Raw genomic sequence first — 72089 nt, 5'->3', positions numbered from 1 at the left:
AGGAGCTGTGTATGACGTAGGCCTCACTCACATGTCTGTGTTTCCGGTTTGTGGCATTGACGTGTGAAGAGGCCATATTAATATTATTACATTGATTTTTGACCTTTGTAAATGGAGATATGAAGATGACTTTTAGAAAGTTACAGATGGTGATGACAGAGATGGAAGAAGCGCTGTATCCATAGGGCCCTGTGCACACATTGAATGTTTGGTGAGGTTTTTTACCTCAGTATTTGTAGCTAAAACCAGAGAAAAAGTAGAAACCCGGCTCCACTTCTGTATTATCACCACCTCCCGACTTTGGCTACAAATACTGAGGTAAAATCCTCCCCAAATACTGAACGTGTGAACGCGGCCTGGAAGGTATCATATCTCTGAGGTAAAAGATAAATCAAAGCTGGGTGTGAACTGTGGCGCTCGGACAGAACTACTCCATGTACAATCTCCTTTATTCAGATAAGGGCATTGGATATCAGGCATGATCTTTTGCTCTTCTTTTGGCATTACTACTTTACTTGCCCCATGAGCTTACACTCACCTGATGCAGTGACTCGGGGCGCAGGCTCCAGAAGTCCCAAACCATATCGGGGTCCTTCAGATGTGTCTGGGGGTTCCTTTTCTGACTGTGTATGAAGGATGGAAACTGCACAGAGCACATTATTACTATCGGTAACACCAGGTGCCCATTATCATTATTACTATCGGTAACACCAGGTGTCCATTATCATTATTACTACAAGTTACACCAGGTATCCATTATCATCATTTCTACAGGTTACACCAGGTGCCCATTATCATTATTACTACAGGTTACACCAGGTATCCATTATCATTATTACTACAGGTTACACCAGGTGCCCATTATCATCATTACTACAGGTTACACCAGCTGCCCATTATCACTACAGGTTACACCAGGTATCCATTATCATCATTTCTACAGGTTACACCAGGTATCCATTATCATCATTTCTACAGGTTACACCAGGTGCCCATTATCATTATTACTACAGGTTACACCAGGTGCCCATTATCATTATTACTACAGGTTACACCAGGTGCCCATTATCATTATTACTACAGGTTACACCAGGTGCCCACTCTCATTATCGCTACAGGTTACACCAGGTATCCATTATCATTATCACTACAGGTTACACCAGCTGCCCATTATCATCATTACTACAGGTTACACCAGGTATCCATTATCATTATCACTACAGGTTACACCAGGTGCCCATTATCATTATCACTACAGGTTACACCAGGTGCCCATTATCATTATCGCTACAGGTTACACCAGGTATCCATTATCATTATCACTACAGGTTACACCAGCTGCCCATTATCATCATTACTACAGGTTACACCAGGTGCCCATTATCATCACTACTACAGGTTACACCAGGTGCCCATTATCATCACTACTACAGGTTACACCAGGTGCCCATTATCATTATTTCTACAGGTTACACCAGGTGCCCATTATCATCATTACTACAGGTTACACGAGCTGCCCATTATCATTATTACTACAGGTTACACCAGGTGCCCATTATCATCATTACTACAGGTTACACGAGCTGCCCATTATCATCATTACTACAGGTTACACCAAGTGCCCATTATCATTATTACTACAGGTTACACCAGCTGCCCATTATCATTATTACTACAGGTTACACCAGGTGTCCATTATCATTATTACTACAGGTTACACCAGGTGCCCATTATCATTATTACTACAGGTTACACCAGGTGTCCATTATCATTATTACTACAGGTTACACCAGCTGCCCATTATCATTATTACTACAGGTTACACCAGGTGCCCATTATCATTATTACTACAGGTTACACCAGGTGTCCATTATCATCATTACTACAGGTTATACCAGGTGTCCATTATCATCATTACTATAGGTTACACCAAGTGCCCATTATCATTATTACTACAGGTTACACCAGCTGCCCATTATCATTATTACTACAGGTTACACCAAGTGCCCATTATCATTATTACTACAGGTTACACCAGGTGCCCATTATCATCATTACTACAGGTTACACCAGGTGCCCATTATCATCATTACTACAGGTTACACCAAGTGCCCATTATCATTATTACTACAGGTTACACCAGCTGCCCATTATCATTATTACTACAGGTTACACCAAGTGCCCATTATCATTATTACTACAGGTTACACCAGGTGCCCATTATCATCATTACTACAGGTTACACCAGGTGCCCATTATCATCATTACTACAGGATACACCAGGTGCCCATTATCATCATTACTACAGGATACACCAGGTGCCCATTATCATCATTACTACAGGTTACACCAGCTGCCCATTATCATTACTACAGGTTACACCGGGTGCCCATTTTCATTATTAGCGCAGGTCTCACCAGGTGCCCATTATCATTATTAGCGCAGGTTTACCAGATACCCAGACTGGCCAACTTACCAAAATGGGATCTCGAATAAAGAATATTGGGGTGTTGTTGCCCACCAGGTCCCAGATGCCTTCATCTGTGTAGAACTTTATTGCAAATCCCCGTGGGTCGCGGACAGTGTCAGCGGATCCAACTTCTCCAGCTTTTGGGTGCAAAGAAAGCAGGACATTGGGTTTAAGTGAAAACCAATTGTTTGGGGGTTGTCCACCTTGGACAGTAACACCTTTGATCTGGACGGTCTCGGTGCTGGAATAAGCAGCAATCAACTACTAATGCTAAAAAAAGTGACTTCTTCAATAGCCCCCCGGTCCTCAGAGAGAGAGGGACTCTGCAGCAGCTCTCCTCTCTGGGTATAAGAGGGGGGAACAATGCAGAGAACCCCATTTATCCCTGCGTCCTGCCCTAAAGTAGAGTCTTCAGGTCATCATAGGATATAAGGGAGAGTCTGAGTTTGGGAATATAACACTGTCATGAACAGCCGGGGGGGGGGGTCACTCAGATATCCCACCGCTGTCACCAATTTGTCACGAACAGCCGGGGGAGTCACTCAGATATCCCGCAGCTGTTCACGGATTTGTCAAGAACATGACTACTCTCTAGCGCCCCCTTAGTGTCAGGTCAATTTCGGAACTGCCGGACAATAAGTAAATGAGGCTGCTGAGCTAATAATGCCAAATATTGGAGGTCTCACAGCAAGGGTAAATGTATATATCACCGATTCCCGCAAATGGAATATTTATATACCTCGGTACCCTTAATGATAGCACCCCAATAATTCTACACAACAATAATTCTGCTGCCACCACCGAAACTTAGTACAGGAAGTTCGGACACCCGTTACAGATAGCATAAGGCCCTTCGGGTTGTGGATTCATAAATATAGAGCATGAGGAAAGAAACTATTAAATTTTATATATTTAATCCAAGATAGAAGGCAGTGGTTATAAAAATATACAAGAATTTACAAAAGGGAACAATACACATACAGTATAGACAGTTACATAAAATAAAAAGGAAAAAAAGTGAAAGATTACTACACCTGGTCACAGATTATGGTTCAGATATAGGGGGGAGAGGCAGCCCCTTGGAACTGGACAATCCTATACACAGAATGCATATCCTCTGGCATTGACTCAGTGTGTACAAAGACACTGGCTTTTATTAACCTCTGTCCGACCCGCAGCCCCCACCTCTGCTGACATCATGTAAGGGAGGGGGTTTTCCCCTCTTCCAAAATTATGGAATGCTCATGGTGCTCATATCTCCATGTGGGAGCATCCCACGCAGATGATGTTACCGTCGTATTTTATTTTAGGATTTTAACAGAAGGTGGAAACCACACAAGGGAGATTTGGCATGTTCTGGGGGGAAGATATTATTTTGTGGCTCTTCCGTATGTCCTACGATTAAGCTTAAATATGTGAAATGTGCGTTACGGAATTTCGACATCAGCGGTATGACCGCCATATCTGGGGGACATATGTATCTCGCAATATTAATACTTCCCCAATGGAGACAATACGGTTGCCCTAGCCTTTTGATCAGCAAAGCTATATTCCTGCAGGAAACTTGCACCTCGCCCCTGTGTATACAGATTGTAGTCGGAGCATCTCTGGCTACGCAGGGGGTCTTTGAAGAGCTTAGGAGGGGTGTTGTAAGATAATTGAAAGGTACCTGTTACATCTCCTGACAAGGAAATCGTTTCCTGGCTGTTAATTTGGTAGGGCTCTGGAGGTAGGGGGGGAATCACCCCTGATCCAGAGACCATGAAAACATATGTGCTTATTATATTTTCATGACAAACACTTTCTGTGATTATTATATAATATTATGTATAAAGTGGCACAAAAGCAGCCAAGACTTATAGAAAAAGCCTGTGAGTCCTGCTAACCCCGCCCCCATGTAGTGATTGACAGCTTTCCCAGTGTGAGTTTGTATCATACACCTCCCAGAAGTATAGTCTGCAAATTTCTCTGGGTGTGCCCAAATATCCCAGCAATGAGGTCTCTTGTGTCCTGAAGTCTTGGGGATGGAGGGATTGAGACTCAGAGGGATAAAAAAAATGGAGGTGGATAGAGCGTAAAAGCTAAAAGGGAGCATGGCCAGCAAAAATTAGGCAGTATGTTTTTTTATATGTACAGCTGTCAATCATTCTGTATGTGGGCGGGGTTATGAGGACTCACATGCTTTTTCTATGTAGTTCAAAGTGAACAACCCCTTTAATTTTCAGCATGGAGTGGCGTTTCTGCCAGATTTCTCCATTGATCTTAATTGTGGAAAAATGGAGAACAAAAATCAGCTCGGGCTTGGTTGTAAATCCATGTATTGGCGTCTTACCTACAGTAGAAAATCTCACAGCAATGTCTGTTTTCTTCCCAATAAACTCAAACACTTTGGCTTTCGTGTACTTGGAGACGTCATGGGTGACCTCAAAATATCCAAATGCTCCTGAAATGAGAAGGCGACACAGAGTAGAAATATTTGCAGCTTATTACAACAAACCCAAATGTCATATGAACTGGATATATAATATGTTCTCGTATCTCATCTCCCTGACATTGTGCAGATGTAGGAGAACTAGAAGTTCCAGCAATCCCAGACTCCCAGCTATCTAAGACAATTTCAGGAAACATTCAGAATGTGGTTGGTACAAAGCTCCAAATCCTCTACTTAGATAATACTGACTTTTCCTGCAGCCACCACTAGAGGGAGATAAGTGCTCATCATTATATACTCATTTCAATAAAAAGAGTAGTGTGCTCCCCCTAGTGGTGACTCAACTTTAGCATTTTTAACTGTTTTCTCATGAGAATGGTGGATCCCACAGAAATAATATCTAAATTGTCACTATCGTATCAACAAGCATTTCATAAATCAATTGTTCATGTGAATATTAGAAACTTTGTAATATATCATGTCAGGGAAATGTGCTTATTTTCACCACTTATGAGCCACTTTATCTCCTCTCCTGCCTCCTGAATGCATCATTCAGTCAAAAAAGCAGCTAAAATATATTTAGATTACAGCTGCCTATTGAAGTTTATTGAGAGGTGAAGAGGGACGAGAAAACATAAGCGCAGTGAGAAGGAGAAGTAATATTTAACTGCTTTCTAGTAAGTGTTTTATCTCACCCCATAGCTGGATTCACAGCTACACAGCTCAGTTCTGCTGTATAATGTCCTCCATTCTGTTTCTTTCTAATACGTGGTTTATCTCCCCGCAAAGCTGGACTCACAGCTACACTTCTCACTTCTGCTGTATAATGTCCTCCATTCTGTTTCTTTTTAATAAGTGGTTTATCTCACCGCAAGCTGGATTCACTGGATTCAAAGCTGTTATCTCCCCGCAGTGCTGGATATACAGCTACTCTGCTCAGTACTGCTGTATAATATCCCCCACACTGTTTCTTTTTAATAAACTGTTTGGCTCCCTGCTAAGCTGGATTCACAGCTACACTGCTCAGTTCTGCTGTATAATGTCCCCCACGCTGTTTCTTTTTAATAAGTGATTTATCTCCCCGCAAAGCTGGATTCACAGCTACACTGCTCATTTTTGCTGTATGATGTCCCACATGCTGTTTCTTTCTAATAAGTGTCTGATATACCTGCAAAGCTGGATTCACAGCTACACTGCTCAGTTCCGCTGTATAATGTCCCCCACGCTGTTTCTTTCTAATACGTGGATTATCTCCCCGCAAAGCTGGATTCAGAGCTACACTGCTCACTTCTGCTGTATAATGTCCTCCATTCTGTTTCTTTGTAATAAGTGGTTTATCTCACCGCAAAGCTGGATTCACTGGATTCAAAGCTGTTATCTCCCCGCAGTGCTGGATATACAGCTACTCTGCTCAGTACTGCTGTATAATGTCCCCCACGCTGTTTCTTTTTAATAAACGGTTTGGCTCCCCGCTAAGCGCTAAGCTGGATTCACAGCTACACTGCTCAGTTCTCCTGTATAATGTCCCCCACGCTGTTTCTTTTTAATAAGTGGTTTATCTCCCCGCAAAGCTGGATTCACAGCTACACTGCTCAATTTTGCTGTATGATGTCCCACATACTGTTTCTTTCTAATAAGTGTCTGATATACCCGCAAACCTGGATTCACAGCTACACTGCTCAGTTCTGCTGTATAATGTCTCCCACGCTGTTTCTTTCTAATAAGTGGTTTATCTCCCCACAAAGCTGGATATACAGCTACACTGCTCAGTTCTGCTGTATAATGTCCCCTACACTGTTTCTTTTTAATAAGTGGTTTATGTCCCCGCTAAGCTGGATTCACAGCTACACTGGTCAGTTCTGCTGTATAATGTCCCCCACGTGGTTTTTTTCTAATAAGTGGTTTATCTCCCCGCAAAGCTGGATTCACATATACACTGCTCAGTTCTGCTGTATAATGTTCCCCATGCTGTGTCTTTCTAATAAGTGTATTATCTCACCGCAGAGCTGGATACCCAGCTACACTGCTCAATTCTACTGTATAATGTCCCCCATGCTGTTTCTTTTTAATAAGTGGTTTATCTCACCGCAGAGCTGGATTCACAGCTACACTGCTCAGTTCTGCTGTATAATGTTCCCCATGCTGTTTCTTTTTAATAAGTGGTTTATCTCCCCGCAGTGCTGAATATACAGCTACACTGCTCAGTTCTGCTGTATAATGTCCCCCACGCGGTTTCTTTCTAATAAGTGGTTTATCTCCCCACAATGCTGGATTCACAGCTACACTGCTCAATTTTGCTGTATGATGTCGCACATGCTGTTTCTTTCTAGTAAGTGTTTTATCTCCCCGCAGAGCTGAATTCATAGCTACACTGCTCAGTACTGCTGTATAATGTCCCCCACGCTGTTTCTTTCTAATAAGTGGTTTATCTCCCCGCAAAGCTGGATTCACATCTACACTGCTCAGTTCTGCTGTATAATGTTCCCCATGCTGTGTCTTTCTAATAAGTGTATTATCTCACCGCAGAGCTGGATACCCAGCTATACTGCTCAATTCTACTGTATAATGTCCCCCATGCTGTTTCTTTTTAATAAGTGGTTTATCTCACCGCAGAGCTGGATTCTCAGCTACCTGCTAATTATTGCTCTATAATCTCTCCCATGCTCTTTCTTTCTAATAAGTGTTTTGTCTCCCCACAAAGCAGGATTCATAGCTACACTGCTCAGTTCTGCTGTATAATGTCCTCCATGCTGCTTCTATACATGTCCTACATAGAGACAGGAGATCAGAAATCCCTCAAGTCTGTGTTGCGTATGGGAGACATCATAGCAGCTACTCTCCACCCACCAGCTCAGAGACAACTCCTTCAATTATGTATCATGCGTTTTGGGGTATTTTTCCATCTTCTGCCTTCTGAAAATGCATATTATTTCTGTTAATTGTTTCCACAATTCTTTTTCTCTTCCACTGTCACAGCATGCAGTCTCAATAGAAATTGCAGCTGCATCCCCCTCCTCTCCTCTCCTTCCTATCATTTATTTTTTTATAACCTGAAATTTTAGTGACTGCAGAGGTTTGTGACATTCATACAGAGATAGCAGAAACTAAAATGTGAGTGCTGAGGGTGAGATTTTCCAATACTAAGATATATTTCATAGCTTAATGTCACACCATAAGAACCAGAGTATGTGTGCTCCATGGCGGGTATACTCACCTGCTCCTTTAGCGTGCACTACTCTTTCAGGGATCCTTTCCCGGTCAAAATGGGCCATCTCATCTATAAATACACTGTCCTGGACCAGCAGTGGCCCCAAAGGGCCCACAGTTAGGATATTAAGCTTGTCCCCTGTTGGAATGCCGGCCCCGGTGGTGAGGACAGAAGAAGCCTAGAGGCAATCACATTGAATAGCGTTAGATGACATTATCATATCTGTGAAGACCGAAATGTTTATGAACATTCAGAAAATGAAACATTTTAAGGCTTCATTCCCTAGCAAATATGAACAAGAATTCCATTCACTGACAGCATTCAGAGATATTAAAAAGTTAAGAAACTTTCCCATTTTTCACATGTAATATAAAGGAAAACAATGACCCTGTGTCAGACTATTATGGTGGATGGAAACAATAGGCCTGCATTAATTTTAGCTTTGTCGCCCCTCTTCTATATTCACATCCTTCCCTAAATTATTCTTGAATTATGTTTACTTTGGTCAAGATTCTATTTCTTCTGTATCAAGCTCAAAAATCCTCACCACTAGAGGGAACAGTGGATTTATACAGCCACCACTAGGGGGAGCACACTGCATATGGACTAATACAGCCACCACTAGGGGGAGCACACTGCATACGGTCTTATACAGCCACCACTAGGGGGAGCAAACTGCATACTGTCTTATACAGCCACCACTAGGGGGAGCACACTGCATATGGACTAATACAGCCACCACTAGGGGGAGCACACTGCATACGGTCTTACACAGCCACCACTAGGGGGAGCACACTGCATACGGTCTTATACAGCCACCACTAGGAGGAGTACACTGCATATGGACTAATACAGCCACCACTAGGGGGAGCACACTGCATATGGTCTTATACAGCCACCACTAGGGGGAGCACACTGCATACGGTCTTATACAGCCACCACTAGGGGGAGCACACTGCATACGGTCTTATACAGCCACCACTAGGGGGAGCACACTGCATATGGTCTTATACAGCCACCACTAGGGGGAGCACACTGCATACTGTCTTATACAGCCACCACTAGGGGGCGCACACTGCATATGGAACTATAGAGTCACCACTAGGGGGAGCACACTCCATATGGTCTTATACAGCCACCACTAGGGGGAGCACACTGCATACAGTCTTATACAGCCACCACTAGGGGGAGCACACTGCATATAGTCTTATACAGCCACCACTAGGGGGAGCACACTGCATATGGACTAATACAGCCACCACTAGGGGGAGCACACTGCATATGGACTAATACAGCCACCACTAGGGGGAGCACACTGCATATGGAACTATATGGTCACTACTAGGGGGAGCACACTGCATATGGAACTATATGGTCACCACTAGGAGGAGTACACTGCATATGGAACTATATGGTCACCACTAGGAGGAGTACACTGCATATGGACTAATACAGCCACCACTAGGGGGAGCACATTGCATACGGTCTTATACAGCCACCACTAGGGGGAGCACATTGCATACGGTCTTATACAGCCACCACTAGGGGGAGCACACTGCATACGGTCTTATACAGCCACCACTAGGGGGAGCACACTGCATATGGTCTTATACAGCCACCACTAGGGGGAGCACACTGCATGTGGAACTATATGGTCACTACTAGAGGGAGCACACTGCATGTGCATTATACAGGAGCCATGAGGGACCGCACACTGCATATGGACTTATACACCGGGACCACCACTAGAGGGAGCACATTGCGTATGGTCTGATACAGCCACCACTAGCAAGCATATACTGAATATGGTCTTATACAGCCACCACTAGCAAGCATATACTGAATATGGTCTTATACAGCCACCACTAAGGAGAGGATACTGCTTACAGGTTTATACGGCTCCCATTGAAGTCAATAATAAATCCAAGCTCTGAAGCTTTGTCCTGTGGTAATTAAAGACAGCCATATTTTTTTTCTTTTAACTCTATGGCTATGCAGGAGATTTACTGGAGATAGCCATTTAAATACTATTGTCAATCTCTGACAGCGGCATGTAAGTGGCATGACGATGGCGGGGCGTCTGTTCCAACATCCAATGCCCCCTTCAACCAGCCATGATGTGAAGGCCCCCCATATTGGTGCTTCTCTGAATAAATTAAAAAGTTCTAAAAGTGTTTAAACCTATTTAAAAAATTAATGAAACCATAAAAGTTTGAATCACCTATTTTTCCCCATCAAAAAATAATAAAAAAAAATGGAATAATATATAATCCCAAAATGATACCAAAGTAAACGACAGCTCGACATGTAAAAAAAAAAAAACAATCAAACAAAACAATCCTTCATACAGCTCCATCTACAGAACATGGCGGCACAAGCAAAAAAATATATATTTTTTTCAATAGCTTTGGCTTTTTTAACCGCTAACATATACAGTGTAATATATATATATATATATAGATATATATATATGTATATATATATATATATATATATATATATATATATATATAAAAATATATATATATGTTAAATGTTTAGTGTTTCTGCTTTTCACCTTACTTGGAATTTATTTTATTTTTTTTTCCTTGATAGATATGATATTTACATTTTAGACCATTTTCCATTGCCATTGCACTAAAAAAGTAGCTGAATTGCTTTGATAAACCTTCACAATTGAAGCTCATGACAAACTCAGCTCTGCTACCCCTACATTTCACAGCAGACTGGATGGCAGTAATAATTTACACAACCTGCGGTGCATTTATCTTCCAGCTTCTGCCTCTGTCTCGGTAGATAAAGCGGTTTATGGTGACTCTGCAGTAACGGAGTTAAAAGGTTTGTACATGATGAGAAAAATAGCGCCCCTCGTCTCCTTCCTTAGGTTTTAGGTCTTATTGCATTTTAGTTCCATTTCCTTCAGTAAAACGGACCTGCAATACCAGACACGACCTGAGGACAGGTGTGGCGCTGTTTTTAGAAGGAAACATCAACCTATATATTCTGGATTAGTAAACCACAAGATCAGGAAACAGCAGTTGTATATTGTTGATGGTGCTGGGAAGGAAGAGCAGGTGTACTAAATTTCTGGACAAAGATGATCATATATCAATGTAATCCCTAATACAATGGTCTGTTATAGTCGCCATAGCTAGAAAGCCACAAGACACTGTATCAATGAAAGCAATTTGTGTAAGAGGAAGGTATTAGTGGAGGGATAAGACGTCGTTATCCTCCTTAGTGGCTCCACAGCCCCGGATTGCTCAATACAGCATAGATATACTGAAATTATGCTGCGGTAGGATGCCAAATTGTCACTGGTGCCCCCTTTGGCAAGAAAACGGCCCTATTATTGTCTATGCAGCTGTTCCATGTCCATGATTTATTTTTGGGACCAGAGTATCTGGGAAAAAATTGAAGATGTCCATTTTTGATTGGAGTCAAACTCAACACTGCAAATCAATGGGTCCGTCAAAGAGAAAATTGAAGAGCAGACAGATGCCACCCGGGTGTCCGGAGGGCTGGCCGTTATTTACTGGCTAATAGATAGCAGCTTGAAGAGAAAAAAAAACATTTTTTCATATATTGACTAGCTGTAATACTTGGCGTTGCCCGGGATAGTGACTATCTCTTTGTCTCTCCCCACTCTCCCTCTTCCCAGTTTCTGTCTGTCTCTTTCCGTCTGTCTGTCTCTTTACTTGTCTGTGTCTCTTTCCCTATCTGCCTCTGTCTTTGTCTGTCAGTCTCTTTCCCTGTCTGTCTCTTTCCCTGTTTGTCTCTTTCCCTGTCTGCCTGTCTCTCTCTCTCTCTCTGTGCCTATCTGTCTCTTACTGTCTTTGTGTCTGTCTCTCTATTTGTCTCTTTGTCTGTCTGTCTCTGTTTCTGTCTCTCTCTCTCTCTCTGTCTGTCTCTCCACCGACCTCATATTACCTCACACATAAGCTTCTTATACTAAGAATGTCCCCCATTGCCTATAGCAACCAATCACAGCTGCTATTAATGACCTGTAGCTCCCAGCTCTGTTCACTTTAATGTAAGAAGGTTTTTTTGGCGAATAACTGTAAAGCGCGGGGCTAAATATTCCTCTCAAAACATAGTCTATGACGTTCCCTGAGTCATATGAGGCGGCTGTGCAAAATTTCGTGATTGTTAATGCGACAGTGCAGATTCATGTAGCGGACATACACACACACACACACATACATTATATTATATTATATATATATATATATATATATATATATATATTTATATTATTTTTATTTTTTTTTTATTTTTATTTTTTTTCTTGTATAAACTGTATTACGTCAAAAAAAAAAAATAATGGACGTTGCACTGATGGTACACATGATGTGCACATGGACCAAAAATCGGATCCAGGCTACATGAAAATGGACGACATTGGTAACAACGCTTGATCCCAATTATCGGCCCTTGTAAATATGGCGGTGATTATCAGATAAATAAGTAAACCGCTCGTTTATTAGGCCAGTGGACCGGGTTTGCTCTCGGCAGCACATTGTCCTCTATGGTGATATGCTGCTGACATTACGATATTTGGGGACAAACCAATCACAGAACCATCCTTCTGTTCACATTTTTGACGGCCCATGTGAAAATGACAATACACAAATGCAAATCGACTTGTATATAGCGGACCGATGCTCATTACCGGGCTGAGATTGGCCTCCTAAATGCACAATGAGGCTGGGTCACACGAGCGGATTACGAATCATCCGGAAAAGTAGGACGATTTTTTTTTTCTCGCTTGTCATCAGTGTGTTGTCCATGTGCTATCCGTTTAATTCTCAGCAACTATTATTCAATTACAGTGCTCTCTGCTACAGAATTGTATCCATAAAAAAAAGAGATGTCACTAGGATGGTCCGTGTTCTGTCCGTGTTCCGTCCGTGTGGCATCCATTTTTTTTCCCCGCACCCATTGACTTGTATTGGTGAGTCTCGCACGATTTAAGCACCACTCGCAGCATTGCTGCAGCTTTGAATCTGGATGAAAAAAACAAACCCTGACCTTCTGACCTGCTCCGATTCAATGACTAACATTGGTCCCAGGGCAGTTAGATATTTTCTCGCATTGCACTCGTCCGATTCATACGCAGGTGTGAACAAGGCCAAAACGTGATAATTTGTGCCAAAATGCCCCAAATCGTTGACCCATTTTTAGATCCAACTTTGACCCACCATAGAACATCTACCCCTATATAATGTGTGATGCCACTTTAGATAAACAAATGGGGTCTACCATCTGCAATTTCATTTGGGTGCTCATCTGGTGAACCACACGATCCAGCGAACCCGGCACATGCTGTGACAAGCAGGATCTGTGCCATCAGACCACCTGAGGTTTGGCAAACTGACAATTAATACATCAACCCCTGGCTAAAAGAACGGGCTCTTTAACTACAGGTCCCGGTATCTCTGCAATCTGTTGACTATACAACCTAAAAGCTGATGCCCGATTGTTAACCTGGTACCAAACTAATACCCCAGCTTGTAAAAGCTTGATATAACGCCGCCGCCGCACCCCCCCGTGTTCCGCTTCACCTTTAGCAAACAAAACCCTTTATTCTTCACTGCTTTATGTAAACCGATGACACACCCAGTATAATCCATGAAATATTACTCCTATGTTGTACCATGTAGTAACCCTTACAATACAGCAGTGGTGTGGACCACAGACGGTCAGGGCATGCTGGGAGTTGTGGTTTTGCTATAGCTGGGCACACTCCTGCCCTGGGTTTGCCCTGCTTTGGCACACACCCAGCTCTAGTCTACTTTTGGCACAAGCGTGGTACTCGCTGGCATTCCGGTGTCTCGTGTGTCAGCAGCGATTCCTACTGTATTCCTGCCCCTTGGCACAGAGCTCGGCCACCTATGTAAATACCGTAACCCACAGATTCCCCTTTTAGGTTCCTGATACCTCTGCGCGCTGCTGAGATGGGTCCATGATGAGCGTCTCTGGGTCGCCGTCTTCTGCTGGCACTCGCCTGTTGGGAGTAAAAATGTATTTCAGAGAATACTACGATCCCTTTATTAACTTCCTACCCGCCCTCTGTATTTCCACTCCCTCCTCTGCATCTTAACGGGGCCGCCAAAGCGTGTCGCAACCTTCCTCCTCTTTACAGAAGAATCCATTACACAAGCACTCAGAGCAGGGAGGATATACGAAACCTCAAAAGTGGTGCAAAAAATACAAAATAGTGTGTGTAAATAAATATATATATATATATATATATATATTATATACATACATATATACACACAATTTTTTTTTGCATCGATCCACACTTATAATAATGCACCCCATGGCAGGGTATTCTGGACAGAATTCTATCTATATGCAACTGCCAGAAAACTCAAATGAACTTTAAAACATTTATATATATATATATATATATATATATATATATATGTTATATTATATATATATAATCTCAGCTCTGCTTCATCTGCTCTCATGCTACAATACATTGGTGGCCATATGACTAGTATGGGTTCCCGAATATCTTGCCCTTACTTTATTCAGTTCTGCTACATCACCGTGTCATTTTCCATTTTAAATCTTCCATACTGCTCACTTAAAAGGGTACCAGAGTTTGAGTTACCACCAGAAGTGTAAGACTGAATTCACACAATGGTATGGCATTCATTGCGCGTGCATCATGTGCAATATGCTAATGACCCTTGGCTCCCGCTGTGCTGCCAGCATGATCCGATCCTGAGATCTGATCACAGCTGTGGAGGAGAGGCAGGAATTACTTTCCCCATCTCCTCCATTGTCAACTGATGCGATAACCGCACTGCACTCAGATATCATCCGAGTGCAGTCTGATGTTTCACTTGCACCCATAGACTTGCATGGGTGTGAGTGACATGTTCGTCGTCCCTCCTTGACAATCAAAGCATGCTGCGACTTTTCTCTTATCCAGAATCTGGGGTGGGTGAAAGCTGGCAGTCTGCTCTCTGTCGTTGAATAACATTGGTCTGAGTGCAGTGCAAGATTTTCTAGAGCTGCACCACAACTGACATGGATTGCTCTTTGCATCATAATTGGGGGAGGGGGGGGGGAGTAGGTTACATTGTAATCCAGAAGGTGGACAAACAAGTCACAGAAATTGAACTAATTGGACTTTTTGGGACCAGTTTGTCACAATCTTGGTACCTTGCAACCTTGCAGAATGCACAGTGACCCCATTCACCTGCAATCTTTGGCCACGCGCCTTGTATTAAAGGCCAAGTCGCTGTGTAGTTGCCAAATAACTGACATAGCTGGAAAACACCAAAATCCTGCTGAATTATATATGATCCATGCCATGCCGCTTTTAGGTCATGTTCAGATATGGCAGGTTGTGACCACAATCAGCTCAGTACCGATCCAGCTGTAAGATCAGTCATGTCTGCCATATACATATAGTGAGAGGACACCGCGTGCTGCACTTGTCGTTGCTGCATCACCCCGGATCTCCAAAACGCTCATTATAATGTAACTACAGAAGCTTCATCTCTTCCCCTTCTGCAGCGATTTCATCCTTTACACAGGAAGCCGGGCTTGTCACACCGGGGTGGGCCGCTTACACAACGGCCACTTCTCCTGGTCAGTCAGGAAATAACACCTGCATTAATGCCAAGTCACGGTGAATAGCTCAGAACATTGTGTAAAATTAAATATTCTTTCCATTTGGAGTCATTTATACTTTGTATTATACACATTAGGCCTCATTTATCAGTAAGGCCGTGTTGCCGATGGTAACCAATCACAGAACAGCTTTCATATTTCCTGAGCACTTTGAGAATTGAAAGCCAAGCTCTGATTGGTTGCTATGGGCAACATGATCAGTCTTAGAAGTGTGTAATAAATTAGGCCTCATGTAATCTATATGAAGGGTCCAATCTATAATGCCACTAATGTGTAATGCGCGAAAAGGGGAAAATATAAATAAATAAAATTAGATGACACGTTAGGGACAGACGACCATTTCCCATTCTGCACCTCCACATAAAGGATCCATTTCATTCCCTTAGCACTAGAAGTCCCAGAGAGGGGTCATTTAACATTTCTACCATTGGAACCCTATGGAGCTCGAAATTCCTGGGACTTCTAGTGTTAAATGGGTTTGTCCAGGATGACAAAAACATGGCCGCTGTTTTACCTTCACAAAACAGCAGCACCCCCACACCATGCTCTGTGTTATTACAGCTCTGCTCCAGGAGCTTCAATGGGGCAGAGTCGCATCACTACATACATCCTATGGTCATAGGTGACAATGTTTGTCAAAGTAAAAGAGCCATGTTTTTTTCCCCAAATCCTGGACAACCCCTTTGAGGTTCGATCTGTTTTTGGTTACGTAGGACAGAAGGGGTGTTTTTTTTCTGCTTCTTTCCTTTTCTAGTTTAGAATTTTTGAGGGTGCTGCGAATGTAAAAAAACCCAGCAATTTTAGACTATTTTTTGTCACAGCGCTTACCTGACACCCAAGAGGTATAGTATAGTATTATAGTAGGTGTAAATACTATACCTACATTTTTTTTTTTAACAAAAAAGGGCATTTTAAGCAATTCTTGTTGCAGAATTCTGAGAATTTTCGCATGTTAAAAATATAAAAAAAAAAAAAATAAATTCACACAAAAAGGGTGGCCTGGCAGCGTTGGGCTATGTGCGCAAAAAAAAAAAACACCCTCTGGCAAAAAAACGCATGCGTTTTTGCTGCGTTTCAATGCATTTTTTCCACTATATTAAACGGTAAAAAACAGGTCAATAACACAAAGAATGGACAAGCTTTGTTTTTCTGCAACCAAATCTGCAAGGAAAAAAATTAAGCAGTGTGCACAGCCTTTCTGAATTCAGACTTTGCTGGGTAAGAAAAAGCATGCAGTTTACAACAACAAACTGCACCCAAAAACACATCAAAAACTGCACTATGCGCACACTGCCTTACACGGCTTCCTAAAGAGGGCTGTCTTAAGCTCCTAAATGGTTAAAAGGGCTTTAAATTAGAACAATGCAATTTTCTTCCTCTTAAAAACCCTCAATAGCATTAAGATTCCTCTTCTTGCTACTGTGTACAGCTCGTTGCCTAGGTTACCGGCCACCTCTGTCTCAGAGTGGTTGGTTACCTAGGTAAGGCTTGTTAGCAGCAGTGGTCAAAAAATATTTCACCGAAAAGGACAAATTCAAGGGAAAAAAAAAACAAAAAAAAAAAAAAAAAACACACCTCACCAGAAAAAAAAAAAGCCACCAGCCAACTCCGGTCAAAATGGCAATAGCACTCGCAGGATGCAGCCGGCCCACCATGATAAAAGGTATAGGTGACAGGTGCAGAATACCGATGAAACAGCCACTCTCAACCTCATGGAGGGGGTGGCTGCTGGTATTGAACACGCACACCAATAGTGTTTTACATAGGGCACTAGTCACACAGATATGTGCAATGCACAGTGTCCGGTTCACAGCCTATTGATCACGCCCTTCTATTAGATCAGGCGGGCTGCCCAGCACTATTATAGTACACTGAACGCACAGGACTGACACCCTGGAAGGCCTGGCTACATCCTGCAAAAATTGTGCAATGATGGAATACGAAATAAATGTGAGGTATTGGTCCATATTTTGGCCAAAATACATAAGCTCGTAACCCAAACGTCAAGGGTCCTCACGCTTACGGTCCTGACCTGCGAGTCTCCGTACTCTCCGTAGAAGACCACAGCTGTTCGTGCCCACAATCAGGGTTCGGGGGGGCTGCAGTCTCTCTACAGAGGACACTTGCGACTCTGCAGCAAACAATTGACTTTCTGCAGCTCAGGAAAGCCGCATTGCAGGTCAGCTTTTGCTGTGGGCAGCACATGCACAGTGGGCATGGGATTTCTACCAGTCACATCCATTATGCTTGTACTGTACATCGCAGCATCTTGGACGCAGCGAATACACACTGCATCCAAAATGCTGCAAACACTAATCGTGGGCACGCACCCTTCGGCTCGGGCTCGGCAGTGATTGCAACCCCCGCACCTATTGTACTTACACCCCTTGTTAGGAGCCATATCCTAATGACATCATAAGATCTATCAAGAGGCTGCATGGTTTGCAAAGTGCAGGTTAGGACAGTAACCATACTGTTGATACAATGTCACTTTGGCCATCCCGTTTCTTAGGCTCTGTGCGCACTAAACCGTTTTACCCGCGGAAATTTCTTGAGAAATGTCTGCAATCTTTGTGCAGACATTTCCCAGCAAATTCTATGAGGAAAAAAAATAGCTGTGCGCACTGTGCGGATTTTTCAAGAAATTTCCTTGAGAAGAATTTGAGAAAATTTCTTGAGAAAATGAACATGTCCATTACTTCCGCAGGTACCCTGCGGATTTCGGCAGTACAGCCTGCAAAATCCGCAGGGAACCGCCCGCGGGAAAATCGCGGCAAATCCGCATGCGGATTTGGTGCGGATTTTTTCCGGAGGTCCGGAAATCTTTCACTCCCAGAAGTTTCTCTGTAAAAAAATGTTTTCAGTAAAAAAACTGCCCCATTCTATGTCCTGTTGTGTATAAATATGTGACTCTTCAGATTTTGTGTTATACCATGCCTGATGAAGAGACCTGAGTAGTCTCAAAAGCTTGCAATTATTACCATCTTTTCAGTTAACCATTAAAAAGGTATCAACCACTGAGGACTTCAGTTCTTTTAAACAATTATTTTTACCAGACAATAGACAGTGATTGAAAAATTAAAAAAAATAAACCCTAATCGATCCACATTTTAACTGCATATGGGTTTTATTGTAAAAAAAAAAAACAAACAATTATAATATAATTTCCATTTGACATTTCCAGTTACAGAAAACTGTCACATCAAACAGGACGGATGCCACATACCGACAGATTCCACCAGCTAAGTGTATGTAGCCCTGGTGAACTACACATCCCATGAGATTTGTGACCCGAGGGTCATTGACTGCAAAGAAGGGAATTTTGTTTACTTACCGTAAATTCCTTTTCTTCTAGCTCCTATTGGGAGACCCAGACACTTGGGTGTATAGCTACTGCCTCCGGAGGCCACACAAAGTATTACACTTTAAAAAGTGTAACCCCTCCCCTCTGCCTATACACCCCCCCGTGCATCACGGGCTCCTCAGTTTTGGTGCAAAAGCAGGAAGGAGGAAACTTATAAATTGGTCTAAGGTAAATTCAATCCGAAGGATGTTCGGAAAACTGAAACCATGAACCAAGAACAATTCAACATGAACAACATGTGTACACAAAAGAACAACAGCCCGAAGGGAACAGGGGCGGGTGCTGGGTCTCCCAATAGGAGCTAGAAGAAAAGGAATTTACGGTAAGTAAACAAAATTCCCTTCTTTGTCGCTCCATTGGGAGACCCAGACAATTGGGACGTCCAAAAGCAGTCCCTGGGTGGGTAAAAGAATACCCCGATAAAAAGAGCCGACAACGGCCCTCCTCTTACAGGAGGGCAACCGCCGCCTGAAGGACTCGCCTACCTAGACTGGCATCTGCCGAAGCGTAGGTATGCACCTGATAGTGTTTCGTGAAAGTGTGCAGACTCGACCAGGTAGCCGCCTGACACACCTGCTGAGCCGTAGCCTGGTGCCGCAATGCCCAGGACGCACCCACGGCTCTGGTAGAATGGGCTTTCAGCCCTGAAGGAATCGGAAGCCCAGAAGAACGGTAGGCTTCAAAAATCGGTTCCTTGATCCACCGAGCCAAGGTTGACTTGGAAGCCTGCGACCCCTTACGCTGGCCAGCGACAAGGACAAAGAGCGCATCAGAACGGCGCAGTGGCGCCGTGCGACACACATAGATCCGGAGTGCTCTCACTAGATCTAACAAATGCAAATCCTTTTCACATTGGTGAATTGGATGAGGGCAAAATGAAGGTAAGGAGATATCCTGATTGAGATGAAAAGGGGACACCACCTTAGGGAGAAAGTCCGGGACCGGACGCAGAACCACCTTATCCTGGTGAAATACCAGGAAGGGGGCTTTGCATGACAGCGCTGCAAGCTCTGACACTCTTCGGAGTGATGTAACTGCCACTAGAAATGCCACCTTCTGCGAAAGACGTGATAGAGAGACATCCCGCAGCGGCTCAAAAGGTGGTTTCTGAAGAGCCCGTAGAACCCTGTTGAGATCCCAGGGTTCCAGCGGCCGCTTGTAATGTGGGACTATGTGGCAAACTCCCTGCAGGAACGTGCGGACCTGCGGAAGCTTGGCTAGACGCTTTTGAAAAAACACGGAAAGCGCCGATACTTGTCCTTTGAGAGAGCCGAGAGACAAACCCTTGTCCATTCCGGATTGAAGGAAGGAAAGAAACGTGGGTAAAGCAAACGGCCAGGGGGTAAACCCCTTATCAGAGCACCAGGCTAAGAAGATCCTCCAAGCCCTGTGATAGATCTTGGCTGACGTTGGTTTCCTGGCCTGTCTCATAGTGGCAATGACGTCTTGAGATAACCCTGCAGACGCTAGGAGCCAGGACTCAATGGCCACACAGTCAGGTTGAGGGCCGCAGAATTCAGATGGAAAAATGGCCCTTGAGACAGCAAGTCTGGTCGGTCTGGGAGCGCCCACGGTTGACCCACCGTGAGGTGCCACAGGTCCGGGTACCACGACCTCCTCGGCCAGTCTGGAGCGACGAGGACGGCGCGGCGGCATTCGGACCTGATCTTGCGCAACACTCTGGGCAGCATTGCCAGAGGAGGGAATACATAAGGCAGTCGAAACTGCGACCAATCCTGAACTAAGGCGTCCGCCGCCAGAGCTCTGTGATCCTGAGACCGTGCCATGAATGCCGGGACTTTGTTGTTGTGCCGAGACGCCATGAGATCGACGTCCGGCGTTCCCCAGCGGCAACAGATCTCTTGAAATACGTCCGGGTGAAGAGACCATTCCCCTGCGTCCATGCCCTGGCGACTGAGAAAGTCTGCTTCCCAGTTTTCTACGCCCGGGATGTGAACCGCGGAGATGGTGGAGGCTGTGGCCTCCGCCCACAGCAGAATCCGCCGAACTTCTTGGAAGGCTTGACGACTGCGAGTGCCGCCCTGGTGGTTGATGTACGCGACCGCCGTGGCGTTGTCCGACTGTATGCGGATCTGCCTGCCCTCCAGCCACCGATGGAACGCCTTTAGGGCTAGATACACTGCCCTTATCTCCAGAACATTGATCTGAAGGGTGGACTCTGTCGGAGTCCAGGTTCCCTGAGCCTTGTGGTGGAGAAAAACCGCTCCCCACCCTGACAGACTCGCGTCCGTCGTGACCACAGCCCAGGATGGGGGCAGGAAAGATTTTCCCTTTGACAGAGAAGTGGGAAGAAGCCACCACTAAAGAGAGGCCTTGGCTGCCAGAGAAAGAGAGACGTTCCTGTCTAAGGACGTCGACCTCTTGTCCCATTTGCGGAGAATGTCCCATTGGAGAGGACGCAGGTGAAACTGCGTAAAGGGAACTGCCTCCATTGCTGCCACAATCTTCCCCAGGAAGTGCATGAGGCGCCTCAAGGAGTGTGACTGGGCCCGAAGGAGAGATTGCACCCCTGTTTGTAGCGAACGCTGTTTGTCCAGCGGTAGCTTGACTATCGCTGAGAGAGTATGAAACTCCATCCCGAGGTAAGTCAGTGATTGGGTCGGAGTAAATTTTGACTTTGGGAAATTGATGATCCACCCGAACCTCTGGAGAGTCTCCAGAGCAACGGTCAGACTGTGTTGACATGCCACCCGGGAGGGTGCCTTGACTAGGAGATCGTCTAAGTACGGGATCACCGAGTGGCCCTGAGAGTGTAGGACTGCCACAACGGATGCCATGACCTTGGTGAAGACCCGTGGGGCTGTCGCCAGGCCGAAAGGCAGTGCCACAAACTGAAGGTGTTCGTCCCCAATGGCGAAACGCAGGAAGCGTTGATGCTCTGGAGCGATCGGCACATGGAGATAGGCATCCCTGATGTCGATTGATGCTAGGAAGTCTCCTTGGGACATCGAAGCGATGACAGAGCGGAGGGATTCCATGCGAAACCGCCTGGTTCTCACATGTCTGTTGAGCAATTTGAGGTCCAAAACGGGACGGAATGAACCGTCCTTTTTTGGCACCATGAACAGGTTGGAGTAAAAACCGCGACCACGTTCCTGAAGGGGAACGGGGATCACAACTCCTTCTGTCTTCAGAGTGTCCACCGCCTGAAAAAGGGCAACGGTTCGCTCGGGGGGGCGGAGATGTTCTGAAAAAAGGAGTCGGAGGACGAGAGCTGAACTCTATCCTGTAACCGTGAGACAGAATGTCCCTCACCCATCGGTCTTGGACATGTGGCCACCAGGCGTCGCAAAAGCGGGAGAGCCTGCCACCGACCGAGGATGCGGTTTGGGGAGGCCGAAAGTCATGAGGAGGCCGCCTTGGAGACGGTGCCTCCGGCGGTCTTTGGAGGACGTGACTTAGACCGCCATGCAGAAGAGTTCCTCTGGCTCTTCTGTGGCCTGTTGGACGAGGAGGATTGGGATCTGGCTGAGGGCCGAAAGGACCGAAACCTCGCTTGAACTTTTCGTTGCTGAGGTCTCTTTGGTTTGGGCTGGGGTAAGGACGAGTCCTTTCCCTTGGATTGCTTAATAATTTCATCCAATTGCTCGCCAAACAATCGGTCGCCAGAAAAAGGCAAACCGGTCAAGAACGTCTTGGAAGCAGAGTCTGCCTTCCATTCGCGTAGCCACATGGCCCTGCGGACTGCCACCGAATTGGCGGATGCTACCGCTGTACGGCTAGCCGAGTCCAGGACAGCATTCATGGCGTAGGATGAAAATACCGACGCCTGAGAAGTCAAAGACGCTACTTGCGGAGCAGAGGTACGGGTGACCGCATTAATCTCAGACAGACAAGCTGAGATAGCCTTGAGTGCCCACACTGCTGCAAAGGCTGGGGCAAAGGACGTGCCTATGGCTTCATAGATGGATTTCATTAGGAGCTCTGCCTGTCCGTGGCATCCTTGAGCGATGAACCGTCAGCCACTGCTACTACGGATCTAGCCGCCAGTCTAGAGACTGGAGGATCCACCTTGAGACATTGAGCCCAACCCTTAACTACGTTAGAGGGGAAGGGGTAACGTGTGTCATTAAGGCGTTTAGGAAAGCGCTTGTCCGGAAAGAAGGGAATTTTGTTACTTACCGTAAATTCCTTTTCTTCTAGCTCCTATTGGGAGACCCAGACGATTGGGTGTATAGCACTGCCTCCGGAGGCCACACAAAGCATTACACTAAAAAGTGTAAGGCCCCTCCCCTTCTGGCTATACACCCCCCGTGGGATCACGGGCTGCTCAGTTTTAGTGCTAAAGCAAGAAGGAGGAAAGCCAATAACTGGTTTAAACAAATTCACTCCGAAGTAACATCGGAGAACTGAAAACCGTTCAACATGAACAACATGTGTACCCGAACAAAACCAACAATCCCGAAGGACAACAGGGCGGGTGCTGGGTCTCCCAATAGGAGCTAGAAGAAAAGGAATTTACGGTAAGTAACAAAATTCCCTTCTTCGGCGCTCCATTGGGAGACCCAGACGATTGGGACGTCCAAAAGCAGTCCCTGGGTGGGTAAAGAAATACCTCATGTTAGAGCTGCAAAGACAGCCTTCCCCTACGGGGAGGTAACTGCCGCCTGCAGGACTCTTCTACCTAGGCTGGCGTCCGCCGAAGCATAGGTATGCACCTGATAATGTTTGGTGAAAGTGTGCAGACTCGACCAGGTAGCTGCCTGGCACACCTGTTGAGCCGTAGCCTGGTGTCGTAATGCCCAGGACGCACCCACGGCTCTGGTAGAGTGGGCCTTCAGCCCTGATGGAACCGGAAGCCCAGCAGAACGGTAGGCTTCAAGAATTGGTTCTTTGATCCATCGAGCCAGGGTGGCTTTTGAAGCCTGCGACCCTTTGCGCTTACCAGCGACAAGGACAAAGAGTGCATCCGAGCGGCGCAGGGGCGCCGTGCGGGAAATGTAGATTCTGAGTGCTCTCACCAGATCTAACAAATGTAAATCCTTTTCATACCGAAGAACTGGATGAGGACAAAAGGAAGGCAAGGAGATATCCTGATTAAGATGAAAAGAGGATACCACCTTAGGGAGAAACTCCTGAATGGGGCGCAGCACTACCTTGTCCTGGTGGAACACCAGGAAGGGAGCCTTGGATGACAGCGCTGCTAGCTCAGACACTCTCCGAAGAGACGTGACCGCCACTAGAAAGACCACTTTCTGTGAGAGACGAGAAAGTGAAACATCCCTCAGAGGCTCGAAGGGCGGCTTCTGGAGAGCAACTAGTACCCTGTTTAGATCCCATGGATCTAACGGTCGCCTGTACGGAGGGACGATATGACAAACCCCCTGCAGGAACGTGCGCACCTGAGAAAGTCGTGCTAGACGCTTCTGAAAAAACACGGATAGTGCCGAGACTTGCCCTTTAAGGGAGCCGAGCGACAAGCCCTTTTCCAACCCAGATTGCAGGAAGGAAAGAACAGTAGGTAACGCGAATGGCCAGGGGGATACTCCTTGTGCAGAGCACCAGGATAAGAAAATCCTCCACGTTCTGTGGTAGATCTTAGCAGAAGTGGGCTTCCTAGCCTGTCTCATGGTGGCAACGACTCCTTGGGATAATCCTGAAGACGCTAGGATCCAGGACTCAATGGCCACACAGTCAGGTTCAGGGCCGCAGAATTCCGATGGAAAAACGGCCCTTGGGACAGTAAGTCTGGTCGGTCTGGTAGTGCCCACGGTTGGCCGACCGTGAGATGCCACAGATCCGGGTACCACGACCTTCTCGGCCAGTCTGGGGCGACGAGTATGACGCGGCTGCAATCGGATCTGATCTTGCGGAGCACTCTGGGCAAGAGTGCCAGAGGTGGGAACACATAAGGGAGCCGGAACTGCGACCAATCTTGCACTAAGGCGTCTGCCGCCAGAGCTCTTTGATCGCGAGACCGCGCTATGAACGTCGGGACCTTGTTGTTGTGCCGCGACGCCATTAGGTCGACGTCCGGCACCCCCCAGCGGCGACAGATTTCCTGAAACACGTCCGGGTGAAGGGACCATTCCCCTGCGTCCATACCCTGGCGACTGAGGAAGTCTGCTTCCCAGTTTTCTACGCCCGGGATGTGAACCGCTGATATGGTGGATGCTCTGTCCTCCACCCACAACAGAATCCGCCGGACTTCCTGGAAGGCTTGCCGACTGCGTGTCCCTCCTTGGTGGTTGATGTATGCCACCGCTGTGGAGTTGTCCGACTGAATTCGGATCTGCTTTCCTTCCAGCCACTGCTGGAAGGCTAGTAGGGCTAGATACACTGCCCTGATTTCCAGAACATTGATCTGAAGGGTGGACTCCTGCTGAGTCCACGTCCCTTGAGCCCTGTGGTGGAGAAAAACTGCTCCCCACCCTGACAGACTCGCGTCTGTCGTGACCACTGCCCAGGAAGGGGGCAGGAATGATCTTCCCTGTGATAATGAGGTGGGAAGAAGCCACCATTGCAGAGAGTCCTTGACCATCTGGGAAATGGAGACTTTCCTGTCCAGGGAAGTTGACTTCCCGTCCCATTGGCGGAGAATGTCCCATTGAAGTGGGCGCAGATGCAACTGTGCAAACGGGACTGCCTCCATTGCTGCCACCATCTTCCCTAGGAAGTGCATGAGGCGCCTTAAGGAGTGCGACTGACCATGAAGGAGAGACTGTACCCCTGTCTGTAGTGACCGCTGCTTGTCCAGCGGAAGCTTCACTATCGCTGGCAGAGTATGAAACTCCATGCCAAGGTACGTTAGTGATTGAGTCGGTGACAGATTTGACTTTGAAAAGTTGATGATCCACCCGAAAGTCTGGAGAGTCTCCAGCGCAACATTCAGGCTGTGTTGGCATGCCTCTTGCGAGGGTGCTTTGACAAGTAGATCGTCCAAGTAAGGGATCACCGAGTGTCCCTGGGAGTGCAAGACTGCTACCACTGCCGCCATGACCTTGGTGAAAACCCGTGGGGCTGTCGCCAGACCAAATGGCAGAGCTACGAACTGGAGATGTTCGTGTCCTATCACAAAACGTAGAAAACGTTGGTGCTCTGTAGCAATCGGCACGTGGAGATAAGCATCTTTGATGTCTATTGATGCAAGGAAATCTCCTTGAGACATTGAGGCAATGACTGAGCGGAGGGATTCCATCCGGAACCGCCTGGCATTCACATGCTTGTTGAGCAGCTTTAGGTCCAGAACAGGACGGAACGAGCCGTCCTTTTTTGGAACCACGAAGAGATTGGAGTAAAAACCTTGCCCTTGTTCCTGAAGAGGAACAGGGATCACCACTCCTTCTGCTCTTAGTGAGGCCAGCGCCTGCAGAAGAGCATCTGCTCGGTCGGGATGTGGGGAAGTTCTGAAGAACCGAGGCGGAGGACGAGAACTGAACTCTATCCTGTACCCGTGAGACAAAATGTCTGTTACCCACCGGTCCTTGACCTGTGGCAGCCAAATGTCGCAAAAGCGGGAGAGCCTGCCACCGACCGAGGATGCGGAGGGAGGAGGCCGAAAGTCATGAGGCAGCCGCCTTGGAAGCGGTTCCTCCGGTTGCTTTCTTGGGGCGTGAGTGAGCCCGCCAGGAATCTGAGCCCTTTTGCTCTTTCTGAGTCCCTTTGGACGAGGAGAATTGGGCCTTGCCGGAGCCTCGAAAGGACCGAAACCTCGACTGCCACCTCCTTTGTTGAGATTTGCTTGATCTGGGCTGGGGTAAGGAGGAGTCTTTACCTTTGGACTGTTTAATGATTTCAGCCAATTGCTCACCAAACAGTCTGTCTACAGATAGTGGTAAGCTGGTTAAACATTTTTTGGAAGCAGAATCCGCTTTCCATTCTTTTAACCACAAGGCTCTGCGCAAAACCACCGAGTTGGCAGACGCCATTGAGGTACGGCTCGTAGAGTCCAGGACAGCGTTGATAGCATAGGTCGCAAACGCAGACATTTGCGAAGTTAAGGACTTCACTTGCGGCACTGCTGGACGTATGAGAGAGTCCACCTGTGCCAGACCAGCTGAAATAGCTTGGAGTGCCCACACGGCCGCGAATGCTGGAGCAAAGGACGCGCCGATAGCTTCATAGACAGATTTCAACCATAGGTCCATCTGTCTGTCATTGGCATCTTTAAGTGCAGCCCCATCCTCCACTGCAACTATGGATCTAGCCGCAAGCCTGGAGATTGGGGGATCCACCTTTGGACACTGGGTCCAGCGTTTGACCACGTCAGGGGGAAAGGGATAACGTGTATCCTTAAGACGTTTGGAGAAACGCTTGTCTGGATAAGCATGGTGTTTCTGGACTGATTCTCTGAAGTCAGCGTGGTCCAGAAAAGTACTCAGTTTACGCTTGGGATACCTGAAATTGAACTTCTCCTGCTGTGCAGCTGCCTCCTCTGCTGAAGGGGCTGGGGGAGAAATATCCAACAGTCTATTGATGGCCGCTATAAGGTCATTTACCATGGCGTCACCATCAGGAGTATCCAGATTGAGAGCGGTCTCAGGATTAGACTCCTGATCACCCTCCTCTGTCTCATCACGCAGAGACTCTTCTCGCAGAGACCATGATCCGCGTGATGACGTGGAGGGTCTCTCCCAGCGAGCTCGCTTAAGCTGCCTGGGACTGTCATCTGAGTCAGAGCCTTCAGCCTGAGATGCCTGGGACCCCCTTGAAGCACGGATTAACTCCAACTGAGGGGGACCGGGGAACATTGACGCAGCAGTGTCCATGGTCTGAGTGACCGGCCTGGCCTGCAGGGTCTCTAGGATTTTTGTCATAGTGACAGACATCCTGTCAGCAAAAACAGCAAACTCTGTCCCAGTCACCGGGACAGGGTTCACCGGTGACTCTGCCTGGGCCACTACCACCATAGACTCCGGCTGACGAAGTGGCACAGGGACCGAACATTGCACACAATGGGGGTCTTTGGAACCTGCCGGTAGATCAGCCCCACAAGCGGCACAAGTAGCGTATACAGCCTGTGTCTTGGCACCCTTGCGTTTTGCGGATGACATGTTGTCGTCTCCTCAGAGCAATTAGGGTATACAGCCAAGAAGCGACCTTACAGTGCAATATATAAATATATATGGTCTAGAGAAAAAGATACACCAATATAACACTGTGGCACTAGTGGGGCCAGCACTAATGTGCTGCTTACCGCCCGCTTAACGCGGGTGTGTGGTCGCCAGAAATCCCTTGTCTGGGTCTCCCAGAGCCTGTGTCCGTTCTCCAGCCAGACTGCATGTAGGAATGGCTGCCGGCGTCCTGTGGAGAGGGGCGGGCCCTGGGCGTGCTGCAGACAAAGAGCGGGAACTGGCGTCCCACTGTGCTCAGTGAGGGGGCTGGAGTATGTAAAAAAGACTCCAGCCCTCTGCGCTGACTATCGTACAGCGTCTCTCCCTTGCCCTGATTGACAGGGTGGGGGCGGGAACGAAGCGGAGCTAGGCCGCAAAAGCCGGGGACTAGATTTATAAGCGCCGCCGTCGTAAAAGCACGGTCGGCGCTAAGTCCCCGGCGCACCACAAGTCTCAGCCGCGCCGCCGCTCCAGGGGCGGCCGGCGCAGCAGTCCCCAACACATAAAGTCCCTCAGATAAACTGCAGTGACTAACCCCAGCGCGCAGCGCTACTGTCCCCGGCGCACTAGCACACCCAGCAAGTCTGGAGTGTGCGCGGCCTGTCCATACGGGGACACAGAGTACCTGAATGTTGCAGGGCCTTGTCCCTGAATGGTACCCAGCTCCGTATCCAGCAGGTTCAACGGGTCTGTGGATGGAGCCCGGCCTCAGGGCTTGGGGGCCGGTAAGATCCCACTTCCTCAGAGCCCTCAGGGGGATGGGGAAGGAAAGCAGCATGTGGGCTCCAGCCTCCGTACCCACAATGGGTACCTCAACCTTAACAAACACCGCCAATAGGAATGGGGTGAGAAGGGAGCATGCTGGGGGCCCTAGTATGGGCCCTCTTTTCTTCCATCCGATATAGTCAGCAGCTACTGCTGACTAAACAGTGGAGCTATGCGTGGATGTCTGACCTCCTTCGCACAAAGCTTGAAAACTGAGCAGCCCGTGATCCCACGGGGGGTGTATAGCCAGAAGGGGAGGGGCCTTACACTTTTTAGTGTAATGCTTTGTGTGGCCTCCGGAGGCAGTGCTATACACCCAATCGTCTGGGTCTCCCAATGGAGCGCCGAAGAAAGCCCTGTGCTTCTGGACAGCATCTCTGAAGTTAGAGTGATCGAAGAAAGCACTCCGAGTACGTTTGGGAAACCTAAACTTGTGCTTCTCCTGCTGTGAAGCCGACTCCTCTATAGGTGGAGTTGGGGGAGAAAGATCTAGCACCTGGTTGATGGACGCTATAAGGTCATTTACTATGGCGTCCCCTTCAGGTGTATCAAGATTGAGAGCAACGTCAGGGTCAGAGCCCTGGGCTGCGACCTCCGCCTCATCCTCTAGAGAGTCCTCAAGCTGAGACCCTGAGCAGCGTGATGAAGTCGGGGAATATTCTAAGCGAGCCCGCTTAGCCGGTCTGGGACTGCGGTCCGTGCCGGAGTCCTCCACGTAATAACTAGAGGCCACCCCAGGAGCACGCTTCGTCGCAGACCGAGAGGGGCCTGGGGGCGATCCCGCAGTGCCCGGGGCCTGTGTAAGGGCCGATCTGGACTGCAAGGCTTCTAGTATCTTAGCAGACCATTTATCCATAGACTGAGCCATGGATTGTGAAAGTGACAGAGTTTCTCAGCTAAAACTGCAAACTCTGTCCCTGCCACCTGGACAGGGGAAGCCGGCGATTCTACCTGGGCCGAGGGTCCCACCAGTGCCCCAGGCTCCGGCTGAACGAGTGCCACCGGGCCCGAGCCTTGCTCACAGTGAGGGTAGGTGTAACCTGCAGGTAGCATAGCCGCACAAGAGGTACAGGTTGCAAAATAACCCTGTGTCTTGGCACCCTTGCTCCTTGGGAACGACATGCTGTTGTCTCCCAGGAGATCACTGAGGGATATATAGCCACAAGCTAACAGTACAGCCGAAAATATATATAATATATATATATAAAAATATATATAATATTATATATATATATATATATATATATATATATATATATATATATATATATATATATATATATATATATATATATATATATATATATATATATATATATATATATATATATATATATATATATATATATATATATATATATATATATATATATATATATATATATATATATATATATATATTATATATATTATATATATATATACACACACACACACACACAGTTCGGCACTCTAGGGGGACCAGCACCGGCTTCCCAACCGCTCAAGCGGTGTGTGGCCACCAGATTCCCTGCCTCGGGTCTCCCAGAGCTGCAGCCAGAAGTCCTCCACCGGCAGAATGTGCTTAAAACATGGCTGCCGGCGTTCTAAGGGGAGGAGGGAGCCGTGGGCGTAACTAAAAAAGTGCGGGAATCTGGTGCCCCAGAGTGATCAGTGAGGGGGGAGGAGGACAGCGAAGTGTGCTCCAGCCCTCACTGTCAGCGTCAGACCGACCGTCCCGCCCTTACCCCTGACTGGCAGGCCCGGGGGCGGGAGTTTAAGGCACTAGGCCGCAAAAGCCGGGGACTAAAGTTAAAACCGCGGCCGGCAAGCAGGCGCGGTAGTCCCGGTCTCATACCAACACCGCAGTCGCTGCAGCGTCTGAGGCCAAAGTGCTCCATGCACCGTCCCCAAGGGGACAGAGTACCTGTAGATGCAGGGCCCTGTCCCTGATGATACTCAGTCTCCTGTCCGTCAGAATCCCACAGGGGCTGCGGAGGGAGCCCGGTCCCAGTGCCTGGATGACCGGATAGGATCCCACTTCTCCCAGAGCCCCTAAGGGATGGGGAAGGAAAACGGCATGTGGCTCCAGCCTGTGTACCCGCAATGGGTACCTCAACCTTAACAACACCGCCGACTCAGTGGGGTGAGAAGGGAGCATGCCGGGGGCCCTGTTATGGGCCCTCTTTTCTTCCATCCGATATAATCAGCAGCTGCTGCTGACTAAAATGGGAGCATGAGTGGATGTGTGCCTCCTTCAACACAAAGCATAAAACTGAGGAGCCCGTGATGCACGGGGGGGGGTGTATAGGCAGAGGGGAGGGGTTACACTTTTTAAAGTGTAATACTTTGTGTGGCCTCCGGAGGCAGTAGCTATACACCCAATTGTCTGGGTCTCCCAATGGAGCGACAAAGAAACACACACACACACACACACACACACACACACACACACACACACACACACACACACACACACACACACACATTTTTTCAATGCATGCCTATGGACGCCAGATGCGGCAAAAACCACATCCGGCCACCGCATGCGGTTTTTGCCACTGCGCATGCTCCATAGCGTGCCGCAACCAGCAAAAAACGGACGGGCTGCATTTAAAAAAAAAAAAAAATTATGCAAAGGATGCGTTTTTTTCGCCGCATCCGTTGTATAGGTTTTAGAGCCAGACTGGCCGGCTCTGTCCCTACCGGATGTGTGAAAGCAGCCTAAGGGTACGTGCCCACGATCAGGAACCGCTGCGTCCTGGACACGGAAGGTCCTGACCTGCCAGGCTGCAAGTCTTTCATAGAAGACCACAGTGGCCCGTGCCCACAATCAGGGTTTGGGGGGGCTGCAGTCTCCCTAGAGAGGACGCTTGTGACTCTGCAGCAAACAACTGACATCCTGCGGCTCAGGAAAGCCACATTGCAGGTCAGTTTTTGCTGCGGGCAGCACACTCACAGTGGGCACGGGATTTCTACAAATTACATCCATTATGCTTGTACTGTACATCGCAGCATCTTGGACGCAGCGAATACACACTGCATCCAAAATGCTGCAAACACTAATCGTGGGCACATGCCCGAGCCCTGGAGCCTAAGGGTCCGGCAGTGATTGCAACCCCCGCACCTATTGTACTTACACCCCTTGTTAGGAACCATATCCTAATGACATCATAAGATCTATCAAGAGGCTGCATGGTTGGCAAAGTGCAGGTTAGAACATTAACCATACTGTGGATATAACGTCACTTTGGCTATCCCGTTTCTTATACAGGACCTATATAGGGGGGGATATAAAAAAAAAAAAACCTAATCGATACACATTTTAACTGCATATGGGTTTTATTGTAAAAAAAACACAATTATAATATAATTTCCATTTGACATTGCCTTTCCAGTTACAGAAAACTGGCCCATCAAACAGGACGGATGCCATATACCGACAGATTCCACCAGCTAAGTGTATGTAGCCCTGGTGAACTACACTTCCCATGAGATTTGTGACCCGAGGGTCATTGACTGCAAAACTTCATTTAAGTGCAATTATTGTCGCCGTATTAATCTGCAATTAGTGAAGGCACACTATGTAGACGAGGTGCTGATTAATAAAGTTATTGAAATGTCAGTATTATAAAAACTGCGAGTTGCGCAGCGCCCCGATCGATCGATCCTCCGCCTGGACTCAATCACGCTGATTCTAGACTATACCAATCAATGGCCGCACTGACAATTACACCGTATTAGAAGTTACTATATACTTCCATTGTGTGATCGGCTTAAGCGTTTGACAGCTTTGCTCGTGTATTAATCTGCTTATATTATCTAAAGAATTAGTAACGAGGAGTCCAAGAATTGCAGTACATTCGATATTGTCTTATCTAAGCAATATGCTACAATTAAACGGAAGGTAAAATCTTGTGGACGGATCATTTGGAGGAAGACTTGGTCTACAGGTTGGACTTGTCCTTTGCAGTCGTGTAGGAGGAATGCTGGGTGTAGGTCTTCACAACTTTCTGTATAAAAAGAAAAAAATAAATAAAATAAATATAGATTACTATTTATATTAAAAGGAGTTTTCCAGGCTTTTGATGTGACAGGATCGCTCATTGATAGGATTGATGGGGTCTGACACAGACCCCCCCCCCCAACATGGGCAGTTTTTATTTCTAGCCGCAGTTGGATGCAAGCATATACCGAAGCCAGACAGCGCCACACACCATACAATGGCCATTACTGGGTACTGCAGCTTAGCCACCATTGAAATGAATAAGAGCGGACCTGCAGTAACTGGGAAAGGCCACTAAACCTTAAACAGATGTATACTTTGCCTCATTATCACTGTCAACATCCGGACGTTGCTGGGGCCAAAAACCTCATCTGCGGGGGTGTCAGGTATTGGACCCCCATCGATCTGATGTCAATGACCCATCTTGTGAAATCTTTTATTGAAGTTATGCAATTTTTTATCTTATTGATCACATTTGCAATGTAGCCCAATCCAAGCGATGTCAGGCAATGGAGGGGCGATCACCAAAATCCTACATTGAACCAGTGCGTTAATTTCCAGACACGCCCACGATCAGTGTTAGCAGAGGTTTGGACGCATCATGCTTCAGCTGCATCCAAGATTTCAAGTATAAGCACAGAGGATGGGTTTTCTAGAAATCCCGTGCCGTGTGTGTGTGTGTGTGTGTGTGTGTGTGTGTGTGTGTGTGTGTGTGTGTGTGTGTGTGTGTGTGTCAAGCAGCAAAAACTGACCTGCGGTGCGGCTTTCCCGAGCCACAAGTGTCAATTCTTTGCTGTAGAGTTGCAAGCATCCTCAATAGGGATAACACAAGCGAAAGACCGCACCGCACCCTGATCGTGTGCACAAGCAGCTGCAATCTCTTGCGGGGCTGCGAGTCTCCCCGCCCCGCAGGTCAGGACCTGCCGCGTCCTGGAGGCAGTGGTTTCCGATTGTGCACATGTACCCTAAGGCTATGTGCGCACTAGAAATGTCCTTTTTCTCAAGAAACTTTGAGAGACATTCTGGGAGTTGAAGATTTCCACACCTGCGGGAAAAAAACCGCACCAAATCATGCGTTTTTACCATGGATTAGCTGCGATTTTACCACGATTTCACCGCGGATTTTCCGCAGGTTGTTCCTGACACATGCAAGTATAGAAATTCCGGGGGTATTCCGCAGGTAATAATGAACATGCTCATTTTCTCAAGAAAGTTTCGAGAAAATTTTCTCAACAAATTTTCTTGAGAAAAATCCGCACAGCTATTTTTTTTTTTTAACACATAGGTTTTGCTGGGAAATGTCTTCAGAAAGATTTCTAATCTGTCTCAAGAAATTTCCGCGGCAAAACCGTGGGTAAAACGGTCTAGTGCGCACATAGCCTAAAAGTGGTCACGTGCAGATGGCAGCCACATCTTGTCACTTACCACCACCTCACTGACTGGAGTTGTGTGACAAGACAGAAGGCTAAGTGACGGAGGGCGTGTGGCTCGGTAACCGTGCATTTAGCCTTAATGGGATTATTTGCCTGCAGCTTAACACCCATGTGATGCCTATAATTTAGGATGAAGCGCTTTTTTGTTTTATAGGAGAGACTTCCCTGATCACTAAATTAAGGCAGCATTTACAAAGCATTGCCCTGACTAGTCACAGGAGGGAGGATTACCTTAGTGCGGCCTTCTGCATTGTACTTGTTCAGCAGAGCTTCAATAGTGCCACCGTATTTGGGATCAACATCAGAGAAATTTTTCACCTGGGAAAAAAAAAAAAAAAAAAAATAATTCAGCGGCAGCGGCGACAAGTAATGTGTTTTAAGGTCACTGCAGCCATTCAGATAGAACAGGTTTCATAGGCAATAATGCTGATTAAATTAAAAGTTATAGTACAGATGAGCAAATCAATTCCCGTGGTCCAGCGGCCACGAGTACCCAGGGGATTCCGGACAGAAGCCCTGCAGACCATCTCGTATTTGTTGGAATCGAGGCACGTCCATGATTACCAGGCCCAGTGCGGAGGCATGCACAAGTCACACCACAACAATTATTGCACCAGGCCTACAAATCAGAAGAGGTGCAGGGGATTCCAGCAATCAGGAGGAGTGTTATCGGGATCCTAGCCGGGGGTCGCGGGAGCGTTGGAGCAATTCTCTCATCTCTAGTTTGCAGTGTTCTAGGGGGTTACCATCCATATAATCCCCATCAGCCCGGATAAGTGGGTTACAGAGTCTCTGTTCTGCCAAACTGCAGATTTTGCAAGTGTTATCTTAGCTACAGCAGTTAGAAACGATTGTGGCAATTTATTTCCTGAAATTGCACAACAAAGCTAACACACGGGCCGGGTTTCTTGACATACACCTTTTAATTCCCCCCCCCCCCCCAGTGATTCCGCATCAGCTTTGCGGAAGGGGGGGGAGAAACAAAAAAAAAAAAAAAAACCACCATCTACTGGCAAACAGATTACACAGTGCTAAGCTTAAATGCATGCAAACACAGCACTGGGTAACCATACATGGCTCAACTATAGAAAGCTGTGACCCAAGCCTGTTAGATCAAGGTTTACACGACTGTAAAGCGACCATAGTTTATCATCCATATTACTGCTGCAAATTGAGGCCCAACTTGTGACCAGAAAAGCAGCTTTATATAAGCCTATGATGTCGTCCTGAATCACAAGACCTGTGCTGGGGATTGTAGTCCTAAATGGGTGAGAAAATACACTAAATATAAAAGTGTGAGAATTCGCTAAGGACTCTCTTACATGTCAGTGAAAAACGTCTGGTTTTGACTGACATGTTAAAGATGCATGTGTCCCTCCGTGTGCCGCAATTGGCACACGTGTGTTCTTTATGGGCTATCCGTGATAACACACGGAGCTCATGGACTTTTATACTCGCCTGTCCATGCTGCTGCTGTCCGCAGTGGAGATATCTAAGGCTCTGCTGTCTCCCGAGTCAGCGGTGCAGTGAATATGCATGAGCACATTAAGCCAGCCCGGAAGCAGAGACCGCAGCAGCCGCAGACAGCATCGCTGGAGACAGGCGAGTATAAAAAGCATTTTATTCCAAATGTAGGTGTTACACGGATCACACCATAGTGTGGTCAATGTGACATCAGTCATGCCGGAGAAAAATGTACATGTCTCCGTACGAGACACACAGACACGTGCGTGCACCACACGGTCAGTGAGAAATCACAGATGTGTGCACAGACCCATTGATTTTAACGGGTCTGCGTAGGTCAGTGATTCTAGTACATATAAGAACTGCAACAGACGTGCCAGAATCACTGACAAGTGATGGGGGCCTAAGGCGTCCCAAATTACACCAAATACACAAGGGAAAAATAAGCAACATAGGCACAGCACTTCTGAGTTCATAGACTTTGCTGGCTTAACAATGGACATGCAGATTTTGCTGCAGATTTCTGAAAATTCGTGTCAAAACTACACAGCGTGGGCACTGGGCCAAAGGTAGATTTTTGAGGTGGCCTACAACAACATTGACAGAATATTCAGTAAATTTACTGACTACAATCAGAAGTAATCCAACCTCTGTTGAGACAAAGGCCCAGGTTATAGTATTCACACAAGTCCGAATGGATTTTACCCTTTGTAATTAGTTCAGAATTGCGCTTTTATAAGTACGGCAGGGACGGTCTATACTCACAGCTCTCTTCTGGATGAACACTTGTGCGTCCTTCAGGTGTCCAGCGATGTTCGCGCACAGCCTCTGTCGCTCCTCCTCGCTCAACACTTTGTTGAAAAAGTCACAGACCTGCAAGGGGGAAAAATAAGCATCAAATCAGAAACCGACTCCACACGTGTTATTTCACCATAGTATCAGTAGGAGGCAGTAGACTAAGGCTATGTTCTCATGGGAGATTGCACCTGCAGGTATGTCAGGTTTCCCGCAGCTGCTCCCCGGAATCCGCAGCTATCCATAGCTGCGGAATTCCAGCGAAATATCTGCGGTAAACCTGCGGACATTCGTGCGACTTCCCTGCGGAAGTCCCGGCCTCTATCTCCATAGTGGAGAGGCGGGATTTCCACAGGAATAGTTGACATGCAATTACGTGCGGCTGCGGGACATCCACAGCATATTCCGCAGCCGCACATACCGCAGCATGGACACAGAAACTCCCCATGTACCATAGGATAACATGGGGAGTGTCTGTACTTGCTAAAACCTGCGGATTTACCTAGAAAAATACAGATAAATCTGCAGGTTTTCTGCGGCAAAATCTGCAGGTACATAGCCTTATAGGAATCAATGGGACCATAAGAGCTCAGTTGCGAGAGCACAGCGTCTCTTGAAGTATTAGAAAAGGCTCCAATGATAATCGGTCAGATCAGATCCACCTCTGAGGCCGCTGTCTGCGTGTATTGGGGAAATGCGTCCTCTCCTATATCCATAGGATCCAACCACACACGGACCATAGTTTTTAATTGCAAAGTCCCAGGGTGGCTTCTGGAGGCAGATGAAATCCACAGCAAGGTGTGGTGCCCAATCAGAGCATCATTTTTTACAGTAATGTCAGATTTACCTGGAAATTAATTCAACCATTCACTACAGCATGAGGGTAAAAGTAGCAGCACATATGCATCCTGCTGACCGATATAATGCCGCCCCTCCTCACCTGGGAGACATTGTCGTCGTCCGAGCTGTTATAGCGGGTCACATCTGCGGACACACGGAACTTGCATTCTCGGGCAGAAGGCTGAGCGTCCGGAGCAGAGAAGCTGTTCGGGTAATAATTTGGAGCTCCGGCTATAATAAAAAAAAAAAAAAAAAAAAAAAAAAAAAAAATAGTAAATATATTAATAAAGAGAATTTTGTTACTTACCGTAAATTCTTTTTCTTATAGTTCTGTATTGGGAGACCCAGACCATGGGTGTTTAGCTTCTGCCTCCGGAGGACACACAAAGTACTACACTTAAAAGTGTAGCTCCTCCCTCTGAGCATATACACCCCCTGGTGAGCAGACCCAGCCAGTTTAGTGCAAAAGCTGAAGGAGAATAGCCACCCACAAGTAAAACAGAGCAAAAGCCGGAACAACCGAAGACTCTGTCCACGACAACAGCCGGTGAAAACACGCGGAACAAGAAATTGCCAACAGGCAACAGGGAGGGAGCTGGATCTCCCAATACGGAACTATAAGAAAAATAATTTACGGTAAGTAAACAAAATTCTCTTTTTCTTTATTGTTCCTTTGGGAGACCCAGACCATGGGACGTCTCAAAGCAGTCCATGGGTGGGAATAAACAGAAAACTGAGAAGTAGGCGGAGCCTAACTTCACAAATGGGCGACAGCCGCCTGAAGGATGCGTCTGCCCAAGCTCGCATCTGCCGAAGCAAGAACATGCACTTGGTAGTGCTTCGAAAAGGTATGCAGGCTAGTCCAAGTGGCAGCCTGACAGACTTGTTGAGCCGTAGCCTGGTGCCTGAAAGCCCAAGAGGCACCGACAGCTCTGGTCGAATGTGCCTTGATCCCTGGCGGGGGAGGCACCTGAGAACACTGGTAGGTGTCCGAAATGGTCGACCTAATCCAACGGTCTAAGGTCGGCTTAGAAGCAGAGAGGCCCTTACGCCGACCTGTGGTTAGCACAAAAAGAGAGGTGCACCGCCTAAGCGCAGCGGTGCGAGACACAGATCCGGAGAGCACGCACCAGATCCAGAGTATGCAACGCTTTTTCAAAGCGATGAACAGGAGCCGGACAAAAGGAAGGTAGGGTAATGTCCTGGTTAAGGTGGAAAGGAGAGACCACCTTAGGAAGAAAGTCCGGAGTCGGACGGAGAACCACCTTGTCTTGATGAAAAACCAAAAAAAGGTGACTCCGAAGAGAGCGCAGCCAAATCGGAGACTCTCCTGAGGGAAGTTATGGCCACCAGAAAGGCCACTTTCTGTGAAAGACGAAACAAAGAAACCTCCCTAAGAGGCTCAAAGGGGGGTTTCTGCAAAACCGTGAGAACCAAATTAAGGTCCCAGGGATCCAAGGGCCGCCGGTAAGGCGGAATGATGTGAGACGCGCCCTGCATGAAGGTGCGGACCTGAGCCAGCCGGGCGAGACGCCGCTGGAACAACACTGACAGAGCTGAAACTTGTCCCTTGAGAGAGTTGAGGGACAGTCCCAGCTGCAGACCGGACTGTAAAAAAGACAGAAGGGTCGGCAAGGAGAATGGCCAAGGAGGATGGCCGGAAGAGTGACACCAGGACAGGAAAATTTTCCAAGTCCTGTGATAGATCATGGCGGAGGAAGACTTACGGGCCCAAGTCATAGTGGAGATGACTTCCGGAGGAATACCAGAAGCCGTCAAGATCCAGGACTCAAGAGCCACGCCGTCAATTTGAGAGCCGCAGAATTCAGGCGGAAAAACGGACCTTGTGAGAGAAGTCCGGGAGATGCCACGGCACCTCTACGGACAGATGGAGCAGGTCTGGGTACCAAGCTCGCCTGGGCCAGTCCGGCGCAATGAGGATGACTCGACGGCCCTCCATTCTGATCTTGCACAGGACACTGGGCAAGAGAGCTAGAGGGGGAAACACGTAGGACAGACGAAACTGGGACCAGTCTTGAACCAGAGCGTCCGCGGCGAAGGCCTGAGGATCGTGGGAGCGAGCCACGTAAACCGGGACCTTGTTGTTGTGACGGGATGCCATTAGGTCCACGTCCGGAGTGCCCCATTTGCGGCAGATTGGTCCCTGCACCCGGCAGTGTTTCAGTCACTCGCCACTGTCCACGGTTTGACGGCTGAGATAATCTGCCTCCCAGTTTTCCACGCCTGGGATGTGGACTGCGGATATGGTGGACTTTGAGTCCTCCACCCATTGAAGGATGCGTTGTACCTCCAACATTGCCAGGCGGCTGCGTGTCCCGCCTTGGTGATTGATGTAGGCAACCGCTGTCGCGTTGTCTGACTGGACTCGAATGTGCCTGCCCGCCAACAGGTGGTGAAAAGCTAGGAGAGCTAGAAGCACAGCTCTGGTTTCCAGCACATTGATCGAGAGGGCTGACTCGGATGGAGTCCAAGTGCCCTGTGCTCGGTGGTGGAGACATACCGCTCCCCAGCCGGATAAGACTGGCATCCATGGTGAGGATCACCCAGGACGGGGCCAGGAAGGAGCACCCCTGGGACAGAGAGAGGGGCCGAAGCCACCACTGAAGAGAGCTCCTGGTCTGTGGCGACAGAGCCACTAACCTGTGTAAGGAGGAAGGCCGCTTGCCCCAACAGCGGAGAATGTCCAGCTGCAGAGGACGCAGATGGAACTGGGCAAAGGGAACAGCCTCTATTGACGCCACCATTTGACCCAGCACCTGCATCAGGCGCCTGAGGGAATAACGGCGGGGCCTCAGCAGAGAGCGCACCGCCAGTTGGAGGAACTGCTGTTTGACTAAGGGCAACTTCACAAATTGCCGGCAAAGTCTCGAACTGCATCCCTAGGTACGTGAGACTCTGGGTCGGAGTCAGAGTGGATTTGGGAAGATTGACAAGCCACCCGAATTGAGCTAGAGTGGAGAGAGAGTGAGCGAGACACTCCGCTGACAGTCCGCGCTGGATGAAGCCTTGACTAGAAGGTCGTCCAGGTAAGGAATCACTGCCAACCCCTGTAGGTGCAGGACCGCAACCACTGCTGCCATGACCTTGGTGAATACCCGAGGAGCTGTGGCCAACCCGAAGGGGAGAGCCACGAATTGGAAAGGATCTTCTCCGATTGCAAAACGTAGCCAACGCTGGTGTGAAACTGCAATTGGCACATGCAGATAGGCATCTCTGATGTCGATGGATGCCAGGAAATCCCCTTTGGTCATTGAAGCAATGACTGATCGCAGAGACTCCATGCGAAAATGCCGCACCTGAACATGCTTGTTGAGAAGCTTGAGATCCAGGATGGGCCGGAAGGAACCGTCCTTTTTGGGGACTAGGAAGAGATTTGAGTAGAAACCTCTGAACCGTTCCCGGGCGGGAACCGGTACAATTACTCCGTTGGCCTGCAAGGATGCCACGGCCTGTGAGAAGGCGGCGGCCTTGGAGCAGGGGGGAGTTGAGAGAAAAGAAGGGAATTTTGTTACTTACCGTAAATTCCTTTTCTTCTAGCTCCTATTGGGAGACCCAGACGATTGGGTGTATAGCACTGCCTCCGGAGGCCACACAAAGCAATTACACTAAAAAGTGTAAGGCCCCTCCCCTTCTGGCTATACACCCCCAGTGGGATCACTGGCTCACCAGTTTTAGTGCAAAAGCAAGAAGGAGGAAAGCCAATAACTGGTTTAAACAAATTCACTCCGAAGTAACGTCGGAGAACTGAAAACCATTCAACATGAACAACATGTGTACCCGAAAAACAACCAAAAATCCCGAAGGACAACAGGGCGGGTGCTGGGTCTCCCAATAGGAGCTAGAAGAAAAGGAATTTACGGTAAGTAACAAAATTCCCTTCTTCGGCGCTCCATTGGGAGACCCAGACGATTGGGACGTCCAAAAGCTGTCCCTGGGTGGGTAAAGAAATACCTCATGTTAGAGCTGCAAAGACAGCCCTCCCCTACGGGGAGGCAACTGCCGCCTGCAGGACTCTTCTACCTAGGCTGGTGTCCGCCGAAGCATAGGTATGCACCTGATAATGTTTGGTGAAAGTGTGCAGACTCGACCAGGTAGCTGCCTGGCACACCTGTTGAGCCGTAGCCTGGTGTCGTAATGCCCAGGACGCACCCACGGCTCTGGTAGAATGGGCCTTCAGCCCTGATGGAACCGGAAGCCCAGCAGAACGGTAGGCTTCAAGAATTGGTTCTTTGATCCATCGAGCCAGGGTGGCCTTGGAAGCCTGCGACCCTTTGCGCTTACCAGCGACAAGGACAAAGAGTGCATCCGAACGGCGCAGGGGCGCCGTGCGGGAAATGTAGATTCTGAGTGCTCTCACCAGATCTAACAAATGTAAGTCCTTCTCATAGCGATGAACTGCATGAGGACAAAAAGAAGGCAAAGAGATATCCTGATTAAGATGAAAAGAGGATACCACCTTCGGGAGAAACTCCTGAATGGGGCGCAGCACTACCTTGTCCTGGTGGAAGACCAGGAAGGGAGCCTTGGATGACAGCGCTGCTAGCTCAGACACTCTCCGAAGAGATGTGATCGCTACCAGAAAAGCCACTTTCTGTGATAGTCTAGAGAGTGAAACCTCCCTCAGAGGCTCGAAGGGCGGCTTCTGGAGGGCAACCAGTACCCTGTTCAGATCCCATGGATCTAACGGCCTCTTGTACGGGGGTACGATATGACAAACCCCCTGCAGGAACGTGCGTACCTTAGAAAGTCGTGCTAGACGCTTCTGAAAAAAGACGGATAGCGCCGAGACTTGCCCTTTAAGGGAGCCGAGCGACAAACCTTTTTCTAACCCAGATTGCAGGAAAGAAAGAAATGTAGGCAATGCAAATGGCCAGGGAGACACTCCCTGAGCAGAGCACCAGGATAAGAATATCCTCCACGTTCTGTGGTAGATCTTAGCGGACGTGGGCTTCCTAGCCTGTCTCATGGTGGCAACGACCCCTTGGGATAATCCTGAAGACGCTAGGATCCAGGACTCAATGGCCACACAGTCAGGTTCAGGGCCGCAGAATTCCGATGGAAAAACGGCCCTTGGGACAGCAAGTCTGGTCGGTCTGGTAGTGCCCACGGTTGGCCGACCGTGAGATGCCACAGATCCGGATACCACGCCCTCCTTGGCCAGTCTGGGGCGACGAGTATGACGCGGCTGCAGTCGGATCTGATCTTGCGTAGCACCCTGGGCAAGAGTGCCAGAGGTGGAAACACATAAGGGAGCCGGAACTGCGACCAATCTTGCACTAAGGCGTCTGCCGCCAGAGCTCTGTGATCGCGAGACCGTGCCATGAAGGTTGGGACCTTGTTGTTGTGCCGGGACGCCATTAAGTCGACGTCCGGCCTTCCCCAGCGGCGACAGATTTCCTGAAACACGTCCGGGTGAAGGGACCATTCCCCTGCGTTCATGCCCTGGCGACTGAGGAAGTCTGCTTCCCAGTTTTCTACGCCGGGGATGTGAACTGCGGATATGGTGGAGGCCGTGGCTTCCACGCACATCAGAATCCGCCGGACTTCCTGGAAGGCTTGCCGACTGCGTGTCCCCCCTTGGTGGTTGATGTATGCCACCGCTGTGGAGTTGTCCGACTGAATTCGGATCTGCCTTCCTTCCAGCCACTGCTGGAAGGCTAGTAGGGCAAGATACACTGCTCTGATTTCCAGAACATTGATCTGAAGGGTGGACTCCTGCTGGGTCCACGTACCCTGAGCCCTGTGGTGGAGAAAAACTGCTCCCCACCCTGACAGACTCGCGTCTGTCGTGACCACCGCCCAGGATGGTGGTAGGAAGGATCTTCCCTGTGATAATGAGGTGGGAAGAAGCCACCACTGCAGAGAGTCCTTGGCCGTCTGGGAAAGGGAGACTTTCCTGTCCAGGGATGTTGACTTCCCGTCCCATTGGCGGAGAATGTCCCATTGAAGTGGGCGCAGATGAAACTGCGCAAACGGAACCGCCTCCATTGCCGCCACCATCTTCCCGAGGAAGTGCATGAGGCGTCTTAAGGAGTGCGACTGACTTTGAAGGAGAGCCTGCACCCCAGTCTGTAGTGACCGCTGCTTGTCCAGCGGAAGTTTCACTATCGCTGAGAGAGTATGAAACTCCATGCCAAGATACGTCAGTGATTGGGTCGGTAACAGATTTGACTTTGAGAAGTTGATGATCCACCCGAACATCTGGAGAGTCTCCAGTGCAACGTTCAGGCTGAGTTGGCATGCCTCCTGAGAGGGTGCCTTGACAAGTAGATCGTCCAAGTAAGGGATCACAGAGTGTCCCTGAGAGTGCAAGACTGCTACCACTGCCGCCATGACCTTGGTGAACACCCGTGGGGCTGTCGCCAGACCAAATGGCAGAGCTACGAACTGAAGATGGTCGTCTCCTATCACGAAGCGTAGAAAGCGTTGGTGCTCTGTAGCAATCGGCACGTGGAGATAAGCATCTTTGATGTCTATTGATGCTAGGAAATCTCCTTGAGACATTGAGGCAATGACTGAGCGGAGGGATTCCATCCGGAACCGCCTGGCGTTCACATGCTTGTTGAGCAGTTTTAGGTCCAGAACAGGACGGAATGAGCCGTCCTTTTTTTGGCACCACAAAGAGATTGGAGTAAAAACCTTGTCCCCGAAGAGGAACAGGGACCACCACTCCTTCTGCTCTTAGGGAATGCACCGCCTGCAGAAGGGCATCTGCTCGGTCGGGATGTGGGGAAGTTCTGAAGAACCGAGGCGGAGGACGAGAACTGAACTCTATCCTGTACCCGTGAGACAAAATGTCTGTTACCCACCGGTCTTTGACCTGTGGCAGCCAAATGTCGCAAAAGCGGGAGAGCCTGCCACCGACCGAGGATGCGGAGGGAGGCGGCCGAAAGTCATGAGGCAGCCGCCTTGGAAGCGGTACCTCCGGTTGCTTTCTTGGGGCGTGAGTGAGTCCGCCAGGAATCAGAGCTCCTTTGCTCTTTCTGAGTCCCTTTGGACGAGGAGAATTGGGGCTTGCCCGAGCCACGAAAGGACCGAAACTTTGACTGCCACTTCCTCTGTTGAGGTTTGCTTGATCTGGGCTGGGGTAAGGAAGAGTCCTTACCCTTGGACTGTTTAATGATTTCCGCCAATTGCTCACCAAACAGTCTGTCTCCAGATAATGGCAAGCTGGTTAAACATTTTTTAGAAGCAGAATCTGCTTTCCATTCTTTTAACCACAAGGCTCTGCGCAAAACTACAGAGTTGGCGGATGCCATTGAGGTACGGCTCGTAGAGTCTAGTACCGCATTGATAGCGTAGGTCGCAAACGCAGTCATTTGCGTAGTTAAGGACGCCACTTGCGGCACTGCTGGACTTAAGAAAGAGTCCACCTGTGCCAGACCAGCTGAAATAGCTTGGAGCGCCCACACGGCCGCGAATGCTGGAGCAAACGACGCGCCAATAGCTTCATAGACAGATTTCAACCAAAGGTCCATCTGTCTGTCATTGGCATCTTTAAGTGAAGCCCCATCCTCCACTGCAACTATGGATCTAGCTGCAAGCCTGGATATTGGAGGGTCCACTTTTGGACACTGGGTCCAGCGTTTGACCACGTCAGGGGGAAAGGGATAACGTGTATCCTTCATACGTTTGGAAAAACGCTTGTCCGGATAAGCATGGTGTTTCTGGATTGATTCCCTGAAGTCAGAGTGGTCCAGAAAAGTACTCAATTTTCGCTTGGGATACAGGAAATGGAATTTCTCCTGCTGGGCAGCTGCCTCCTCTGCTGAAGGGGCTGGGGGAGAAATATCCAACAGCCTATTGATGGCCGCTATAAGGTCATTTACCATGGCGTCACCATCTGGCGTATCCAAATTGAGTGCGGTGTCAGGACAAGACTCCTGATCACCCACCTCTGTCTCATCATCTAGAGACCCTTCTCTGAGACCCTGACCCGCGTGATGACGTGGAGGGTCTCTCCCAGCGAGCTCGCTTAGGCGGCCTGGGACTGTCATCAGAGTCAGAGCCCTCAGCCTGTGATGCCTGGGACCCCCTTGAAGTACGGATTAGTTCCAACTGAGGGGGACCTGGGAACATTGACGCAGCGGTGTCCATGGTCTGAGCAACTGGCCTGGACTGCAAGGTCTCCAGGATTTTTGTCATAGTCACAGACATTTTATCAGCAAAGACTGCAAATTCTGTCCCCGTCACCGGGGCAGGGTTCACAGGCGTCTCAGCCTGGGCTACCACCACCATATGCTCTGGCTGCCGAAGTGCCACTGGGACTGAACATTGCATACAATGAGAGTCGTTGGAGCCTGCTGGTAGATTAGCCCCACATGCTGTACAAGCAGAGTATACAGCCCGTGCCTTGGCACCCTTGCGTTTTGTGGATGACATGTTGCTGTCTCCTCAGAGCAATATAGGGGTATACAGCCAAGAAGCGACCGTACAGTGCAGTGTATATATATATATATATATATACACATCTGGTACAGGAAAAAGTACACCAATACACACTGTGGCACTAGTGGGGCCAGCACTAATGTGCTGCTTACCGCCCGCTAACGCGGGTGTGTGGTCGCCAGAAATCCCTAGTCTGGGTCTCCCAGAGCCTGTGTCCGTCCTCCAGCCAGACTGCATGCAGGAATGGCTGCCGGCGTCCTGTGGAGGGGGGGGCGGGCCCTGGGCGTGCTCAGACCAAAAGCGGGAAACCTGCGTCCCACTGTGCCTAGTGAGAGGGCTGGAGCATGTAAATAAGGCTCCAGCCCTCGGCGCTGACGATTGCACAGCGTCTGTCCCATTCCCTGATTGACAGGGAGGGGGCGGGAACGAAGCGGAGCTAGGCCGCAAAAGCCGGGGACTAAATTTATAAGCGCCGCCGCCGTAAAAGCGCGGTCGGCGCTAAGTCCCCGGCGCACTACAAGTCCCAGCCGCGCCGCCGCTCCGAGAGTGGCCGGCGCGGTAGTTCCCAGCACATTAATCCACACAGCTAAGCTGCTGTGACTCAAACCCCAGCGTGGAGCGCTACTGTCCCCGGCGCACTAACACACCCAGCAAGTCTGGCGTGTGCGTGCCTGTCTGTACGGGGACACAGAGTACCTGAAAGTTGCAGGGCCTTGTCCCTGAACGGTACCCAGCTCCGTATCCAGCAGGTTCAATGGGTCTGTGGACGGAGCCCGGCCTCAGGGCTTGGAGGCCGGTAAGATCCCACTTCCTCAGAGCCCCTCAGGGGGATGGGGAAGGAAAACAGCATGTGGGCTCCCGCCTCCGTACCCGCAATGGGTACCTCAACCTTACAAACCGCAAGTGGGGTAAGAAGGGAGCATGCTGGGGGCCCCATATGGGCCCTCTTTTCTTCCATCCGACATAGTCAGCAGCTACTGCTGACTAAACAGTGGAGCTATGCGTGGATGTCTGACCTCCTTCGCACAAAGCAGAAAACTGGTGAGCCAGTGATCCCACTGGGGGTGTATAGCCAGAAGGGGAGGGGCCTTACACTTTTTAGTGTAATTGCTTTGTGTGGCCTCCGGAGGCAGTGCTATACACCCAATCGTCTGGGTCTCCCAATGGAGCGCCGAAGAAAAAAAAATCTGTTTGGCGGGCTGGAAGAGAATTCTATCTTGTAGCCGTGGGAGATGATATCCCTCACCCACTGATCGGAGACGTGTTGAAACCACGCGTCGCCAAAGTGGGAGAGCCTGCCACCGACTAAGGACGTTGCTGGCGCGGACAGTCACGAGGAGGCTGCCTCAGCGGCAGCACCTCCTGCGGTCTTCTGTGGACGCGCTTTTGGGCGCCAGTTGGATTTCTGGTCCTTGGCTGAGTTAGTGGACGAGGCCGAGGGCTTAGAGGATGACCAGTTGGAGGAACGAAAGGAGCGAAACCTCGACTGATTCCTACCCTGGACAGGTTTGCTGGTTTTAGTTTGTGGCATGGAAGTACTCTTCCCGCCAGTAGCTTCCTTAATAATGTCATCCAGTTGTTCACCGAACAGCCGGGATCCAGCAAAAGGGAGTCCAGCAAGGTACTTCTTTGAAGAAGCATCTGCCTTCCACTCTCGAAGCCACAAGATCCTGCGGATAGCGAGGGAATTAGCCGAAGCCACCGCAGTGCGGTGAGAAGCCTCCAGCATGGCAGACATGGCATAGGACGAAAAAGCTGAAGCTTGGGAAGTTAAGGCAACCATTTCGGGCATAGATTCCCTGGCGAGGGAATGCATCCCCTCTAGAGAAGCAGAGATGGCTTTGAGAGCCCACACTGCTGCAAAAGTCGGGGAGAACGAGGCACCTGCCGCTTCATATACGGATTTGGCCAGAAGATCAATCTGGCGGTCAGTGGAATCCTTAAGGGAGGTGCCATCAGCCACCGACACAACGGTCCGGGCTGAGAGTCTAGACACCGGGGGGGGGGGGGGGGGTCTACCTTTGGGGATTGAGCCCACTCGACCATCTCAGGTGGAAAGGGAAGGCAGTCATCAGAACCACGCTTTGGGAAGAGTTTGTCAGGACAGGCCCTGGGCTTGGTCACAGTGGCCTGAAAACTGGAGTGGTTAAAGAACACTCTTTGCTCTCTTAGGCGAGGTAAACTGGTGCTTTTCTGCAAGAGAGGGTTGCTCCTCTGATACTGGCGGATCCTCTGTGAGCTCCGGTCCTGAGAGACCCCTAGCAGCAGAGGCACCCTGTGAAGGGGGCTGATGCATGTTCAGCAAAGTCCTGGACAGAAGTCCCATGGACTCAGCATAAGACAGATAGACCTAGAAAAGGATTCTACCCAAGCCGGGGGTTCAGCCACAGGAGCAGCCTGAGAGACCACTGGGGGTGAGACTCCAGGCTGTGGCACCGCCAGGTTAGAGCAGGCATCACAATGTGGATAGATGCTCGGTTCAGGCAGCAGGAGCTTACATGCAGTGCATACTGAATAAAGCTTTGGAGCCTTGCTCCTCGTGTGAGACATGCTGCTGGAGTGGGGGCTCTGCAAGAGAATGAACCCCAGAGTGTATATACAGAGGTCCACAACCAGAGGTTGTGGCTTACCAGACCGCTGAAGCGGTGTTGTGTGCCCTCTAGATCCCAAAGCCCGGACCTCCAAACACAGCACCCAGCAGGGATGCAGAGCGCAGACCAGCGTCTGAGTGAATCTCTGAGAAAATGGCCGCCGGAGCGAAGAGAGGGGGCGGGACTTTGCTCTGAAGAGCGGGATCTGGAGGGCCATAGAAACCTACAGGGGAGGAGACACGCACAGCAATGGGGAGTGTCCCTCCCCTGTGCAGAACGGCCGCCGGGCGGAGCCTGTCCCTCTGCATAAGTGACATGCGAGGGCAGTGAAACAGAAACTAGGCCTCCGGCGAAGCCGGGGCCTAAATTTGAGCGGCGAAGCCGACGAGCAGGCACCATCGGCGCGGTTCTCGTGCGACAGCTAGAGAACCCGCCGGAAATGTCAAAAAACACAGCAAACACACTCTCCCCAAACAATAAAGCACAGGGACCCCCATACATAAACGTCTCAGGTACTTAGCTGCCGAGACACAGGGCCAGGTCCCTGGGGATGAGTGCTACGGTCCAGCAGGGTCCTGAAGGGCTGCGGATGGAGACCGGTCTCCTGCTAGGCATGGAGACCGTGCTGGCTCCCACTTCAAGCCAGAGCCCATGAGAGATGGTGAAGGAGCGCGGCATGTAAGGCTCCAGCCTTGGAAATCAACCTTAACAACACCACCGACACAGTGGGGTGAGAAGGGACATGCCGGGAGTCCAACATGGACCCGCTTTTCTTCAACTCTTTCCAAAAATCAAAGAAATCAGATGAGAATGCATGTGTGGATGTATGCCTCCTGAACACAAAGCGATAAACTGGCTAGATCCGGTTCTCCAGGGGGTGTATAAGCTCAGAGGGAGGAGCTACACTTTTAAGTGTAGTACTTTGTGTGTCCTCCGGAGGCAGAAGCTAAACACCCATGGTCTGGGTCTCCCAAAGGAACGATAAAGAAATATTATTATTAGTTATATACATATCATCTACATAAGTCAGACCGGTCACCCAAACCCACCCCCCTGGTTTGGATATGTATAGCCTGTGCAGGTTTGTTGTGGATTTCATCCTGCATGTTGCACAAGGTGGAATCCGCAGCATACAATGACAATTTTCCATTTCAGGTCAATTTCTGTTTTGGATTTCAAAATTTATTTTTTTTTGTTTTGCAGTGTGGAAGAGATTTTGGAAAATCTCACTGGCTTTACAGCTACTAATATGCTAAGTGTTTATACCTGCAAATCGAGACAGAAAATCTGCAGTGTATGAACAGACCCTAGAGAAGTACCAATAACCAGAGCTGATTATTACAGTTAAAGGGAACCAACCATCAGGATTTTCGTGTATAAGCTGCAGCCAGTGCAGTGCTGGCACTATCATGCACAGTGTGTACATACCATCAGGGGGCAGCTCGGGTGTTTATAAAGTTGTATTTCACTGCCTAAAGTTTGAAATTTCGTGCACTTTTTGATTGACGTGTGCACCTCTGCAGGCGGCGCGGGGGGGCGGGGAACACGTGCATACCCCACCCGGACATCAGGAGAGAGGGAGGAACAGGCTGGTGGGGGGGGGGGGGGGGGGCGGGTAACTCCTGCATAACCCGCCCGGACATTATCTGCAGAGGTGCACACGTCAATCAAAAAGTGCACGAAATTTCAAACTTTATAAAGTTGTATTTCACTGCCTAAACACCAGAGCTGCCCTCTGATGGTATGTACACACTGTGCATGATAGTGCCAGCACTGCACTGGCTGCAGCTTATACACGAAAATCCTGATGTTTGGTTCCCTTTAATGTGGATCTATCAGCCCCATGTAAGGGCAGCATATTATGGCTAATAATCAAGACTCCTTGTAGACCCCCCAAAAAGAAATAAAATCAATGAGTCAAGTGAATTTATGAGGGATAATAGTGGATATGTTATCATTCAGTCACTACAGAAAGGGGTGGGGGGGGGGGATGGGCAGAGCGGCACACTCATCACCACACACATGAATGCACCAGACCGGCAGCTGTAATATGCTTCTATTACACTGGAAAGCATAATAAGCCGACAGATCCACCCATGCGAGTTAGGACCTTTAGTCAGCGGCTCGTCACTGGTGACCACATTGGGCCTTCAAGCTACAAGGGAGTCAGACACCTTCCAGGTAAATTATAGGAGACCTGTCAGCAGGTTTTTAAGTCCTAAAGAAGTAAAGTACCTGTGACGATTGCTTACACAGCTTAGATTACATAATCGTGTCTTTGCGGCACGGTGGCTCAGTGGTTAGCACCGCAGTCTTGCAGCGCTGGGGTCCTGGGTTCAGGTCCCACCAAGGACACTGCCTGCAAGGAGTTTGTATGTTCTCCCCGTGTTTACGTGGGTTTCCTCCGGTTTCCTCCCACACTCCAAAGACATACAGATAGGGACTTTAGATTGTGAGCCCCAATGGGGACAGTGTTGCCAATGTATGTACAGCGCTGTGGAATTAATAGCGCTATATAAATGAATAAATATTATTATTATTATTTGCTGTCTAAGAATCCATTGGCGAATTCTTATGCAAGGGGCTTGGGTTGCACTTGGTGCACTCGAGCCCCCCTGTCCATCTCCTGACCCCCTGCCAGTGATTGACAGGTCACTCCTCTGATTGACATCTCGCGCCAGCGGCGTCATTCCTGGGGGCGGTGCATGTGCAGATGGATAGTTTGGCTCTTCCAACGTCATTAGAATGTTACAGTCAATGTGCCATCCCCGGTAATTACAGCGCCTGCATGAGATGTTGAGGAAGACTATCTTTTTTTGGGGGTGGGGGGGGGGGTGAGTTGTGGGGTGTCTAAAAACCTGCTGACAGGTTTCATTTAATGCACTTAGCTGACATCAGCATTTGCAATTTAGAAGGGATGTGTCACCCTTCCCAGCACATGTTGAAAGTGTATGCACACACACATACCCTGGTTGTCAGAGAAGCACATGGGTCCGTCCCGTTGGTAGTTGGCCACACGAGCCTTGTAGGGGCAGTTCACAGGCAACTGGAGATAGTTGGCTCCCAAGCGGTGCCTGTGTGTGTCCGGGTAGGAGAAGAGTCGGCCCTGCAACATGAGACAGTTAAGGTTAGAAGAAGATTTATCCTGAGAGAAGAAAAACCAAAATGTATTTAATCAACAATGTAGAGGTCGACTTCATCCCAATATACTGCGTGACGAATTTCTTGCAGCATCGGGATACTCTATGCCGTGCTCCGCTCTGCCAGGATGCACGAGATCAGCAGATGTCAGTAGTTGTGGCATCACCTGCCACCGTCACATGCAGAAGTGAGCGGAGCAAGAGTAAGGGTATGTGCGCACGTTGCTTTTTACCTGCTTTTTTGCTGCTTTTTCTTCTGCGCTGTTTAATGCCAAAATGGATGTGTTCTTCTATTCAAGCAAAGTCTATGGGAATTTGGGTTTCTTGTTCACACTATGTTGTTCAAAATGCTGCCTTTTTGTGGCAGAACTTTGGTCAAAAACTCAGCTTTGCAGTGCAAAACCCAAATGGCAAAAACAATTGACATGTTGCTTCTTTGAAAAGCTGAGTTTTTGACCAAAGTTCTGCCACAAAAAGGCAGCATTTTGAACAACATAGTGTGAACAAGAAACCCAAATTCCCATAGACTTTGCTTGAATAGAAGAACACATCCATTTTGGCATTAAACAGCGCAGAAGAAAAAGCAGCAAAAAAGCAGGTAAAAAGCAACGTGCGCACATACCCTAATAATGATGCAGGAGTCCATCTACGGTGCAGAAGCTTGCATTGTAAATAGTTTTTTTCTGGATATCTGCAGGTAAATAGTCTTTACTGATGCCATGCTATACACTGCAGTAATGTCCACTCCGCACATATAAAACATACACAGCTGCATCAGCCATTGTTACACCTGCATTTGGTTGAGGGCACCCCCTGGTTATTGGAGGTTTAGTTTCCTAAGAGAGCAGTCCCAGGAGAAATTAATGTGCTGCATATACTGCCGTAATGTACCAGGTCCTCAAGTTTAAAGGGAACCCATCACCGGATGTTTATAATACTCGCCTAACGGTCGGTGCGGAGCAGACTGGTCAGATGGGCATCTCCGGGTCTGCATCTCCTCTTTCGTCCTCCGCCTTCTGAAGCTAGTGTGGATGATGCGTTCTACATCAACTAGACCAACCAACATTGAGGTCCTGCGCAGATCTGCTCTGAGTAGGGAGAGCAAAGTATTGTAGTGCGCCTGCGCAGGACCTCAATGTCAGCTAGTGTAGATTACGTAGAAGGCGTCATCCACACTAGCTTCAGAAGGAGGACAAAGATGGCCGAAAGAGGAGACGCGGACCCGGAGAACGGAGACGCCCATCCGACCAGTCTGCTCCGCACCGACCGTTAGGGGTGTATTATAAACATCCGGTGACAGGTTCCCTTAAACCCGTAAGACAATAATAGGACTTTGACATTGATTTTACATACTTTGCATTCTTTGCCTAATCGTTAATGGGTGGTCTACTTTACAAATCAGAGGCTATAATCCCACCTTTCACTTCAGGGACCATAGGGAGTGGTCACTTTAAAGGACCTTTGTATACACATTTGTAGCATACTCTATATTCTGGCATTACTACCCGACAGGGGCATGGGACTTATGGGAATGCACAATTTTATTTTTTTGTTTTATTGTTTTATTTCCCTTTTTTTTAGTAGGGGGGGGGGGGGAGGGTGTAATAGTGTTGTCTGATAACGACTGCTTTTGGAGCCCTCTTTCTAGCCACAAAATTTTGGAAAGAAACCAGTGAGAAATGAAACCTCATCCCTGATCTCACCTGTAACATTTTATCCGGGCTGGGCTCTATTCCGGGAGGCATGTTACTTGGATCAAAGGCAATCTGCTCCACTTCTGCAAAGTAGTTGGTCGGGTTACGGTTCAGAACCAGCTTGCCCACAGGAATTAGGGGGTAGTCCTTGTGAGGCCAGATCTGAAAGAAGAGAGCACGGGGGTGAAAACCATCCAGACCACATGAGCTCGGTTTACATTGGCATTGCACAGGATACTAACCTTAGTTAAGTCAAAAGGATTGAATGGGTATTTCTCCGCCTGCTGAAATGTCATGACCTGGATATAGAAGGTCCAGGAAGGAAAGTTCCCATTGGCAATGGCTTCATACAAGTCATGGATTCCATAGTCCGGATCCGCAGCTGCCAAGCGGTTGGCCTCCTCCACGGTCAGATTCCTGATGCCCTGATCGGTCTGAAAGGAACACATGAAAACCCATTATAGCGACATGGTCTGTGGAGGAAGATGATAAATATCCGAGACGTAGGGAAGATTCAGGTCAGGCACGATCATGTGTGACCCATCAGCTGTGCCTGGGTCAACAGCACCAGAATAGGTTTTGTAGGATTGGAGGTGGCCTTTAGCGAAACACCCAGCAAAATAAGACTAGTGGTCATCTAGAGACCTAAAACTGGTGTCCATTCCTCCAAGGAATAAATCGGACTACGACCCATTGCAAGTAGAGGACTTCTATCTCCATCAGTTGTGGTGATGCACATAGGGGCCGGTCATTACATTTAGTTTTGTAGCTCCAGAGCCTCGGGATCTGTGGTGGCCACAGCTGTTGGACCCTAGAGATCCTTACCACCTAGACCCACTGACCAAAACTGGTTAGCTGGCACAGGAAACCCTCCTACTTTTTGGACCCAGGTGACCAAGTTCTGCCCATCACTGCAAGATGCAGGGTCTGTGACCACCATGCCTTAATAGTTTACAGTGCAGACTGATAAAACAAGCCCTATTACAAAAACCAAGGACCAGGCGTAGAGAGATACCGTATTTTTCGTATTAGAAGACCCACTTTTCCTTCCAAAAATTTGGGAGGAAAACGAGGGGCGCATCTTATAATCTGAATATTGCTTACCAGAGATGGTGGAAGGGTGGGGGGGGTGGAGGGTCACAGGAGCAATGCTGCGGACGCTGTGCTGGGGCATTGGGGGCTGCATTTGGTCAGTGGGTGCTGCATTTGGGCAGCAGGCGCTGCATTTGGGCAGCAGGCGCTGCATTTGGGCAGTGGGCGCAAATCATGAAAATGTTGGTGGTGTGAACTTCAAAATAATGACGCCCGGAGTTGGCGTGTGCACAGATGGAGCTATCGGCTCAAGATCTCATTTGCACACGCGCCACCTCCAGGCACCATTTTCCTTAAGTCCGCTGCTGGGAAATCACTGGGCCTGGGATCTTGAGCTGAGAGCTGCATCTGCACACACGCCAACTCAAAGTGCTATTTGACACCTGCAGCCCCAGCATAGCGAAGCCCCCCCCCCCCCACCCCCCCCCCCCTCGGCCTGCAGCCCCAGCACAGCACCCGCAGAATCGCTCTGTTCCACCATTGCCCCTGCCTCCTGTGACCCCGCTCCACCACCGCCCGCTCCCAGTAAGACACCACTGGATTGGGTGATGAATCCCCATTCCTTTCCCCCCTCTCTAAATCTAGGGTGCGTCTTATATACTGAAAGATATGGTATATCAGACGTTGGGGAGGACTCCTAAAAGAAGTTTACTAATGTGATATGTCAAATAAGGATTTTTTTTTTATTTTACTATGGAGGATTTTTTTGGAGCCACTCCCTTAAAGGCTCGTGAACCTTTAAAATCACTTCAATAACTGATGTAGATTGGTCACTTTCAAATCAAAACTCTAAAAATGCCTAAAATTTATGATACCCATAGACTCCCCCATTGCCTACTCCAAAGCTGCATTTTAAATCCCCCGGCTAACAGCTTTACTGGCACTGATAGTTTGCCGTCAGTAATTGTGCATGCTCCGAATACTCTGCGATATACAGAAGAGGATGCACATGACCGCCACCACATTGGGAGGTATAGATGAGTCCAGTGTTCATAGTCAGTACACATGGGCAGTAGGGGGGGCGCTTCAAAAAAAGGTAACCCATGAGGGCTGAGAGGTCTGTACAAAAGGGGGGCAGCCTCTGTAAGCCCCGTGTAGGTAACGTTCTATATTGCACCAAATAACACTATAAATCCTGCATTGTCTACATAACATGCACAACAACTACCAGGACTGACCTTGTAATGAAATTTACAATAGACTGGCTCATCTTTGGCATTGACCAGTTTGAAGGTGTGAGAGCCGTAGCCGTTCATGTGCCGGTGACCGTCAGGGATCCCGCGGTCTGAGAACAGGAAGGAGACCTGAGAAAATAAAGATATATGGAAGCGGTTACACGATATCATTAATACAATGTATATTCTAGTGTTCTCTTATACAACTCGCCGAGGGCAAGTCTGGAGGAGATGCTGCATATTAAAAAGGTAAAAGGAAACATTTAGACGACCAAAAGAAGTCTCCTCCCGTCCTAAGCCAGAAATGATGAGCACCAATAAATTAAATAAATAGCGATACGCTCCGTGAAGCATTTGCTTTATATAAAGCTAATATAATGTGAGTGCTGCAAAATCCTGGGGCAGGACAGCGAGGAAAGCTGCAGGAACCTCCGCCTGGAAGCATTGCAGAATAATTCCCACCGCCATACACTGCACCTGTCGCTCCTATTCTGACATTGCTGAATACCTGCAATGGACTGTAAAATAAGATCTGTCCATGACGACTTAAATGCGGAGATAACACCTGTCCGGTACGTCCAGGCATTGCATAAACTGGAGATGCTCCAATCACGGGATATTACAGTCGTCAGGTCAAACTGCTGATCCTCATCGATTTCACCACAGTCAAGGCCTGAGAGCTTGTGACCGAGTGTTACAGAGGCTTCTATTTACTGCCGAGCAGATTACAACAGCTGTCTTACATTAACGGACGGCTGGAGGGCGGCAGCCAATACAAACATTGCACTGTAGCTGTAATTTCCCTGCAGCACCCCCACAGGGGAAGTGAAGTATTACATGGTGCCAGATGGACTAATGTGAGGGATTCAGGAGCGCCTCTCTGCTTCGGGAGACTCTTGAAAATCCTGATTTGTGAGCCAACAGTCTTGATTTACCTTTTCAACCCACTGATTACCCAATTCAGATGCTCCAGAGGTCTCAGACCAGCAGCCATCACGGGACCACTGCAGCCAATCACTGACCTGAGCAGTCAAAAGACATACTAATGACATCAGCACTCAGTGCTGAGCCACAATTACAGCGAGTATCAGTGGAGACCAGTGATCAGCTATTGGTGGGTACCAGTGATGAGCGGGCACTACTATGCTCGGGTGCTTATTACTGGTAACTAGTGATGAGCAGGCACTACCATGCTCGGGTGCTCAGTACTGGTAACTAGCGATGAGCGGGCACTACCATGCTCAGGTGCTCTGTACTCGTAACTAGTGATGAGCGAGCACTACCATGCTCTGGTGCTCAGTACTGGTAACTAGTGATGAGCGGGCACTACCATGTTCGGGTGCTCAGTACTGGTAACTAGTGATGAGCGGGCACTACCATGCTCAGTACTGGTAACTAGTGATGAGCGGGCACTACCATGCTCAGTACTGGTAACTAGTGATGAGCGGGCACTACCATGCTCGGGTGCTCGGTACTGGTAACTAGTGATGAGCGGGCACTACCATGCTTGGGTGCTCAGTACTCGTAACTAGTGATGAGCGGGCACTGCCATGCATCCAACTTCTTGTTATGAGTACTCGAACAGTCTGGCTGATGAAAACAGACATCTGAAGGATGTCAGACTGCAACACATTTTCCAGAAAACCAACTTTTGAAATAAAAAATAAAAAATAAATAAAATATAGTACTGTAGGGGGACCATTATCAAAACACACGTCTATATCAACACACCTAGTCCTAAGAGGGTTAGTAATGATGATCCCTTACCTGGTGGAGAGATTCAGGACGGAGCGCCCAGAAATCCCAGACCATGTCCGGGTCCTTCATGTGAGTCTGGGGGTTTCTTTTCTGAGAGTGGATGAATGATGGGAACTAAAAAGTAAATAAAATAGGATTACAGACATGCACACCTAGGCATATAAAAGCCTCTGCTGGTTCTCCAAAAATACCCCTGTCCCTATAGCCATTTCTACAAGACCTGGGTGATAAGCAATAGCCATAGATGTCTGGCACCACTTGTCAGCAAATCCAGGAGAAGTTGTCGGCTCTGCGGCAAATAATGCAACATCTCAGAAGAGGAAGAGCCATGAATAATGTATGGATTTGGCAAGCAATGGAGGAAAACCGTGAGCGTATACATTTATATTCTCAGGATTTACACCAGCATTTTTGAGAATTGTGGCCATAAAAGGACGGACTGATGAGAACAGCGAAAAAGAAGAGGACTTTGACCAGTGGAGGAATAGCAGGAGGGGTTAATGACCCCTGATCAGGAGGTCATGTAAATATACAGTGTGAGGACTCTGGCACCAGAATCCAGCCCTCCCTACAAATGTGTAACTCATTTTTTGGATCACATTTTATGCCATTGTCCATTATTAAGTGTTTTTGGTGGGCTCTGAGTCTTTAGGGCAACGCAGAGGCTCGGGCTTATTCCAGATAATCTATGAACAGCAAACATTGAGGCGTTCAGTCTGAAGATTTAAAGGGCATGTCTTCTAACAAGTACTGTGCTGCTACGTCTACCCTGGAAGTCAGTAGGAGACTGCAGCACGAGAGGCTGACTGGCATCACCGTCCTACAGACCCCCAGTAGAGCCCATCTGGCAGTACAAGGCTCACAGGGGGAAGGTTACGGGGATGGGCCATGTGATTGTGCATGTCCAGATGCTGGGAGTGTTGCCTTGTGTGTACGTTGTATTGTCTGCAGGTTAATCACCCTCTAGTGTTTGTGTCCCTAAATCTGGGGGAGGCTGGATTCCACCCAACTTCTTTGCTTACCTGGGAGATTATTCAGGCTGGGAAGGACAAGAGAGAAGGATTGATCCTCTGAGGGAGAAGCTGAGGCTGCGGCCTGCACCCCAGAGAGACTGAGAAACCCCGACTTCCCTGCAGAAGGACTGCTGGAGGATTGTGACTCATCCCCGGGACGTTTATGCCATTACTGGACTATTTTACCCTCTGTGTGGTGGATTATTATGGACCTTCTGGATTGTTTGGAATAAAAGGATCTTTGGATTGTTCACCCATCTCCCACACTTAATTGTGCAATATCGGCGAAGGACCCCGAGACAGTCCATATTACAGCCTCACAACCTTTGAGCTTTAGACATTATGGAAAGGGATCCCTTGCTTGGGGGAAAAAAAAAAAAAAAAAAAAAAAAAAAAAAAAAAAAAAAACAACTCACCAACATGGCGTCACGGATGAAAAAAATTGGGGTGTTATTTCCAGTCAGATCCCAGTTTCCATCCTCCGTGTAGAACTTTACAGCGAACCCACGGGGGTCACGTACGGTGTCGGATGAGCCAGATTCTCCAGCTTTCAAGAAACAAAAATAATCATGGTGATGACCAATGAAAAAAATTTCCCAAGATACAGACAAGACAAAAAAAACAAAAATCATAAAACTCACCAACAGTGGAGAAGCGTATGGCGATCGGGGTCCTCTTCCCTATATGCTCAAATACTTTGGCCTTGGAATATTTTGAGATGTCGTGAGTCACCTCGAAGTAGCCAAAAGCCCCTGGAAAAATGGAGTATTGACAACAACATCATGTCACCACATATGTAATCTTCGGCATGTATGAGGCACACACACATATCCAGAGTCCCGGGTTTCAATATATATGTCTTTGATACACGCGCTCTTACCGGCTCCTTTGGCGTGCACCACTCTTTCAGGGATCCTCTCTCGGTCAAAGTGCGCCATCTCATCGGTGAACACCACATCCTGGACCAGCAGCGGCCCGCGGGGACCAACAGTCAGAAGATTCAGCTTATCACATATCGGATTCCCCCCACCTGTCGTCAGGACATCCGGTTTCTGATGGAGCAGAAATAATGGCGTTAGATTCTCTGCGGGTGGACAGAGGCTGTATTGGAGCAGTCACGTAGACCTCTCCCGACGGGCGAGACCCCACATGCACATCACACAAATGTCTACGGTGGGGGGGGGGTATTTGCAGATGTGGAGTCTTTAAGATGGGCTGCAAGATAAAATCTGTGCATGACCTAAATCCAGGGATGACACCCGAGCAGTACGTTCAGGCATTGCATAAGCTGGAGATGGCTCAGATCATGGGATATTACGAACGTCGGGTCAAATTGTTGATCCAAAACGATTTCACCACAGTCAAGGCCTGAGAGCTTGTGACCGAGTGTTACAAAGGTTTCTATTTACTGCTGAGCAGATTACAACAGCCAGTTTACATAATGGACGGCTGGAGGGCAGCTGCCGACACAAAAACACACATTGTATCTTATCTGTAATTTCCCTGCAGCACCCCCAGAGGAGAAGTGAAGCATTACATGGCGGCAAATGATGGACTGTATGTGAGGGATTCAGGAGTTCTTTGGCACTTCTCAGCTCCGGGAGATTACGGAAAATCCCGATTTATGAGCCCAGTTTTGACTTACCTCTTCAACCCCCTGGCGATTTAATTCAGAAGCTTCAGGGTCCCTTGGACAAGGTGCTACCATGGGACCCCTGCAGCCAATCACAAGACATACTAATAGCATCGCCGCTTAGTGCTGAGCCCCAATCAGTGATCGGCCATTGCTGGGGACTTCTGGAGCATCTTGCACCAGTTTCCCCCCAGATATCTGACAACCCCTTTAAGATACGAAGTGCCTTAAGACCTATTCAATGCAGAGGATCCATGTTTTATGCTCATCACATATGTCAAGCCAATCTACAGACCTCTCGGCTACACGTATGCATTTTACAGGGGATTGTAATGGGAGGGGGCTGGGTCATCTCTTTACTACGAAGAGTCAGTGCATATGAAGTTTCAGCTAAATCACTATGACAATCCAGTCTCTGCTTACAGCAAATACATGGCACAAGTGTGAGAATCGCTGCACACGAGCCAATTCTTGCACATTACATAAACTGCACACACCCTCGGGCTCCGTTCTGCAGCCGTGAGGTTTAGTCATGAGACGAGCTGCACACAGTCAGCTGACGGGCTGGAAGGGCCGACGCGGTGCTGCGATCGCCCAGCACAGAATTACCCCAGCACAAAATTACCCCGCACCGGTCTCTACATCTAGGGTGACGGTCGCCTGCGCCTCTATCGGCCGCAGAATCTTCCCCAACTTAAATTTCTGTTCTGCTGTTTCTGCCTCCCATGTTCCCATGTAGAGACCGTGCAGCACATTTTATCAATCATTTTTTGTTCTTGGTTTTCAAATTTTGTAAATAAAAGTTATAACAAAAACAAAATAAGACACATTGTATAGCATTACATCATGGTCTATCAAACACAAATGTAGACATATACAATAAAAGAAAACAAATATTAAAACTCGTAAAAATGATCATAATTTTACACCACGCAGTCTCTGGCAGAAAATCCGCTGCATTTTACAGTAAAAAAAAAACAAAAAAACAAAGCACCACAACACGCAACAATGTTAGAAATCTCATGCACAAACTGCAAAACCCACGCATAACACGACCTAACTAAAAAGAGTGAATGTGCGCTCTGGGAGTAGTAGGTGCAAATAAGGTGCCGGGGGGTGCGGAGCCGCAACCAAGAGCGTGCCCGGGGGGGGGGGGGGGGGGGGGGGGGGGGAGCCGCAACCAAGAGCGTCCCCGGGGAGGGGGGGGGGGGGGGGAGCCGCGCCGCACAATAAAGTACCACTGTACAACAGGACCTCAGAGCAACATTTCTAATTCTACAAGCCAGACGAATGTTCAGTATTGGCTGAACCCAGCAATATCAGGAGCGGCTGCCCATGTAATGTGTATGAGGTAGCATTAGGCAAAAATATACAAATGACCCTGGTCCAGCAGCCACCACATCTGTACAGTGGTCACCAGACTAGAGACCTGCCACTGTCTGTACACTTGCAGCATCCCAAGCACCTCTTCCCATTACCTGGGTCTAGTAATCAAATCATGGGCTGGGGGTAGGAGGTACGCAGAACTCTGGTCTGGCAACCACTGACTAATGATGTGACCACGGGCCTGTAGATTAATTTGCACTAAACCACGATCGTCCTTGCGACTCCTATAACCTGATGTCTACTGTCAGGGAAGAAAGGGGACGTGGGGCCAGGGGAGAAGGAGAATGGAGAGGGTTGAGCATGTTCTATTTTAACATGCATGGTCCATCTGTTCTCCAAGAAGGAAAAAAAAAAAATAAAAAAAATTATATATTATATATTTATTATTTGCCTGGGAGAATGACCTGGTATTTACTTATTGCTCCTCTTTCTATTGAGAACCCATGCATGGTCAGTAAAGCAGTAGGTGCATGTGTATGGGGATGGTCAGGAGGAAGCGTTGTTGGTTAAATTTGTCTTCATCTGACAGTTATCGTAGTTTTCTAGCCACTAATTTCACAGCATATTCTTCGGCAGCAGGCTTGCTGACTGTTTCCATAACCGATCTCCTGGACTGAAAATGCTACTCTGGATTATAGTACAAACTAATGCAGGATGCAGCTGAACTGCAATATCCGACACAACCAAAAGATAATATAGTATACATAAAATATTCTGGCTTCTTCATCTTTGCCATACTTTGTGTATGAGATCTGCTAGGCTCCCTCACCCCCCCCCCCCCCCAATGACGTGATCCATGCTGCGCTCCAGATTATGTTGGCAACATAAATAACAGTAGATAAACTGTGTGGGAAAAGCAATTAAGAACAAGCAGCGCGGTGAAGGAGCACAAAAGTCAAAACAACAACAACAACGGGGTTATGGGGCCGGAGTCCACCAGACACGGAGGGCGGATATCAGTCTGGAGGAATCGTCACCAATACCAGCCCGATCTGCAGATCATCCCAGCACTCAAGAAAACCCCTAACCTGTATGTCAGTTTCAGTGATTTTTTTTTTTTCCTTCACCATTGAAAGAAATAAATAATTAATAATATTATATTATTATTAATTTAACTAGAAGGTGGCCCGATTCTACGCATCGGGTATTCTAGAATTTACGTATTGTGTAGTTCATGTATGATTTTTGTTATATATATATATATATTATATATAAATGTTGTTGTGTGTAGTTACCAAGTGTTTGTGTAGGGCGCTGTACATGTTCTGAGTGTCGCGGGGGGTGAGAGCGGTGTTGTATGTGTGTTGCGTGTGTTGCGTTGTTTGTGGAGCGCTGTGTGTCTGTAGCGTTGTGTGTGTGTGTGTGTTGTGCGGTTTGTGTGTGTGGTGTGTTTTGGGGGGAGGTATGTTTTGAGCAATGTGTGTGTTGTGCAGCATGTGCGTATATTTGTGTGTGCAGCGTTGTCTGTGTGTGTGGGTGTCTGTGTAGGGCGTTGTTTGTGATTCCTAGTGTGTGTGTGTTGTGCAGTGCGCGTGTGTGTGTGTGTGTTGGGGGGAGGTGTGCACCTCCCATCGTGCTCCATCCCCCATGCTGCGCACCCCCCATCGTGCTGCATCCCCCATGCTGCGCACTCCCAAACGTGCTCCATCCGCCATGCTGCGCACTCCCAAACGTGGTCCATCCGCCATGCTGCGCACTCCCAAACGTGCTCCATCCGCCATACTGCGCACTCCCCATCGTGCTGCATCCCCCATGCTGCGCACTCCCAAACGTGCTCCATCCGCCATGCTGCGCACTCCCCATCGTGCTCCATCCGCCATGCTGCACACTCCCAAACGTGCTCCATCCGCCATGCTGCGCACTCCCAAACGTGCTCCATCCGCCATGCTGCGCACTCCGAAACGTGCTCCATCCGCCATACTGCGCACTCCCAAACGTGCTCCATCCGCCATACTGCGCACTCCCCATCGTGCACCATCCGGCATGCTGCGCACTCCCAAACGTGCTCCATCCGTCATGCTGCGCACTCCCAAACGTGCTCCATCCGTCATGCTGCGCACTCCCAAACGTGCTCCATCCGCCATGCTGCGCACTCCCAAACGTGCTCCATCCGCCATGCTGCGCACCCCCCATCATGCTCCATCCGCTTGGGAGTGCGCAGCATGCCGGATGGTGCACGATGGGGAGTGCGCAGTATGGCGGATGGAGCACGTTTGGGAGTGCGCAGTATGGCGGATGGAGCACGTTTGGGAGTGCGCAGCATGGCGGATGGACCACGTTTGGGAGTGCGCAGCATGGCGGATGGACCACGTTTGGGAGTGCGCAGCATGGCGGATGGACCACGTTTGGGAGTGCGCAGCATGGCGGATGGACCATGTTTGGGAGTGCGCAGCATGGGGGATGCAGCACGATGGGGAGTGCGCAGTATGGCGGATGGAGCACGTTTGCTCAGCCTCTCTCCTTCCAGCCTCCCTCAGCATCAGCCTCCCCCTCCCAGCCTTCCCCAAGATCAGCCTCTCTGCTCCCAGCCTCCTCCAGCACGCCGTGCTCCTCTGCCGACACTCACCCACACCCGATCGCATCCACTCACCCACACAACCGATCGCATCCACTCACCCACACAACCGATCGCATCCACTCACACACACAACCGATCGCATCCACTCACACACACCCGATCGCATACACTCACACACACAGACACTGACGATATTGCACATACGCGCTGATACTCACAACATCCGGGGATATCACATGCTTCTGGCCATGTGATCCTCCCGCAGGTCCTGGAAGATCACAGCACAATATCGCCGCCGAGAAGCAAGCGATATCCCAGGATGTTGTGAGTATGTGGATGCGATGTGATGTGTGTGTGTGAGTGTGATCTGATTTGTGTGTGTGTGTGTGCTGTTATGTGTCTGTATGTTCTGCAGCTGCAGGACCTTGATGTGTGGATGCGATGTGATGTGTGTGTGAGGTGTGTGTGAGAGTGAGTGTGAGCCGGTGAACACTGGTAACTATGATACACATCGGGTAACTAAGGGACCTTAGTTACCCGATGTGTATAATGGTTACCAGCTTTCACGGCCTCCGTTAAGATCCCAGCATCGCAAGGTTATGTGTGGCGCTGCCGGGATCCTGACGGAGCCGGTGCAGAAGCAAGAGATATCCCAGCATGTTGTGATGTGTGGATGTGATGTGTGAGGTGTGTGTGAGAGTGAGTGTGATCTGATGTGTGTGTACTCACCTGGGAATCGGAGCCCCGTGTCAGTTGGGCCACAGCGAGCGTGCATTGCGTGAGGGGGCGGGGCCTGCAGAGAGCCGGGGCGAGAGGCCAATCCCTGTGGGGGGGCGGGGCCATGGCGAGCCCAGCGGCCAATCAGCTTTGTGTCACCGTAAGGACACAATTTCGGAGCATGACAGACAGACAGACAGACAGACAGACAGACAGACAGACAGACAGACAGACAGACAGACAGACAGACAGACAGACAGACAGACAGACAGACAGACAGACAGACAGACAGACAGACAGACAGACAGACAGACAGACAGACAGAATAAGGCAATTATATATATAGATTAATTTATATAGCGCTATTAATTCTACAGCGCTTTACATACATTGGCAACACTGTCCCCATTGGGGCTCACAATCTAGAGTCCCTATCTCTATGTTTTTGGAGAATAGGTGCAAAATCTCAAAAAAGCAGCAAAAAAAATAAAAATAAAAATTAAAACAATGCAGGAGACTACTTTTTGGAAGCAGCTTTTTACTGCCAATACAGCAGGTTTTGCTATTGGGAAAAAAAGGAACGTGTGCAATAGCCTTAAGGGGCTTTAATGAAATTTTGTGGCACACAGAAAGCAGTTATATATTAGGAGAAAGTCTCCAGATAACGCAGCAGAGACAGCAGCCAAAGTCCAGAGCGCTGCACAGATGACACGGTGGATATGAGGCTGCTGATTAGCAGCAGTGATCTCTGCCCTGGTTACGTTCTCTGGGTTCACAGTATCTCCATTACCCAAACTGCAATCATACAGCTGTGTGCACACGTTGCGTTTTTTCAGACATCTGCAAGGATATCCTTATGCCAGCAAAGGCTATGAGAATTCTCAAGTACTGTACACACGTTCAGGATTTTTTCCTTGCAGATTTTGTTGTCTTTCCTGCCAGAACATGCAGATTGTCTGCAACCAAAGTGTGCACATAGCCTGACCGACCGACACAAGCCGGCTTCACATATGCATGTTCATTATTTGGTTTTGCAATAGAAAGTGTAAAAATAAATAGACCCAAGACAAACGCCAACAGCCCATGACGGACTTCGCTGACTACAATGGGGTGTCAGGTTTTAATCATTTTAACTGCAAAAAGCCGATGGTCCCACTGGCCATTAGCACATATACTGAAAACTAAGTGGTGTGTGAATACACTGACAGAAAGCGAGTAGTGTGTTGTATTGACCTGCCACTGCAGGCTCTACTTTTCATTTCTCCCCTGAAGAACTCTCCGGTTACACGGAGAGGGAAACGCGTTGGGAGGGGTATTGTGTATATTTTGGGGTAGTTATCCTGACTTGGGTGCTGCCCTTGTAAGGGCGGAAGCTATCGCATGGGCACGACAGGGGTAATGTAATTGTATTTTTCACCCCCTACATTACGTCACTGGTCTGGTGCCCGCCCGCCTTGGATTGTACAGTGGTGTGGATCTCTCAGGAGAAGAACTGGGTGAGATCCTTCCTTTTATTATACTTTACATTGCACTTTGATCTATCATGATTTTATTATATTTATTAAAAGTTATATTTTAAATCCTTGCTTTACTAATATTATATTCAGGATTTAGGCTGCATCTCTTTGCCGTTTGGCAGGTTTGCTTTTCTTATAGAATTTCTGCAGCAAAAAGAAGTAGCATGACACTTCTTTTCCGCAGGTACCTGCAGTTTTGCCATTGATAATTGTTAAAAACTGCAGGGTCCAACCCGCGGAAAAACCCGGAACAAAAATCGCGGTAAAACCACATGTGGATTTTGGGTGCGTTTTTTTTTTGCCGCGCGTGTGGAATTCTACCAGAGAGTGAGGATTTTACTTAAGAAACACAAATTTCCCAGTGCGCAGACCCTTAGACCCACGACTACGACTTTCGTCTCCAACCATAAACGGACAGTCGCCCGCCGTCCTGGGAGTTGTTCCATACAAGTTGGACACCACTGACCAAGAGGCTACAATATATATTTGGAAAAAAAAATAAAAATCCTGTTCAGAATCTCAGATATTACAATATCTGCATTTTCCTTTACGTTTTATTCTTCTATTTTATGGGACATACTAAAAAGAATGATGAAAAGGAATAAATAAAAAGAATGAAGATAATAACTTATTAGGTGTACATTATGTAGATGTATAAAAGGTTTCTTGGGCAAGTTCGACATGGAATGAACATAAAATATCTGTAGATTAATATTAGAATGAACGCATATCCCATATAACCAGGTGTATATTATGTTACCTGAGCATTATAGGTGTGGAGTGATCAAGAAATATCAGTAGATAATAGGAAAATGAACACACATGCCATATAACACTCAAGTAACGTAAAATATACACCTGGTTATATGGCATATGCGTTCATTTTCCTATTATCTACAGATATTTCATGATCATTCCACACCTATAATGCTCAGGTAACATAATATACACCTGGTTATATGGGATATGTGTTCATTCTAATATTATCTACAGATATTTTAAGTTTATTCCATGTCTAACTTGCCCAAGAAACCTTTTATACATCTACATAATGTACACCTAATAAGTTATCTTCATTCTTTTTATTTATTCCTTTTCATCATTCTTTTTAGTATGTCCCCTATTTTATAGGCGTCACCCATCTCTTTATCTCTGTTCTCCTTCGCGGGCAGCGTTCGCAGAAATTTTCTGCAGATTCACCAACGGTGACCGAAAAGTTGCAAACGTTCCCCAGCTCCCTCACTGCCCCCAGTTTATTTGGGGCTGAAGAAAGTGGGGTGGGGGAGAAAGAACAAAAATAAGGAGCAATTTTTTTAATTTTACGCAGTGCAATATTCATGACCAGGGTGAGGTTTTGCAGACGTTGCATGGTCAGTGTGCCCGTATGGCGACATATCAGCAGCGTGCGACCAGTCACCGTGCAGCTTTACCGACCCGGTGTAACTGTAGCAAACCCTCAGCTGTGAGTATTCAGGACACCGCACACATTCATATTAGTTACAAAGGTTGAAAAAAGACCCAGGTGCATCTATATTGAACATGTCTGATCCCAATTCTCACACCAGAAAATAAGAGGCACAACCTGCACACACAGCCATAATATACAGGCTAGAGTCACATTCACTGCCAGCAAGCAGAGGTCCTGAAGACTGAAGAGTCTCCTACAGCTGACACAAACTCCCCCTCCATCACCACACAGGCCTCACAGCCCTGTCCAGCTGCTACAGGGCTGCACAGCATGCTGGGACTTGTAGTTTTTTTGCAAGCGCTGGAGATTTGTAGCTCTGCAGCGCCAGCTGTAGCCCCTCACACCCAGGTCACAGCACATATAGGAGTGTACAGACAGTGCGGCTGCAGGGACGCGTCATTAGCGCGGTGGTGGGCCAGATACCTGGTTACCCCGGCTCTCCTTCCACAGCTTCATCTGGTCCGCGCTCTTCTCCCTCTCGGCCGCCATCTTGGTATTTGCGCACTGACTGCGGGCCCTGAGGAGAGGACGCGCTGATAAATACCGGGCGACGGCGCCCCGCCCACTACTGCAGGATTAGGCCCTGATTGGACGAGGGCACTGGGAGTAGTGAGCGCTGATTGGTGGAAGGGAGATGAGTGGTGACAGAAGAACGGACAAGAGAAAAATAACGTACAAAGGTCGCGCGACTGAGATGAGAGGAAGGAGGGAGGCACTGAGGAGAGGGAGGCACTGAGGAGAGGGAGACACTGAGGAGAGGGAGGTACTGAGGAGAGGGAGGCACTGAGGAGAGGGAGGCACTGAGGAGAGGGAGGCACTGAGGAGAGGAAGACCCTGAGGAGAGGGAGACACTGAGGAGAGGGAGACACTGAGGAGAGGGAGACACTGAGGAGAGGGAGACACTGAGGAGAGGGAGACACTGAGGAGAGGGAGACACTGAGGAGAGGGAGGTACTGAGGAGAGGGAGGCACTGAGGAGAGGGAGACACTGAGGAGAGGGAGACACTGAGGAGAGGGAGACACTGAGGAGAGGAAGACCCTGAGGAGAGGGAGACACTGAGGAGAGGGAGACACTGAGGGACAGAGAGGGAGGTACTGAGGAGAGGGAGACACTGAGGAGAGGGAGACACTGAGGAGAGGGAGGTACTGAGGAGAGGGAGGCACTGAGGAGAGGGAGGCACTGAGGAGAGGGAGACACTGAGGAGAGGGAGACACTGAGGAGAGGGAGGCACTGAGGAGAGGGAGACACTGAGGAGAGGGAGGTACTGAGGAGAGGGAGGCACTGAGGAGAGGGAGGCACTGAGGAGAGGGAGGCACTGAGGAGAGGAAGACCCTGAGGAGAGGGAGACACTGAGGAGAGGGAGACACTGAGGAGAGGGAGACACTGAGGAGAGGGAGACACTGAGGGACAGAGAGGGAGGTACTGAGGAGAGGGAGACACTGAGGAGAGGGAGACACTGAGGAGAGGGAGGTACTGAGGAGAGGGAGGCACTGAGGAGAGGGAGGCACTGAGGAGAGGGAGACACTGAGGAGAGGGAGACACTGAGGAGAGGGAGACACTGAGGGACAGAGAGGGAGGTACTGAGGAGAGGGAGACACTGAGGAGAGGAAGACACTGAGGAGAGGAAGACACTGAGGAGAGGGAGACACTGAGGGACAGAGAGGGAGACACTGAGGAGAGGGAGACACTGAGGAGAGGGAGACACTGAGGAGAGGGAGACACTGAGGGACAGAGAGGGAGGTACTGAGGAGAGGGAGACACTGAGGAGAGGAAGACACTGAGGAGAGGGAGGCACTGAGGAGAGGGAGACACTGAGGAGAGGGAGACACTGAGGAGAGGGAGGTACTGAGGAGAGGGAGACACTGAGGAGAGGGAGACACTGAGGAGAGGGAGACAATGAGGAGAGGGAGACACTGAGGGACAGAGAGGGAGGTACTGAGGAGAGGGAGACACTGAGGAGAGGAAGACACTGAGGAGAGGGAGGCACTGAGGAGAGGGAGACACTGAGGAGAGGGAGACACTGAGGAGAGGGAGACACTGAGGAGAGGGAGACACTGAGGGACAGAGAGGGAGACACTGAGGAGAGGGAGGCACTGAGGAGAGGGAGACACTGAGGAGAGGGAGGCACTGAGGAGAGGGAGACACTGAGGAGAGGGAGACACTGAGGAGAGGGAGGCACTGAGGAGAGGGAGGCACTGAGTAGAGGGAGACACTGAGGAGAGGGAGACACTGAGGAGAGAGAGACACTGAGGAGAGGGAGACACTGAGGAGAGGGAGGCACTGAGGAGAGAGAGACACTGAGGAGAGGGAGGTACTGAGGAGAGGGAGGCACTGAGGAGAGGGAGACACTGAGGAGAGGGAGACACTGAGGAGAGGGAGACACTGAGAAGAGGGAGACACTGAGGAGAGAGAGACACTGAGGGACAGAGAGAGAAACTGAGGAGAGGGAGACACTGAGGAGAGAGAGACACTGAGGAGAGGGAGGTACTGAGGAAAGGGAGACACTGAGGAGAGGGAGACACTGAGGAGAGGGAGGCACTGAGGAGAGGGAGACACTGAGGAGAGAGAGACACTGAGGGACAGAGAGAGAAACTGAGGAGAGGGAGACACTGAGGAGAGAGAGACACTGAGGAGAGGGAGGTACTGAGGAAAGGGAGACACTGAGGAGAGGGAGACACTGAGGAGAGGGAGGCACTGAGGAGAGGGAGACACTGAGGAGAGAGAGACACTGAGGAGAGAGAGACACTGAGGAGAGAGAGACACTGAGGAGAGGGAGACACTGAGGAGAGGGAGACACTGAGGAGAGAGAGACACTGAGGAGAGGGAGGTACTGAGGAAAGGGAGACACTGAGGAGAGGGAGACACTGAGGAGAGGGAGGCACTGAGGAGAGGGAGGCACTGAGGAGAGGGAGGCACTGAGGAGAGGGAGGTACTGAGGAGAGGGAGACACTGAGTAGAGGGAGACACTGAGGAGAGGGAGACACTGAGGAGAGGGAGACACTGAGTAGAGGGAGACACTGAGGAGAGGGAGGCACTGAGTAGAGGGAGACACTGAGGAGAGGGAGACACTGAGGAGAGAGAAGTAGACACTGAGGAGAGGGAGGCACTGAGGAGAGGGAGACACTGAGAAGAGGGAGACAATGAGGAGAGGGAGACACTGAGGAGAGGGAGGCACTGAGGAGAGGGAGACACTGAGGGACAGAGAGGGAGGCACTGAGGAGAGGGAGACACTGAGGAGAGGGAGGCACTGAGGAGAGGGAGACACTGAGGAGAGGGAGACACTGAGGAGAGGGAGGCACTGAGTAGAGGGAGACACTGAGGAGAGGGAGACACTGAGGAGAGAGAGACACTGAGGAGAGGGAGACACTGAGGAGAGGGAGGCACTGAGGAGAGGGAGGTACTGAGGAGAGGGAGGCACTGAGGAGAGGGAGACACTGAGGAGAGGGAGACACTGAGGAGAGAGAGACACTGAGGGACAGAGAGAGAAACTGAGGAGAGGGAGACACTGAGGAGAGAGAGACACTGAGGAGAGGGAGGTACTGAGGAAAGGGAGACACTGAGGAGAGGGAGACACTGAGGAGAGGGAGGCACTGAGGAGAGGGAGACACTGAGGAGAGAGAGACACTGAGGAGAGAGAGACACTGAGGAGAGGGAGACACTGAGGAGAGGGAGACACTGAGGAGAGAGAGACACTGAGGAGAGGGAGGTACTGAGGAAAGGGAGACACTGAGGAGAGGGAGACACTGAGGAGAGGGAGGCACTGAGGAGAGGGAGGCACTGAGGAGAGGGAGGCACTGAGGAGAGGGAGGTACTGAGGAGAGGGAGACACTGAGTAGAGGGAGACACTGAGGAGAGGGAGACACTGAGGAGAGGGAGACACTGAGGAGAGGGAGGCACTGAGTAGAGGGAGACACTGAGGAGAGGGAGGCACTGAGGAGAGAGAAGTAGACACTGAGGAGAGGGAGGCACTGAGGAGAGGGAGACACTGAGGAGAGGGAGACACTGAGGAGAGGGAGACAATGAGGAGAGGGAGACACTGAGGAGAGGGAGGCACTGAGGAGAGGGAGACACTGAGGGACAGAGAGGGAGGCACTGAGGAGAGGGAGACACTGAGAGGGAGGCACTGAGGAGAGGGAGACACTGAGGAGAGGGAGACAATGAGGAGAGGGAGGCACTGAGGAGAGGGAGACACTGAGGAGAGGGAGACACTGAGGAGAGGGAGACACTGAGGAGAGAGAAGGAGACACTGAGGAGAGGGAGACACTGAGGAAAGGGAGACACTGAGGAGAGGGAGGCACTGAGGAAAGGGAGACACTGAGGGACAGAGAGGGAGACACTGAGGAGACGGAGACACTGAGGAGAGGGAGGCACTGAGGAGAGGGAGGCACTGAGGAAAGGGAGACACTGAGGGACAGAGAGGTAGACACTGAGGAGAGGGAGACACTGAGGGACGGAGAGGGAGACACTGAGGGACACTGAGGGACGGAGAGGGA

General features: G+C 48.9%; 2 protein-coding genes across 2 annotated transcripts in view; both read right to left on the bottom strand.

Moving 5' to 3' along the window:
* Window positions 1–14154, bottom strand: part of LOC142255301 (catalase-like) — a 35671-nt gene extending 21517 nt beyond the window's left edge. The window contains exons 1-5 of the mRNA XM_075326839.1: window positions 14050–14154; window positions 8116–8287; window positions 4803–4913; window positions 2477–2607; window positions 539–643 (exon numbers count right to left, since the gene is read on the bottom strand). Coding sequence (XP_075182954.1) covers window positions 539–643; window positions 2477–2607; window positions 4803–4913; window positions 8116–8287; window positions 14050–14076 — 546 coding nt within the window. The 5' untranslated portion in view covers window positions 14077–14154. The remainder of the gene's footprint in view (window positions 1–538; window positions 644–2476; window positions 2608–4802; window positions 4914–8115; window positions 8288–14049) is intronic.
* Window positions 14155–32266: 18112 nt separating this feature from the next.
* Window positions 32267–68127, bottom strand: LOC142255180 (catalase). Its single transcript, XM_075326662.1, has 13 exons — window positions 68020–68127; window positions 59238–59409; window positions 58999–59109; window positions 58774–58904; window positions 57354–57458; window positions 55590–55715; window positions 53562–53753; window positions 53329–53481; window positions 51453–51591; window positions 37586–37716; window positions 36616–36723; window positions 34618–34704; window positions 32267–32960 (listed from the first exon to the last, which is right to left on the bottom strand). Exons 1-13 carry the CDS (start codon window positions 68083–68085, stop codon window positions 32895–32897), a joined length of 1587 nt encoding a protein of 528 aa, XP_075182777.1. The 5' UTR covers window positions 68086–68127; the 3' UTR covers window positions 32267–32894.
* Between the last annotated feature and the right edge of the window lie 3962 nt (window positions 68128–72089).

Source organism: Anomaloglossus baeobatrachus, chromosome 10, assembly GCF_048569485.1.
Source record: "Anomaloglossus baeobatrachus isolate aAnoBae1 chromosome 10, aAnoBae1.hap1, whole genome shotgun sequence".
Classification (NCBI taxonomy): Eukaryota; Metazoa; Chordata; class Amphibia; order Anura; family Aromobatidae; genus Anomaloglossus; species Anomaloglossus baeobatrachus.
This window is presented reverse-complemented; position numbering and strand designations above follow the sequence as displayed.

What these genes read in the sequence shown, in the direction of transcription:
- LOC142255180 (XM_075326662.1), bottom strand. Translation starts at nt 68,085, where the DNA reads ATGGCGGCCGAGAGGGAGAAGAGCGCGGACCAGATGAAGCTGTGGAAG. An exon ending in ATCCTTTTGACTTAACTAAG is followed by an intron (nt 53,482 to 53,561) that starts GTTAGTATCCTG and finishes CTCTTCTTTCAG; the next exon opens with ATCTGGCCTCACAAGGACTA. An exon ending in ATGCAGAAGGCCGCACTAAG is followed by an intron (nt 32,961 to 34,617) that starts GTAATCCTCCCT and finishes CTTTTTATACAG; the next exon opens with AAAGTTGTGAAGACCTACAC.